General features: G+C 41.9%; 2 protein-coding genes across 10 annotated transcripts in view; one reads left to right on the forward strand and one right to left on the reverse strand.

The window, feature by feature from the left end:
* Positions 1-18,191, forward strand: part of sh3glb2b (SH3-domain GRB2-like endophilin B2b) — a 32,822-nt gene extending 14,631 nt beyond the window's left edge. For 2 of the 9 annotated variants that reach the window (XM_048259017.1, XM_048259014.1), the window contains 8 exons: positions 492-554; positions 2,644-2,688; positions 3,972-3,995; positions 8,361-8,450; positions 9,258-9,358; positions 10,234-10,248; positions 10,520-10,772; positions 16,690-18,191. In XM_048259017.1, the coding sequence (XP_048114974.1) occupies positions 492-554; positions 2,644-2,688; positions 3,972-3,995; positions 8,361-8,450; positions 9,258-9,358; positions 10,234-10,248; positions 10,520-10,772; positions 16,690-16,797 (699 nt within the window). In that variant the 3' untranslated portion in view covers positions 16,798-18,191. The remainder of the gene's footprint in view (positions 1-491; positions 555-2,643; positions 2,689-3,971; positions 3,996-8,360; positions 8,451-9,257; positions 9,359-10,233; positions 10,249-10,519; positions 10,773-16,689) is intronic. The other 7 variants (XM_048259020.1, XM_048259019.1, XM_048259021.1 and 4 more) reach the window with 5 other exon arrangements.
* A 34,224-nt stretch (positions 18,192-52,415) lies between these two features.
* On the reverse strand, positions 52,416-55,213 carry LOC125304793 (lymphotoxin-alpha). Its single transcript, XM_048259291.1, has 4 exons — positions 55,007-55,213; positions 54,701-54,722; positions 54,534-54,596; positions 52,416-53,514 (listed from the first exon to the last, which is right to left on the reverse strand). The coding sequence occupies exons 1-4, from the start codon at positions 55,211-55,213 to the stop codon at positions 53,096-53,098; spliced, it is 711 nt and encodes a 236-aa protein (XP_048115248.1). The 3' UTR covers positions 52,416-53,095.
* Between the last annotated feature and the right edge of the window lie 16,876 nt (positions 55,214-72,089).

Consider the following 72,089-nt stretch of genomic DNA (forward strand, 5'->3'; position numbering starts at 1 on the left):
TTGAAGCTAAGTTTTGACATTAAAGTCTTTTCCCTTCAATTCCTGATTTGGTGTCTGCTATTGGGTTCTATCCTGTGTGCCGGTCCTCAGACCGTGACAGTTTGTGAACCGCTGCTATAACACAATATATCTAAGACATGCGCAACTGCGGTCTGCGGTTTCACTGTGCTCTATTATTTTCTTTTGAGAAAGAGAGGAAAAAGTCTGCAACACCAGTATATGCTCCCAATAGTTATGATTTTATTACTGCGACGTTTCGGGCCAGCTCAAGCTCTTCATCAGACGGTCTGAGGGCTTCAGCTGGCCCGAAACGTCATGAAACATTTTTTGTCCAGCACCCAGGATCAGACTTGGATGTGCGTGCGTTTTATCCTCTTTACCACATTATTTTCTTTTCACTTGTCTTGTTGTCGATGAGTTTTGGTTTGTTGTTTGGTTCCTGAGGCTGATGAATGATTGCCTATGAAATCTGCTTCCCCCTTTTCCCTTAGGCTGCACCCGATTTTCAGGAGACAAGGCCTCGCAATTATGTGCTCTCTGCCAGTGCATCTGCGGTAAGAGACCCATAGGCTGTGAGCACACACACACACACACACACACACACACACATTCATGTATTGCCCCTGAGGTTTGAAATGCATGTGTTGACAAACACTGCTATAATCCCACTCAGACACCCCACCTGAGATGGACATGTACGCTTATTTTACAGTTTTTTTCAATTGCTTAAGCACAATTTTGAAAACGGGGCCCATTTCTCAACACTACACACAATTAACACAACACTACACCCAATTAGCAAAATCCCTTTTGCCGACAAACAGTTTGGTCAAAACTATGCAACTATTTATCATAACTCTATTTTGTTGTCATATCACAAACACATCCATCATATGATCTGATTATGTTTGAATCAGTTGTACAAAACAATTTTGACAAAACAGGGTTTCCTGGGATTTAGTTTATGCTTGATTCCCCCTTTTCAGAAATATTGTTCAAGTAGGATTAGAGGATAATTTAGAGTACAAGAATATACTGACCAAACACAACACTTAAGACCAGACCTTTTTTTTTATCCACATTGTGAAGTACGCTACAGTTTTTCTTCTACTGATTACACACTCAATCTTCATGTATCATGCAATTTTTTTACAGTACACATGTTACTATAACCCCATCACCCTATATAATACCATAACCCCATACCAAATCTGCAAAACCAACCACCCCATACCAAATCTGCAAAACCAACCACCCCATACCAAATCTGCAAAACCATACACTAGTTCTCAGCATTTGGGCCCTATTTTAGCAATCTAAAACACATGGTCACTAGCAAATAGCTAAATTAAATTTAGGGGGTTGTCCAGTCCACATTGGGAGTGGTTTTGTTATCAAACAGATGGCGCAACAAGGCATTCATGGGTGTGTTTTGGGCGTAACATAATTTAAACCAATGAGAATGCCATCTGTCATTCCCTTTAACAGCAAGCAAATATATAAACAACTGGCCAAGGATTTCTGACCAGGTTTCTCTTGGTCAGTGGCATAATGATTTTAGAGGGTGTAAGATAGCAATTTTGGATTGTGTGCCAGAACACACCTTCTGCCACACCCCTGGGTGCAAAGCTTAATAAAACGGCGCATGGTGAAAATCTGAGAGGTTTTGCCTCGTGAAAATAGGGCCCCTAGACTCTGTTTTCAATTTCATAAAAAGCTTTTTGCAAAAGTGTCTCTTCCACTCTGGGCTGCATTGCCATCAATTTTTGTTGTGGACAGAAGGGCTCACCTGTTGCCTACTGTTCAGGACTGATTGTTGAGTTTACAGTTAAGCACCTAAGTGTCTTCACACCCAGTAGTTGTGTTTAAACAATTGGTACATGGATGTGTATTATGGAAGGTAGTGCCTTGAAATTTCATAGAGGAGACATTATCTGAGTTTTCTGTGTCCAGAGTAGAGAAATGTGTTTGGAGTTTTGTAAATCAATGTGTGTACTGTTTTGCAAAAAGTGTGATGCTGATGTGATGTGCTTATAGTTGTGCACATCTGGGCTGATGTTTTGCTCCTTGAGTGTAAGGTTTTGCTACAGTAACTGTGGGATACTTTTAGTTTTAGTGTTTAAGCAATTGTAAAAAAACTGTAAATACACACAACAATGGCACACTTCTTCTCTCTTTCTTTCTCCCTCTCTTTCTTTCTTTCTTTCTTTCCTTCCTTTTTGCCTTTTTTCTCTCACTCACTCACTCACTCACTCACTCACACTCTCTCTCTCACTCAGACATTGACACAGATGTATATGAACACTTCAAACATATGCACGAGTCAAACATAGCACAAAGAATGTCACATCTCTCATGTGTATATTTGAAATTTGTATTGCCTTTCACACCCTGATAGTATCAGGTCAAAATGGGAATGCTCCTGCAGCTCCTGAGTCACCCGACTGTTTGCCATCGACTATTTCCCGGGAAACCTCTGGAATCCCCCCACCCACCCAAAATGCCTCCCGATTAGTTCAAGTTTCTTGGTCAAAAGTGAGGACGCAATACTTGCAGTGACTTCACGTTTAGAAACCGTTACTCATTGGCAGTCATCCCTCTTTCTTTTTGCTCTCTTTCCTTCTCCCATTTTTTGTATACCAGTGGTCAAGGGATTTTGCAGACTCTGACTCAGAATCAGAGAGAAAGGTTGTCTCATACTCTGATATGTTCTCTCTCCCTGTGGTGCAGTAGATGAGTCCTCATAGTATTACTCAAGACTCAAGATCCCCCGATTGCAGTTGTTTGTTGTTTGTTGTTGTTGTTGTTGTTGTTGTTGTTGTAGAGTACAGTAGAAGGTCGTAGGATCATAAGTACAAGGTCATAAGACTTACTTTCCAAAGGAAATGTGACTGTCAACAGCACCGCCCTGTGCATGTAAAGACACACACAGAGAAAAAGTAGAAAGAAACAAATTACTAAAAAAAAAGACATTCATCAGCCACATCATTGTATTCAATGGGAATGACCATGTCAAAGAGGAACTGCCCTGCTTCAGCTTGACAAGCCTCATGGCCCACCATTTCAATATTGACAGTAAGGCGGGGATCACATTAGCCAGCAGCAAGCGGCAGGTTTCCTATTGTTCTCTCTGGTTCGGCAGCAGAACGGTGGCAACGCTGGCGTAACGCTAGCGTTGAACAAGCTGAGCATTGAACTTAGTTCAACTTTCAAAGCACAACACGTACGCGAGCGTATTCAATTGACAAACCGTTTGTGTTGCTTAGGAACAAGATAAAACTTATTATGGTCTGAGCGTTGCATTACGCTTGCCGCTGCCTAATGTGACCAGGCCTCAGAGTAAAGCCCTATTCACACCAAGAACGATAACAATAACGATAACCATAACGATAAAAGCGTTCACACTAAACAACGATAAACAAAGTCTCTCCTTGTGTTAATGAATGTGACGGTTAAAATTCGATGGGTTCTGATTGGCTATTAACTTTTTATCATTCTGAAAATCGCTCTGAAAGTGATCCCCAACGATATCGTTCTTCATGTCGTTATCGTTATAGTTTATGTGTGAACGTCGTCATTCATATTAACGAGAACGATATTTATTTATAGTTATCGTTATCGTTCTTGGTGTGAATGGGCCTTAAAAGAGAGCAGTGAGCGCGGAGTCATTTGAGTCATTGTTGATGACTAATAAGGCTAATCTTTAGCTTCAGAGTTGTTTTAGTCGTCCATGCTCCCATGCCTATTTCTGAGTATTTATTTTTTCCCTCATAGAGTCTACCATTGTAGCAAGACTGTTTGATTCTAGAAGTGTTTGTGTGTGTGTGTGTGTGTGTGTGCATGAGGTATCTTTACTAGCAATGGCATTCCAGAGCGTTGTTCCATGTTCATGCTGCAGTTGTATAACTGGTGCTGCTGCCTGAATGTTTTTTTTTGTGCTTTTGTCTGTTTGTCTCATGCTGCATCACTAGCTGTGGAGTGAGGAGGTGGACAAAGTGAGTATTAACCCTCGCTTGGGAACTGAACATGGGTGTGATTGATGTATCCCTGTCCTGAGCCTGAATGTGTTTCTTACCCAAACTAGTGAAAAAAGAGTGAAAAGGATGCACACCTTGAAAAAAACAGGATTTTGCCATAGGGTTCTGGATTTTGGAGATTAAGTGATTAAGATTAAGATTTCCCCTGAATTCGAGACATGTTTAATCTTGGGAAAGGAAGGCAATGTTGCTGGGAATTCCAGGTAAATAACTTCAACTAATTATAATGTAAATAAGGTTTCTTGGCCAAGTATACGTATGCATGTTGTTGCTGTCTGTGTTTACGTTACACCTCGAGCTCTCCCGGATACAGCATGTGACGTCATCCACTCCACAATCGCAAGGCTTCAAACCCAACACAGTGATGCCTTTTTTGTGATCTCTGGCGACTTCAATCACATAACACTGGATTCCACGCTCACAAATTTCTACCAGTTTGTCGACTGCCCTACAAGGAAAAACAGGACAATAGACCTCATGTATGCAAACATGAGGGATGCATACAGTGCAAACCCCCTTCCCCCCACTGGGAAAGTCAGACCACAACCTCATTCATCTCCAGCCAATGTACAAGCCCAAAGTTCAGAGGCTACCAGTTGTCACACGCACCTTCAGGAAGTGGACACCTGAAGCGGATGAGGCTCTGAGAGACTGCTTTGAGTGCACTGACTGGAGTGTGTTACAGAATGGAGAGGACTTAGAGGAGGTCACACAGTGCACAACTGACTACCTGAACTTCTGTATGGACATTGTTGTTCCCACCAGAACTGTACGCTGCTTTCCCAATAACAAGCCTTGGATAACCAGCAATGTCAAGACCCCTTCTTAATAGGAAAAAGATTGCGTACAGAGAGGGGGACATGGCAGAGCTGAGGCGCGTGCAAGGGTAACTCAAAGTCAAGCTGAAGGAGGCTAAGGAGGACTACAGAAGGAAGGTGGAACAGAAGTTGCAGGAAAACAACATGAAGGAGGCATGGGACGGCATGAAGATTATCACTGGCCTGAAGAAGAGTAGCAGCTCTGTGGAGGGGGACCTGGACAGGGTGAACCAGTTGAACCACTTCTATAATAGGTTTGACTGCCCTGCACCAGCTCCAATAGGAGTGGTCTGTTCACCACCCCCGCCTGACTCAGGCACTGCTCTTGTTTGCGTGCCTGCCCTACCCCCACCTCCCAGCCTCCCAATCTCTCCAGCTCTGCATCCCGGTGACACCCAACGACCTAAGCCACCATCACCTCACGCACTGCCCCTGCCTGACGCCTCCTTGCCTGTGCCTGTTGAGTCGTCCACGACTCTGGCAGCCTTGACAGGGACATCAAGGTGGTCATCTCCCAGCCCCAGCCCCCACCACCACACCCCCTGTTCACCCTGTACACATCTGACTTCTGCTACAACTCTGAGTCATGCCACATGCAGAAGTTTTCGGACGATACTGCAATTGTGGGGTGTATCAGGAACGGGCAGGAGAAGTACAGGAGCCTGGTGGAGGACTTTGTGCAATGGTGCAAACTCAATCATCTCCAACTCAACACTTCAAAGACCAAGGAGATGTGGTGGATTTCCGCAGGTCTAAGCCCACTCTGACCCCATCAATGGAGACTGGTAGCAATGTCGAGATGGTAAGCACCTACAAGTACCTGGGTCTCCACCTAGACAATAAACTGGACTGGTCAGCCAACACTGACGCACTCCACAAGAAAGGGCAGAGCAGGCTGTACTTCCTGAGGAGGCTGCGCTCCTCAGGATGTTCTACCAGTCTGTTGTTGCCAGCGTCCTCTTCTATGCAGTGGTATGTTGGGGCGGAAGCACAAAGAAGAAGGATGCGGGGCGACTTGACAGGCTGGTAAGGAAAGCTGGCTCTGTAGTGGAACTGGAGTGCATCACTTCAATATCTGACAAAAGGACCCTGAACAAACTGATCAACATCTTGGACAATGAGTGTCATCCACTCCACAGCACTATTGTTAACTCATTGAGTGCCAAAAACATAATATTATGTTTTTACCTTTTTTTTTATGAAACTAGACACTCTAACACACCTTATATGTGATTTTGGGAACTCTGTGATGAATGGAAATGAAATATATGATGATCGAAAACTCATGAAAACGCACAATCTGGACATTTTATCTGGACATTAATCATAACTCGGTTGCCGCTTTGGGTCGAATCAGTGACGCATGCACGTCAGCTCAAAACCAGGCCATTTTCGTGGGTCTATCACTAGGTGGCAGTCTCGTTAGGTCACTTCCCGGAAACTTTACAGGCAACACTTCATATTTCATGAAAGACGTTATATCTCCATTTCTAGAAAAAAAACAGTGATTTTGATGAAAACTAGCCACTGTTTAGCTTGCGATTTCTCAGGAACAGAAGCGTGTAGAAATACACGGTTTGCACCCACTGAGAGCTTAAAGTCTCACCTTTCAAACGAGCCATTGTATGTGTTCATAGCTATAACACAGAATATGCTGTGGCTGTACAAAAATCGTCAACAATGGTCTAGATTGCTGGCACTCTAGGACAAAGCTTCCGAAAACAGCTTGGCATTCAATGAGTTAAGCAGAAGAGCCTGATCAGCTGGAGTCTTCGCTCACTGCCTTGCATAACAGACAGACTGAGGAAGTCATTCTTCCCCAGGGCCATTGAACTGTTCAATGCTTCACTTAAGGGAAGAGGAGAAATGGACTTCTCTGCATAGTCTGTCGGCCTCTTTACCACCTCCATGTCTTGAACTGTCTGTCCACTAGCCACTTTTTACCACTGTCTTCTGACTCACTGTTTGCGTGCTACAGTATATTAGCACATATATATAGACTTTATTCTTGCACTGTTGCAATGTTTGACTTACTCATTTGCACCATCACCATGACACTCAGAGCACCTTACCTTACCTTATGCACAGAGAATCACAGGCTCAGTCCCTGCCTCAGTCATTGCAAGCGCATCTTGATTGATTAATCACCCACTATGTGGATACTGTTTTTTAGAATTGATTTAGATTAAGGGTTATTTAGTATAATTTGTATTTTAGTATATTCTTTATCTTCTACTGCCCTTATTGCTTAGTTGTGTTTTAATTACTTTTCTGCTGTTGTTGTTGTTGTTCTGTGTGTGTGTGTTGTCTGTATGCTACTGTGACCTTGAATTTCCACTGGGAATCAGTAAAGTATCTATCTATCGATCGACACACACACACCAGACTGCTTTATCAAAAGGTTCTCATGTTTGTATGTCTGCTCTAGCATAAATTAGAGGGAGGAAGTAATAATAATAATAATAATAAAGCTTTATTTGTATAGCACCTTTCATACACAGAATGCAGCTCAAAGTGCTTTACATTTGAAGCATGTAACACAATAATAGACAGTCAGTCATTATCAATCACTTTTCTTTGCTGTTTATGTTATACTCAGCAACATATCAAAAATATAGAAAATGACGTCATAAGACTGGCAGCCTTAACCCTCTTACCCCCCACAAGCACGCCATATGGCAACTGTGGCAAGGAAAAACTCCCATATTCCAGGAAGAATCCTTGAGCAGAACCTGACTTAATAGGGGGAGCCCATCTGCTTCTGGCTGGCTGCACAATTTGAGTTACACTGTTGCAAGCGGCTGTTTTCCCCTCAAACTCACAAATGTTTTCCCCTCAAACTCACGAATGCTGTCTTCTCCCAGGCTGGTGACCTTTAAGGAAACGCGTCATAGGAAAAGGGTGGGGGGCGGATGGTAGACAGATTTTATCTTTCCCCCTCAACCATGAAAATGAGAAAATGACTAATTCAGTATTGTGACCGTCATGGGGTATTGTACATCTGGACCACCAGCATTACAAGCCTGAAAGGAATCTGAGAAACAACCCTTTGTGATCAGCAGGAATATTAATGACTAAGCTATAAAATCGAATGATTCATGTCTTCAAATTCCCAGTCAGTCACCTCTTAGATTCCTGCCACGCAATGTGTTTGTGTGTGTAGGGGTTTGAAGTGTGAAACTAGAACAGTGAACAAATAACAAACAAATAAATAAATAAATAACCTATGCCGCCTGGGGAAATCCAGACAAGGGTGATTGGACTGCTTACGTGGAATGTGACACAGTTAGTGGCATTAGTGGGATTCTATGACTATGTTTACTACTTCTATGTTTTTCTATTCTATTTCTGTCTGAAATGAGAAACATCAGTCTAAGAGCACATGATTTCCATTCCATTATTTTTTATCGAGGTGACCGACATTAAGTTATGTCTTCAAGTTCCTGTGATGCTTTCTGCAAGAATGCTTTTTTTTATTCTTGTGTGTCTGTGTGTGCTCACGCAGGCCGAGCATGAGTTGCGTGTAGCCCAGACAGAGTTTGACCGGCAGGCCGAGGTGACCCGGCTCCTCCTGGAGGGCATCAGCAGCACCCATGTGAGTCAGCTCCTCTGCCCTCTCTGTCCCCCTCCCTGTCTACCCTGTTCCCACTCACTTCCTCAAACCCTTTGTTGTTTCGCGGTGGCATGATTAATTTCAAATGGGGTGGAGATCCCATGTAATCCCATTTTTTCACCAAATGAGTAAAAATGCAAAATGGGTGTTTACTTGGATAAAACCAGTGGTTGATAGGGCTGTGTTGTAATTTTTCACTATAATTTGAACCATGTGTAGACTGGGTTTTTGGGACTTTTCTAAGAAGGCTGGACAATTCTATCAACAGTAGCACATGCCTGTGAATGTGGTTAATGATGGGTCAGAGAAAGGGCCTGCAGTAAGTAAGAGATATCGGCCACTGAGATGTCCAAATATATGGAATTGATAGACGAGGCGGAGGCAAAGAACTTCATTAATTCTGTATATTGGGACACCTCGAAGGAAACAAGCCGACTTGTTCAGTTTGTTGTACAAGTTTCTTTGGGCCTGATAACAGTGGACAGGAAAGATTCTAAAGCGCTCCGCTCTAGAATCTTTGGTGGACACTTAGCTTGTTTACAGTTGATTTCATTATTGCAAAGCCTGCTCATTTACTATGGTTGTTATAGTTACCATTCAGTGAGCATTGTTATGGAATGTGATGAAACTTTTTTTACCAGCTCTACCTCATACCGTTATTCAGAAATAATAGGCACCCTACCAGCCAATCAGAAAAGATTATTTCTTCTCTCTGGGTGATAATGTTCATATCATATGCACAGTTATATGTATCCTGATACAGTTGTGTACTCTTTGTGGGGTTGTCAGGTGAACCACCTGCGCTGCCTGCATGAGTTTGTGGAGGCCCAGGCCACATATTATGCCCAGTGTCACAAGCATATGCAGGAACTCCAGAAGGAACTAAGAAGGTAAGGGAACCACTAAGGGTTCAAATACGTAGCTGGGGGAAATAGAATCTACGCTCAAGCCGCAATATATGAGATTATTTCAGTAATATGGCTTCAGTAATTCAGTGATGTAATGTGTGTTGCTGTCACCATATTGTTTTTTTTATATATAGCTAGTCAGTTAAGCAAGCTCCGAGAGGCCATAGGTTAAACTGATTTTAGAACAGTTAAGGGGTGTTGTTAGGCACAACACACAGCGTTGTGCCTAGAACCTCCCTTAGCTGTTCTAAAATCAGTGTAACCTATGGACTAGAAGTGGCTGATTGATTTTCTAAAACGGTTACAAAATCTGGCAAGATTTCATAAAATAAAGGCAGAGCAAAGAGAAATGTAACAATTTATTCATAGATAATCATTCTTCCGGCAAAAAATATATCTCCTCTATCAGAATGGTTGCCAAGTAACATCGAGATGCAGCAACTGTTGTATGAATTTGAGGTGCCGCAGTAATATAGAGCGAAATGCGGTCAGCGTGAACGTGTGCTGAGTTTTACAACGGCATTGAACGCTTTTCAACTAATCATAATCAAGGACTGGAACTATCAGTTTTACCCTGTTCTGGAGAAATGTTTTCCATCAAACTGAGTGCACTGGAACATTTAAATGTTTGCCAGGCCATAAGGCCTCTGAATTAAACAAAGCTTAAAAAAGCATTAACTTTCAAACATGCCTTACAACTATTTACAGTGTAGTGATCAGTGACTATTTTTGACCAGCTTCTGATGAAACCTTTGATTTAAGCAAAGCTTGAAAAAGCATTGACTTTCAAACTTGCCTTACAAGTATTTACAGTGTAGTGATCAGTGACTGTTTGTCTCTTTCTTCAATGCTGACAGTGCGAATGGGGACTCGTAAGTATCAGGTCCAACATGTCCAGAGAAAAGTGTTTTAGCAGGAAATCTGACTTTATGAATTTGTAGCTTTAAGCATTTGTCTTGTCTTATGTGTTTGTTTAGTGTGGTTCCTGTGTTTGTTTACTGTGGCTCCAGTGGCTCCACTAAAGTTAAATTAGGCCTACTATAGATTCTTTTGGTTAGCTTGATGAATTGAGATTAGAGATTCTTTTGGTTAGGTTGATGAATTGAACATGAGCCAGCACTCACAGACATCCTCATGATTCAGGATTCCGAATGCTTTCACCGGAAGCCCTTCCACTTCGGCTGTGTTGGCTGGCCCCTCTGGCCTGTCCAGCAGTTCCCTGCCTGGGGCCTCTCCCCCAGCCCGTCCCCCTGTGAGCAGTGGTCACAGTGGTCTGGAGGCCAGCACGCTGAAGATTGAGGAGGTGCAGCCACCTGCTACAGGCACACGCAAGGCCAAGGTCCTGTACGACTACGACGCGGCCGACACCAGCGAGCTCTCCCTATTGGCTGATGAGGTATGGTGCAGTTTAAACCCACCATTTTTCTTTGCTACAGAGGCTCAAAAGATGAGTTGCTTGTTTTTGATGTTTCCATCTGGAGAGGGGCGTATTGTTATCATCTCAGATGACCTCATCAGATCAATGTTCTTGGCTTACAAACGCTTTAAAATAGTCTTCATAGCCTACACACGACACAGTGAGTAGGCTAATAATTGGATTTAGGTCATTGCTACACATCTGCTAAAATGCATTGGCTAGGCCGATGCCCGAGACACCCCCCTTTGAAAACCTGTTGGTAGCATCGGCTAACTAGTGCCAGATTTCGGAGTGCAGGGGACAAGCCGAGATGAGCTATGAGACATACGTTCACACTCGGTATCATGTTTCAACACACTTTAGGTCAATATCACACCGGAATTCTCCTTTAACATTAAAAAAGTACAAGCAAAAACAAATATGAAATTGTACACACTAGACCAGGGGTTCTCACTGATTGTGACCCAAGGACCACCATTCTGAAGAAGGAAGCAACCAGAGGGCCACGGCTGAAGAGACATTATACAACAATTGGGTTCTATGGAACTATTTATTTGTTTCTGATTGGCCGAGAGACGTTCCATGAGTTGGAATATTCCTGGACATTTCAACTCAGGCTTTGCACAGCTAATCATAAATCACTCCGCGATACAATGCGAAGATTTGACACAATGTTCTCATCCCAGCTCTCCACTATTTCAAGCAATGGGTTACTCCTTAGCAAACCATAACGAAACAGTGCTTCACCACATCTGTGGATTAAGACACACAGTCAACTCATTGTAAGTAAGATAAACGAGGATGTTAATTGTTCTTAGCATTGCCAGCATTGTGTATAATATGATTGTCACTTGGAGGAGACTAACGTTAGCATAATTAGCTAACCGCTGCTAACGTGCTAGCATCGTCACGTCAGGCTGTGCACAGTAATATAACATTTATTCACCATAAATTAATAAAGTTGAGTGGTTCTGCAATGTAGACAATGTTTCCGTTTTTTTGCAGTACCACGTCCCTTACATGACATGGCCCATTGTACTTGTAACATGCATTCAGCAAACCTAGATATGAATGTGATTTCAGCCCGACTTTCAACATTTCTTTCAAGAAGACATGTAACGAGGAATATCGTTTCGGAATATGGAATATTTACGAGGTAAATATGTTGGTTACCTAGCAACCAAGATGCTGTCTATTGAAAAGGGAACTATTTTTTGATGCGTAAGAACGATGTTGAAATTAACATTTTTAAACAATAATGGGGTGTTTTCAGATTATTTAGTTTGTTGTAGAATTGTTGTATAAAAGCAATATAGCACTCGTGATCGTGGGATTGGCCATGGTCATGGACATGGAACCCCACTCTCACTCGTGCTATATTGCTTAAATAGTGATCTCCATAGCGATTGACAAAGTGATCTCCATAGCGAGACTGTTATTTCATGCAGTATTTCCCACAGAATTGAATTCTATTGTGGTGGTAGGTTTGCAGAATTAACTTGTTATGCAACAGTTTTTAGCAAATTAGTGCAGCGTGGTTATGATGCTAACCAGATTTAAGCACAATTTAGTACAACCTGGAAAATCATTGTGTGGTGGTCAATGTTGATATTGTGGTGGGCCGCCACAAATAAGTCAATGTATGGGAAACACTGTCATGCATGGAAATCCCTGCATTAGAGAACACTTATGTGATGAGCATTTCATTCAAGACCTATTGAATATTAAATGGGATAGGCTTAACTTAATTCCCGCTGTTGAGGATGCTTGGAATTATTTTCACACTGAGGTTCTCCAAGTTATTGATAAGCATGCTCCATGGAGGTCAGTAAGGGTAAAAGGAAGACATCTACCCTGGATTGGTGGTGAACTACTTACACTATTTAAACAAAGGGATAAGGCATGGGGCAAATATCGTTCAACTAAGGACCTTGTAGATTGGGAAACATATAAACATTTAAGGAACATATGTACTACAAAAACAAGGAATGCTAAATCTGAGTATTTTAAAAGTTCTCTATCAAATAACTATAATAATCCCAAGAAATTTTGGAGAAATCTTAATGAGTTATTTAACAAATCTAATCCAAGTGCTCCAGCTAAAATTAGATTAAAAAATGATACTCTTTCTGATCCACTTGCAATAGCTAATGCTTTTAATCAGCATTTTGCTTCCATCTGCAAAACCCAGTCTCCTAATTCCAACAACATCTTAAATATGGCTCAATACTCTTGTGATAGGCCTACCTCTTTTTCTTTTTCAATTATTAGTCCCGTCGATGTACAGAGAGCTATATCTGAACTAAAGACAGGCAGTGGTAGAGACTTAGATGGTCTGGAAACCAAGTTCATCAAGGTCGCCTCTGATATATTGTCATATCCACTATCTGATTTATTTAACCAATCTTTAACCACTGGTGAGGTCCCATTAAGATGGAAATGTGCCAGGGTAACCCCAATCCATAAAGGAGGTGATCCATTTGACCTTAACAATTATAGACCCATTTCCATTATTAGTAGCGTGGCAAAAGTTTTCGAAAAGCTAATATTTAATCAATTATATAATTATATTAATGCGTCTTCTATTTTGTCTCAACATCAATCAGGTTTCAGACCTAAATTTTCCACCACAACTGCCTTATTGAAGTTCACCAGTGATGTATCATCATCCCTCGATGATAATATGTCTACTGGAGCGATTTTTATAGACTTAACCAAAGCTTTTGATCTTGTTAATCACTACATGCTTTTAGACAAACTTCATGCTATTGGGCTCTCTAAACAAGCTCTTCTTTGGTTTAGCTCTTATTTACATTTTCGGCAACAGTGTGTCCTTTTTCAGGGTAGTCTATCCTCCTTTGCCATTATGGAAAAGGGTGTCCCTCAAGGATCCTCGTTAGGGCCTCTCCTATTTTCAGTCTTTATCAATGACCTTCCACAAGCTTGCTCAGACTGTTCTATTCACTTATATGCTGATGACACAGTGATCTATAATTCCAACTCTAATATTTCTAAGATACAGAACACTCTTCAGACAGACTTTGATATTATTCAAAAATGGTTCCAATGTAATGACCTCCTGTTGAATAAAAATAAATCATACTGCATGCTTTTCCCAACAAGATCTACTGTTAAACAAACAAATTTGTCAATTAACTTTTTAGATGGCACCGCTCTTGGTAGAGTTGATGAATTTAAATACTTGGGCTTTTGGCTTGATTCTCAACTCTCCTATAAAACCCACATCAATCATACTATAAGAAAGCTGAATTGTAATATAAGGATGCTGTATCGTTTCAATAATTGTTTTACACAGCAGATCAGGTTGAGAATTGTGAAGCAATTATTATTTCCAATTATAGACTATGTTGATGTAGTATATCAGAACTCCACTGAGACTTGTCTTAAGCCTTTGACTGTTGTCTTTAATAGTATTTGCAGATTTGTATTGAAATGTTCATACAGGACGCATCACTGTATCCTGTATGATTCATTGAATATTCTGTCACCCAACGCCAGGAGACAGTTTCATTGGTTCCAGCTTATTTTTAAGTGCATACATCTTAGTTATCCACTCTACCTGCAACAACATTTAATACCTTACCAAACAAACTATAGTTTGAGGCACACCGAATATCTATCATTTACAGTACCACATATCTCCAAAGAAAGCGGCAGGCGTTCATTTAAATACAAGGCTCCCTTTGACTGGAATAGCCTGCCTGGGGCCTTAAGATCAATTACATCTTTGAGTCGCTTCAAGACATCTTTGTTCACATATCTGAAAGCAAATAACCGTTGTAATTGTTTTCATTAATGCTTTTTTGTGTGTCTTTGATCTGTCAATATGCTCTGTTATAGATATGTGAGCGTACGTGTCTATATTTTCGTATATGTGTATGTATGTACTGTGCGCATGCATATATGTGTCTCTGTATGTATATATGTGGATATGAAGATGTATGCTTGTTGTATATATGTGTAAATGTATGTATTTTTAGGGAATGGGAGCTGTTGGGGGTGGGGGAAGGGGGCTGTATGTGAGTGAATGTGTATGTTGTATTGTACTGTACTGTAGTATCTTGTCCTTGTACCTTTGTCTTTGTCCAGTCCTATCGAGGACCCTCTTGAAAATGAGATGCCACATCTCAAGAGGCATTCCTCTTTAAATAAATAATAATAATGTACACTTGTAGTGTTGATGTGCTGTTCTGTTTTTATCATGTTTTTATCAAACAGCGTTAAAGAGGCAGATGTTTTTTATATGAAAAAATAGAGGCTACACTGCAAGATACAAAACCCTATTTAACCACAAATGCATGTGGTTAAGCATGGTTAGATTACTGTTTGCAAAAGGAGTTCTTAAAATAGAATACAGTAGTAGAACATGACGTGAATGTGTATGCCCAGGATTCATAGCAACTCTGACGTCACAGCTTGGGTAACAATTAGTAAAAAACTCGTGGTCATAGTGTGTACAATTTGACATTTCATTTTTTGTCCCTTTTTTGTCTCAGTTGCTTTGAAACATTTCTTGAATCATTAACATTTGCAGAACAGTACCGGTAAATGCATTTCTTTAAACCAGTGTTTCTCAAACTTTTTCAGACCAAGGACCACTTAACCATTAAAAAAAAAGTCACCTAGCAAAAAAACATAGACCTAACAGTATTACACAATAGGCCTACTCACTGAACCACCTTGCTTATTGTGTATTCATAAAATTTAAACTGGCATAGCTTATATAGGCAGTGTTGCAGAACTATTTGGATTTAATTACGAGTTGGTTCAATATTGCAAACAACTCATCTATTATATTTTACCACATCTGCTCGTGGACCACTTGGGATAGCTTGTGGACCACACTTTGAGAAATACTGCTTTAAACAATTTGTACGAACTGCACTATGCAGTGGATTACCTGCGTGTAACTTGCTCAAAATATTTAGTTTATGTCTCAAAAGCAAATATTTATACCAATCAACATGTCACTGCCATCAGAATGACAAGTGCTTGTGCCATTGTTTATAAAATGCTAAGTCATTTTGTCAATATAACGGTTAACTCTGTAGGCATTTTCTTATATGAACTATGTAAGATTGTTATGTTACACATTGTATGTGGGAGATTTTAGGAGATTGGCCAGGATTCATATTTACAGTGCACTTTTATGATACTGTTTATATTGCAGTTTGTTGCCAGATGTCATTCATTGTCATATGAAGGCCACAGTATGGAGGTATACATGCTGTGCTCTTCCATATGTGTAAATGGATAAATGTATGTATGTACAGTATGTACTATATGTATGTACGTACAGTATGTATATGTACTTGACAATTGAAGCATCATGACATTATCTTCTGAGTTTCAAAAGCTAGTTGATCACTGGTTGATCTTACATTACCCTTTCTTGAAGTAAAAATGTATTTATCAATCCAGGTGGACCTTTGCCAAAACAAGAGTAATAGAAATGGCAAACTTTAGCATGTTATGAGCAATTAACTAATGCTAATATGTTTTTGTGAGTCGGACCACAACAGATCAGTTGCATGAATGTGATTGATTGTTACCAACAAGATAAGTGACTGATGTAAAAACAGCAGTTGTACACAATCAATTGCATTGATGTGCCAAAGCATTTGCTGATTGTTCAATATAATGAGAAATGCATTTTTTGAACTGCAGAAGTAACTAGATGATGTGGAGGTTGAACAAGTACTGAGATTTTGAGTGTTTGCCTTTATTTAAATAAGACAGGTTAGAGTGAGCGAGTGTGTGTGTGTGTGTGTGTGTGTGAGAGAGAGATAGATATATTTGATGGATATATTTGATTGAGAGAATATATTTGATGATGTGTGGACTGACTTGCCACATGTTTCTCTGCCCTCTCCAGCTCATCACAGTGTACACAGTGCCTGGCATGGATCCTGATTGGCTGATCGGAGAGCGAGGCAACCAGAAAGGCAAAGTACCGGTCACGTACCTGGAGCTGCTCAGTTAGACCTCAGGCTGGACCAATCCAAATACACACCAAGGACTCGCATGTGTGTGTGTGTGTGTGTGTGTGTGTGTGTGTGTGTGTGTGTGTGTATAAATAAATATGCAGCACACACAGACTCACAAGGACATATTTAAACACACTTATATTTATAAGGGCATACATTCCCACAGAGACACATTTGAACTTACATGTACTATCCATACACAATAGATACAAATGCACACACAAAGACATACACATTCTCAGAAACTCTCATAGGCGCTAGTATGTTCTAGCTAATAAAAACAGTTTTTGAGATGCAATTGAGGTAAAGCACAGGAAAATGGTAGCAGACACAAAAGTCCTTTGACCCGGAATGCATGTGAAGTTTACCAAACTGATCCGCTAGGGCATCACACATTTTCTTTCGTGACCCTTAAGTCTATACTGATTTACCCACGCAAACACACTCAAAAGTGTGATTAATGCATATTACAGTTATGACCCTGGGCGTATAACATTGTGCTTGGACCCATGAATAGAAAATTGGCCCTCTTACAGTCTGTAACTTTTTTTTTTTTTAAGATTTCAGATGTTTTATTTTTGTGCATTCTGCTCCCGCATAGACACATGAGTCCTTGCATTTGTGTATTTATGTTACTTGATTGATTTGCCGACGTGTCCTTGAGTGCGCTCCCTTGTTCCTGTGATCATACGTAGGCCTGCCCAACCAGGTCCACTCTCCAGCTGAGCAGCCAGTGGTTCCTGTGATCATACGTAGGCCTGCCCAACCAGGTCCACTCTCCAGCTGAGCAGCGAGTGGTTCCTGTGATCATACGTAGGCCTGCCCAACCAGGTCCACTCTCCAGCTGAGCAGCCAGTGGTTCCTGTGATAATACGTAGGCCTGCCCAACCAGGTCCACTCTCCAGCTGAGCAGCCAGTGGTTCCTGTGATAATACGTAGGCCTGCCCAACCAGGTCCACTCTCCAGCTGAGCAGCCAGTGGTTCCCAACAGGGTTGAGCTATTGGGATTTGTTGATGTGTGTTTGTGAGTGGTCTGCATTTCTTTGATTGAATGTGGTATTGTAATTAAAATGAGCATTTCTTCTTTACACATTTCTGTTGCTCTATTAAGCTGCTCTGTTTGTGTTGGGCTGTCTGTCTGTCACTCCTTGTTTGATGTGGGTATTTGTTTGGTGCAAAAAAAGATTTACAGTACTCGTTTTGACCATAAACTTTGTATAATTTTTTAAAGAGTCCAGCAATTTGTGATTAATTGTGACCATTACTTCTCCCTTTCACTGTGATGTTTGGTCTCTCCTGTCCTCAAAATGTTTTGTGTACTTAATTCCTGTTCTTAAACAGATGTGTATGGAATGAAATGACTTGAATATAATAAAGATAGCTTTATTGAGTCATGTTTTAATTGATTTTTTGTGGTTGTGTGACAGGACCCTCAGGTTATCCAACTAAATGGACGCAGACAGAGGCAGTAGTATATATAATTCTTGAATTTCCCCTGGGGATCAATAAAGTATCTATCTATCTATCTATCTATCTATCACTAATCAGCACCCATGGAATGCTCCTTATATATATATATATATATATATACACACACACACACACACACTGGATAGCAAGGGTTACAATCAACCTAATATGAACTACTTCACCCCTTGCAGACACGTGACTTAAGTCACGTGACGGCTCCATGCTGGACGGCAAAAAGATGGGAGACGGACGGCAAGTTATTAAAACTGGTGGTAACAGCAAGGGGAGATAACGTTACGTTAGGCTACTGTAATTAACATTATGGTAAATGAACACCCATAAGTATTTCTGGACTAAAAATATTGCAAAGCCGATTTGGTTACTTTATTTGTCTTGCTTTTATCAGTTGTAACATAGTCAAAACGTTAAGAATGTCATATCAGAACATGAAATAATAACTAGCTGCCACACTTAGAAGCTAGCTATTCTAGCTAACGTTTATCGTAGCTCATAGTGCTAGGGCTAATGTAACTCGTCAGTTTGTAATGTTGCTAAAGTGAATAAACTTACTTCTTACATGTCTTAAGTTAAAGAATTGAAAGAAATAGGAAATCTTGAACGGTATTATCTGTTTACATTCAGATCTTGCCAAAGGCTTTGCCTAAGTGCTATCTGCCGTCCTGTTCAGAGTCTATGGTTGCTATAGCAACCGCTGCTGTGCTTCATACACTGAGGAGATAAGCATGCAATTGTGGTTGAAATACTCCCGAAACACAAAGAAAACAAATCAAAATATATCTATGCAAGAACATGGGATGTTGTTGTATTCCAAACAATAAGCCAACAGTCGTGGAAGGGCATTACTACGGTTAAATCTCACTATAATCTCCTAGCTGTGCGATATGTCCCATTACAACCCATTGATTTGATTCGTGTTCTTGCCGTCCACTAGGCTATTTTGCTGTGGCGCGAACAAAACGTGACGTCACTTGCAAGGGGTGAATACTGTCTGGGACATAGACCCCTATGGCTCAGGAGTAACAGTGCATCCACACAAGGTAGACTAAGTCAGGGGTTACAGGGAACCCAATATGAACTAATACTGCCAGGGCCTAGACCCCTATGGCCCCAGAGTAACAGTCTACTGTGTGGATGCACTTGCCAACTTGCTACTATGATAACCACGACAAGCACCATGTAAATAAAACAGTGTTTCTGTTCAGTCAGCATAGATAAAACCAAACAAAATGAAAACTAGATGTACCGCAGAGCGGTACAAAATATGACCGCCGCCCAGTCCAGCACATTTTTTCCACAAAAATAAATCACGCTGAAAGGCCTATATGATTCTAACTGTCTCACTAAATTGCATTATCCACACTAAATTCTCACTGGTATCTGCTAGACAACAAGTACCAAAACATGATTAGTTAATAGATTTCACATGTAAAATTCATTTTATACAACCCCACCTCCATCTTGCCTGTTCATAATTCTGAGAAATTCTTGAATTGTGTGCATGTGTGCATGTACATGTTTATGTTATGTGTGTGTGTGTGTGTGTGTGTGTGTGTGTGCGTGCTTGTGTGTGTGCCTGCGTATGTGCCTGTGCATGCATGCATACATATGTCTACTGTGTGAGTATGTGTCATACGTATGATTACTGTGAATGTATGTGTGTGCGTGTGTATCTGTTTGTGCACATGTGTGCACATGAAATGGGTTAACATGACCCCTGGAGGCAAACATACGGAAAAAATTGGTCATCCTAGGCCCTACATTTCTCAAGATATTCACAGAGAACTGTGTCTGCCCTACCCTCCTTTCAGGGGGTCCAGTCCAGCGGGGGGGCTACAGATCAAAACGAAAAACGACGGTTCCATGCTATCCATGTGGGGGTACATGCCCACCAAGTTTTGTGTACCCCGGTCTTTCATTGTCCCGGGAATCCTTATTGGTGTACATCACTAAATGTACACATAAATTATTTTATTGTAAGGCCCCCCATGAACGAAAGTACACAAAACTTTGCATGCATTCGGAAGGTGTCATAATGATCCTACAATTTTAAGTTTTGACCATGTCAGCCAGATATATTGTGATGAAAACACCTAATTTTTTGCTTTTTCATTTTTAACTAGGTGGCGCTATACATGAAATAAGTGGTAATGGGATGGGTTGACATGCCCCCTTAAGACCAACATACATAAAAAAGGTGGACCTCCTAGGCCCTACGGTTCTCGAGATTTTCACAGAAAACTGTCTCCGGCCACCTACAGGCCAGTTGGTGTATAGTAACATAAATTAATTTATTGTGTGGCCCCCCATGAACGGAATTCCACGAAACTTGGCGTGCATACAGAGGGTGTCATGATGATCATACACTTCCAATTTCGTGCAGTTTTGACTATGTTAGGTCACAGATACCTGCGATTACAACACCTCATTTTTACTTTTTTGTGTTTAACTAGGTGGCGCTATACATGAAATGAGTAGTTATGGAATGGGTTGACATGGCCCCTTGAGAACATACAAAAAAAATGGTCCTCCTAAACCCTACGGTTCTCGAGATATTTACAGAAAACTGTGTCTGCCCTACCCTCCTTTCGGGGTCCCAGTCCAGCGGGGGCTACAGATCAAAACGAAAAACGATGGTTCCATGCTATCCATGTGGGGTTACATGCCCACTAAGTTTTTGTGTACCCGGTCTTTCAGTGTCCCGGAATCCAATTTTAAGTTTTGACCATGTCAGCCAGATATATTGTGATGAAAAACACCTAATTTTTTGCTTTTTCATTTTAACTAGGTGGCTTATACATGAAATAAGTGGTAATGGGATGGGTTGACATGCCCCTTAAGACCAACATACATAAAAGGTGGACCTCCCTAGGCCCTACGGTTCTCGAGATTTTCACAGAAAACTGTCTCCGCCACCTACAGGCCAGTTGGTGTATAGTAACATAAATTAATTTATTGTGTGGCCCCCATGAACGGAATTCCACGAAACTTGGCGTGCATACAGAGGGTGTCATGATGATCATACACTTCCAATTTGGGCAGTTTTGACTATGTTAGGTCACAGATACCTGCGATTACAACACCTCATTTTTACTTTTTTGTGTTTAACTAGGTGGCGCTATACATGAAATGAGTAGTTATGGAATGGGTTGACATGGCCCCTTGAGAACATACAAAAAAAAATGGTCCTCCTAAACCCTACGGTTCTCGAGATATTTACAGAAAACTGTGTCTGCCCTACCCTCCTTTCGGGGGTCCCAGTCCAGCGGGGCTACAGATCAAAACGAAAAACGATGGTTCCATGCTATCCATGTAGGGTTACATGCCCACTAAGTTTCGTGTACCCCGGTCTTTCAGTGTCCCGGGAATCGTTGACGGAAATTTGGGCATGCGGAAAAAAAAATAAAAATAAAATAAAATCTGCGCGGCGGTCATAATAAACCAATATCAAACGAGGTGTAGAATTCTGGGGTATTCTTACTGTATTCTGATGTGTTCATATGTTACTTCTGTGTGTAGTATACAACGGGGAGAGGTCCATACTACTGTACATAACATAACTGTGCCTTAGGCCTGTGTACCAGCAGGAAGGTCAGACAGGCCGATGTTTGGGAACATCCGAGGAACATCAGACATAACATGGGCCGAGGGATACAGCATGTCTGCCTATTCGGGCTGGTATCTCCATCTGGCCAGAGCCGGGTTTTGTACACTGGTTGGCTCCTGTCACGTTGGCATGATTGTCGTTTGTATGTTTTAGTAACAGGCTTTGTCTTAGGTTTTGACTCGGAGACGGATCGAGGAAGCGACCAAGGAGCATCTTCTGTCGGAAGGCTCAGCCGCTGCTTCTAATAACAACCACAACTGTTAGACTCTGCACAGTTTTACTGTTCGAGACTTAGCCTGTGTTCTGTTATTCATTATTGTACCATCTACAATAAATTATCATCTAATCGCCGATCCTGATCCCGCCGTCAAGCTTTATTGACCATCTTACAAACATTAGAACTAAAACACAACGCAACAACCAGAGAATCCTACAGAGGACACTCAGTTGCTACTGTAACACTGATTGGTGCAAAAACTCTAACAAGGGAAAACAGTGGTCAAGGTTGTGTGGTGGCACACACACGCGCAGGCACATACAAGCATACGAAAAAGTTTCAAGAGCGGGGGATGGAGTAGGAGACAGAGACAAATTGACAAGTGTGATTTATTTTCGCGAAACGGATGTACAGGACTGAGCGGCAGTCATATCTAGTTTATCGCTGAATACCTTAACTCTATTTAAAAGGAACACTTTTTGAATTATAACCTATCAGAGCAGCCTACTGTAGGCTATGTGAAACTCTCATTTCAGTCACTCAGACTTCTGGGGTCATTTAACATGAAAAATATTTCACCGTAATTAACACAATAATTTTCTCCTAAATCACTGGCTATATTGAATTAAGGTCACAAATATTTTCAGGTATGATTGTATTCATTATTATTATTATACATTAGGGTGGTCCTTATTTTGATAGAAAAAAATACCTAATTTTTTATGCTCTGAGCCCCTGGATATGTTATATTCGTTGGAAAAACATTATTTGCAAAGTTTTATTAGTTTTGGAGAATATTTAGAGGTAGTAATTGACTTAAAGTTAGTTAATAAAAGTCCATGTGAACACAGTGAGGCATTGGCGTAGATTTGCGTGGGGACCGAAGGACGTGTCCACACCAATGTCAAATTACGACTGAAATATCCCCACCAATATTCAGGTTGAAATGGGGGGAAAAGCGCTCACATACGCTACACAACGAGTTAAATCATTTCTCACTTTAGTGCTGCGGATCATCTCGTACAGATCTTGTAATGTGCAGTAGCCTATAAGGGTAAACCGCGCTGATTTTTGCAGTTACCTATAATAACTACCAGTGAGCCGCAGTCTCCTGCGCAGCATTGCGCAGCGCTTCAGCTTCACTTCGGCATATGAAGTGCGTCCAAATTCACCCATTCTTCTCTGTTTAACTCCTCGAGAAGTAGGCTACTCATCACACATGTGTCACATGAAAAGCCTTTTCTCAGCTTTTAAACGATGCTAGCTAGCCACTATTTGCTGTGATAAACTAAAATAACTTCAAGAGATTGAATAATTATTCTCTGCGCCCATCTCCACATCCATTCGTCTCGGTGGAATACACACTCTTCACGCAACACATGACAAACCATATATCAGAATAAACAGCAGACCTTACCAAACACAAAGGTGTAATGCATTCCCGTGTATAGTTAGCTGTTCCGGAGTAATCCGTTTTTGAAATAAATTGTAGCAAAATTCAACATGGTCTTTCGGCTTTAAAGTGCATATGTCAGGTTAAAAAACATTTTTGACAAATGAAGGCACATGAAGCAAGATAGTAGTGAGTAGTGATTTTTCTTGAAAAATCAACTTTAAATAGAACAATATTTACAGTTATTTTAATAACTGAATTTATGAACATTCCAGACACAATGATGACCTCATAAGAGGGAGTCCAGCAAAATTGGTCAATTAAAACACATGGGATAAGGGATCATACAGTAGGTTTTTTTACACTGATGAGGCCAAAAACATGACTTCATTCCAGTATGTCATGCTAGAGTCTACTACCTGCCTGACATAAAAATATCCTGATACCTTTTTATCTTTACTGGCAACCATTATTGATCTTAAAATGTGATGAAGAGGATATGGGTAAGTAGCAATTCTTGAAAATGCCAGTTGTGTCACTTGCCATCACATATAGGCCATTATATAGCCTAAACTAAGTAGAATCAGTAAGCAACTCATTAGTCTATGTTCCAACCATGGGCATATATGCTTTTCTTTATAGACCTGACTATAAAACCATCAGTGTATATGTGCTACCACACATTTGCTCTTTATACATCTGCTTATCAACTAATGTTAGCTATAGACAGACTATTCATTTGCTTACTGATTCTACTTAACTTGTTGTATATGAAAGCCTATGTGATGGCAAATGACACAACTGCCATTTTGAAGCCATGATACATACTAATATCCGATCCTACTCACACTCCTAATCAATTTCTCACTGATGATTTGATGGCCATGATTTACCAAAATTTTGTAGCCTATTTGTCTTTACTTTGTCCCTGCCAGTCAGGCTCATGCTTATGAACCACTGGTATGTCATAGAGAACATTTTTGGCCTACTCAGGAGAAGTTTTTATCCCCAGGCCATCCGAACTCTGAACTCACACTATACTGACTTTGCACACATTCACTCCTCAGCACTCTCAAACATTTCCCAACACTGAACTCACACTATACTGACTTTGACCCCCCCCCTCCACACACACACACACACACCTACATGACTTTTAGCACTTTTACATCCCTCTCCCTATGCTACAGACCTTTTATTTATTTTCTTATTACATCACACACACACAAACACACACACACACACACATATCTGACTTTCTCCAACTTTTGCACATCTCCATAGAACTTTGTATTTATAATTTTTGATTTCTCCTCCATCTATCTACCCATGTCCTTGATTGCCTAGCCTTTCTGGTTTTCCTTGCCTAGTTTCTTAAAACTGAGCTGTGCTTAAATTTCATAACAGACCAAATAGAAAATAGTTAGATCAAGTTGGACAGTAGCACATTTTAATCACGGATAGTTGGACAGTAGCACATTTTAATCACTTTATATAGGCTATCTATAGTGGCTGGTGAAAGAGTTGAGTGTCTTTTTTTTGGGGGGGGGGGTCAGTGGGTAGTGTCCCCATGAAAGCTCAGACCAAACCTACGCCCTTGCAGTGAGGTGAAGCACACACTAACCCGGAGCAGTGAGCTGCCTTGCTACAGTGGCGCTCGGGGAACAGTGAGGGGTTAGGCGTCTTGCTCAAGGGCACTTCAGCCGTAAATGTGGGCATAGGAGAGTGGTGCTCAACCACTTCCCCTGCCCAGATTTTTCCTACTGGTCCGGCAACCCTTCGGTTCCAAGCCCGAAGCCCTAACCAGTAGGCCACGGCTGCCCCTATTTGGTGTATGATATGAGACAAACGTTAAGACATTTTCAGTGAAAGTTTAAACATAAGTACTGTAGGAGCCAATTTGAATTTAAACCCTACTGAACTGAAAGACTCTTAGGTTGCTTGAGATTCATTAGCTTGTGTATGGAGCTTTTATTTTGACATGGTCTTAGGTCACCTGGTCACCTTTTCACTTCAAGATGGCATCTTCCATGTGGTTTAGGCAGTTAGATAATGGAAGATGCTGGAGACAAATAGTGTTTTACAGCTTGTAGCTTGATGATTTAAACGCTTGACCATTTCGAAGCTTTAGAGTTGAACATTTAGAGCATTTGATTTAAAACACCTTTTGGAATACCCTTTGGAATACCCCTTTCCCTTTGGATTATTGAACTGCTGGATCTACATCACTGCGTGCCATCTGCTTGCCTGCCTGCTCTACCTCCTCCCCTGCCTTTCTGCCCTTCCTGCCCTCCTGCCTGCCTGCCTAACATCTTGCTTGCCTGCTGGACTGCTTGCATCATCTCTCCCTGCCATTGAACACAGGTATGAGCAACTGCCGTACACAGTGTTAAGTAAGCGTGTAATACTCTAAACAGCATCTAAACTGGACTTTGAACATTTTTGACCAAACATTAGTAAAAAACTATATTTTGGTGTGCTTACAACTGAATTGGACTTAGAATTATTTGAACTGGAATTGTTTGCTTGGAGTTTGGATTTCAATTGTCACTTTATGGACTGTGCTTCACCTCTGATGCAACTCCCTTTATCTCTCTGCATTTGGATGTGTTGGAATTGCTATTGTTTGAACTCTGTGCTTTACCTGTTTGCAACTTGCTGCTCTGGATTGTTGAATTTTTACGCCATATTTGAACTCCCTGTGGCCGTGTATTGTGTGTTGCTGTGTGCTTGTGCTTGTGCTTGTGTCTTATGTCTCAATCAATGTCGGTTGTGATGGTGCCTGATTCTCAGACTGAGGCTACTGACATGGCCATCACCATGGAAAGGAAATTAAGCCAGTTCTTTGCAACCCGAAGGGGAAAATTGGGCGCAAACAAAATAAATTAAAATAACTTATGGCCAAAGGCAATGTTGTTGATGTGGAAAAAGGTGTTCAAGATTTTGTGCTTGCTTTGGATGAATTTGAGAAAGCTCATGTGTTTGTGCAGGAAGATTCCAAACAAGAAAATGGGCTTTTTATTTTTTGATACTATTGTTAAAGGTTTCATCTTTTAACTAGACTGCATTTCCGGCGGGAACTGCGAAAGTGTGCTTGCCCTGGTCCGGTCAGCAACGTGAGCAGACAGTGGCGTAGCCTACGCTATGCTGAACCTGGCTTGATCCAGGCATTGTAACAGTGCCTTTCAGTGTTTGAGCAGTGGCAATATCTCAAAAGCTCTAGGAGAGGGCTATTCAACTATTGGCTTGCGGGTTGAATGTGATACGTTGGATTTTACCTTTGGCCTGCCTTCGAATTTAGCTTCTATGACTGAGATCAAATCAATAAAATAAAATGACAGCAGTGATTGGCTGCAAAAATAAATAATGTCACGCGTCTTGCGCCTCTCAAACTGGGCTATCAGGTAACCTGATGTAGCCTATCTCAGAATAAAGGAATACTTCATATTACTCTAAACCACCATCTGTAAATCAACTGTATACTACTGTCTACATTGCACTATATTTTTTGACCTGTCTCTGTATGTTTCATCACCTTTCTATACTTTGCCTCACATTGCAACACAGCTCAGATCTTTGGTTGCTATGAAGGCCAGTCATTCTAAATGGATGGTTGCTATGGCCAAAGGCCAGTTCTATCTCTGCCGTTGTCAAGCGGGCATATCGTAGAATTCTGATTAACCTTATCTTATTTAAAACAGCTCTATTTTACTTAGCCCACTTCCATACAGTGGGTCCCATTAACAAGTGGCCACTTCATTCGTGCTTACCGTGATTCACACAGCAGCATTATTAAATTAATCTGTCACCATATGCCTATGCTTACGTTTGCAAAGAAAACATTTTAATTTGATTCACATGAAACGTTACATTTCATGTACATGTTAATGAGTAGGCTAGTTTTGGTTGTTGGTGGTGTTATTGCATCCCTTAGTTATGCCTACAATGCAAGTTCCCTCGCGATTGGAAGCTCCTGTAGATAGTAGACGCATTTCAAAACATCGCGTTAGGAGTCCTTGCCACTTCTTTTAAGCTGTCACAGACTTCGGTGCTACTTTTAGGGCTAAAGTGCTTCGTGAATTACTGTTAGGGACCGTTCGTTATTTATAAACGGGGTCACTGGAGGAAAATAGGGGAGGGTCATGTCTTTTTATTCTTTGCTGAGGGGAGGGTCACCTAACTTTTTTTTTGTCTAGGAGGGGGGGTCACTCATCTTTTGTATTAATGAAAACAGCAAAAAATCTAAGTGGCTTGTTTGATTGTTGATTTCTGTTGCCATAACGTTCTCTTTCGTTCCATAGCTCTGTCAACATTGAACAATGAAAATAAGGGAGATTTCGGGTTTCTCCATAAAAAATAATGGAAAATGTCAACATCCGTCCCCATTAACGTTGGAAGGGTTGGAGCAACAAAGTAGCCTACTTTATTCACGCCTAACAGCCTATATCCATTTGGTCAACTTTATCCAGCCCTAAAAAAGCTAAATTTAACTTTGGTTTACCATGTAGCCTAACTTTAAACAGTGTACATGCTTATAAAGCATACTTGTGCTTCATTCATCCACACATCCAGCTTTTGACAAACATTTCTACCAATTGACCTTGTTCCTGCCCATCTCTAGTTTTGCTGTCTCCATCCTTTCTGTTTTTGTTGTTTGCAAAAAAAAATATATAGTAGGCCCTATTTATTGGTAACCAGCAACAAGTGCAATTTGTTAATCGCTGTCATTCTCTCTCCTGCCAACAAAAATGTGTTACGTTCCAAGTAGCAGTGCGTAATTCTGCTTCATAAAGTTGAACAAATACATTTGGTCATATAAATAGCCAGTTTATGGTCTACAGTGTAGAGTTGGTAAGTTATGGTAGTTCAACTTGGAGTGAATATACAGGGGGATTTCTTTGGCTCTTAGCCTGGCAGGTGCGCACGTAGACATAGCCTACGACCGAACACTGCAAGCGCCAATGAATCGTGCGCTCACGACCACGTCGTTAACTTAAATAGGCCTACTGTAGGTTAACATCACTCTGAGTTCGCATTCAAGCAAGTGTAACAGGGTGATACATAGGAAGGGCCAAGGGGCCAATCACAGTAGCCTGACTACGCCACCCTGAGGCCTAGTGCATCATGCATCAGGGAATCTTTAAGAGATCGTACCTCTAAACAGACACAGCTCGTAGGTTCAAATATTACACAAGGGAGACATGAGTTCCAGCAAAGCAAAAGATTTATTAATACACAAAAGTTGGGAAGTGGAGATCTGAGGGTGGCAACTATGGACGTCCACACAAATGTTTTACATGCAAGCATTAAGAAAAGCTCACCTATTACACAGCAAAGGCACACTGCAAAGCGATAAGCAATACACAAAACCACACCACACACGTATGCTCAGAGTAGCCCCCTCAGAGCCACCTCCTACTAAATAAACATAAAAGTTACAAACAGAAGGACAAGACAGGCAACACAAAAACCAAACATAAAATAACCAAAGCAAAACCAAGACAAGACAAGACAGCAGCACGACCCATGTTCCCCATCAGCATGACTGTGCTGCCTAAAAGAACAGAACACAGAAGATTAAACAAAGAACACACCACAATATACATGACCTAAAACCACAAATGTCTACGGGGAGACAGCATACCTGACGGTAGCACAGACAGGGGCTACACCAGTGGAGTCTACATTGCTACTGGCTGCTGCCCCTCTTTAGTACTCCACTGGTGCCAGATTGATCAAACACCTATGCCCCGCCCCCTTCATTAGCACTTCCAGGTGCTATGGGGAAATAAATAGCAGGCAGAGAAGGTCTACCTGCTACACAAGCAAAACGATGATTTGAATACATCTTTTTCTCTGGAAGGGCAAGGGGTAACAACAGGACAACACAGAGACAGGCCAGAATGCAGGACTAATGTTATGAGAGTATTACAGTAATATGGGATATTCTACGGGAAAATATTAAAACGGCAAGACAGCGGGGAAAAGTCAAAATGATAGGCCTAAACCTGGAAAAAGTTGGCATGTTAGGTATTTTTCGGTCCCTGTGATTATTTGTGAAATTGTGCAAACGGCCTTTTCAAGTCATTTTGAGAAGGAAGGAGTGTAGCAAGCTCCCAAATTGACGCTCGTCTGAAAAATTGAGTTTTGGATAATGTTCAGCTTCGGCAGCTTTACAATGACTGAGGAAGCCTAGAGATGAGTCCATAGCAACAAGTTCATGTGTTGAATTTGTTATTACCCAGTGTGCTTTTGTTGAGTGGTCTCAATGTTTTATTGTTTTATTTCATGTGAATACTTACCAGAGGAGTAACTTATTTCAAGTAGGCTAATGCAGTTGCAAGAAGTGTGCATTTAGTTTCCATGCTTATTGTGTTTCTACAACAATGTTAGTGAGTAAATCTACTGAAATGGCCACCATCTTGGTGAAGTGTGATGTGTAAGATCAGAAAGCAGAGGGTGAGTTTAGAACGATTGCTTTAAGTCGATGTGTTTACATAGTGCTTTATAAGTGGCGGAAGGTATCGACAATTGACCGGGGAGGGTCATGTCTTATTTAAAAAGACTGCTGGAGGGTCGTTGAAAATTGTCTTGCAGGCAGGAGAGGGTCATGCAACTTTTGATTGAAGCACTCAAAATCCCTCCGGTGACCCCATTTATAAATAACGAACGGTCCCTTAGTAAAAAAAATAGCAGTCCTAAAGTTACAAGTGACGAAGTTACGAGTGCAAGCATCTCATCAAATGACCATGGCATTACGCTAAACAACATAAATCCCAAATTAGCAACATACATCTCCTCCCTATAGCTAGCCACACAAGAAATTAATTATACTAAATCTCTGTTTAGCATGCTTCTCCCATAGCTTCTCCGCTTAGCATTCTAATAACAGAAGGGGCACATTTATGTTGACCACTACAACATGACTCATTATGTCATACCTGTCAACACTCCCGTTTTTCCCGGGTTTCTCCCGTATTTCAAGGTCATCTCCCAGCACCCTCCCGTTTTGTTATTTCTCCCGGAAAACTCCCGTAATTTGCATGGCCATCAAACTTCATTTTAAAATCATTGATCCATTCAGGTTGCCAGATTGTATATGAAATACACCCTACACATACACGATCACTTAATTTCAATTTCAACCGTTTTGTCATAGGCAACCCAAAACCCAAATAAGGAAGCGGGTGCCAACTGCGCAGCCTGAGTCTCGTCGTAAGCAATCAGGCTAGTTGAATGGCCTACTCCAGAACTAGCTGTTGTGAAATTGTTGGGAATTTAATTGATTAACACATCACATAAACTGTTATTGAGTGTTGTTGATGGCCTACACTGAACTTGTTCCCTCGGAACCAAATCTGACAGCAAGCAGCTTTGGAGTTTTGGAAGTAGGCTGCAGGCAGGCAGCTGGTGGATACATAACTGGTATGCGTAAGGTAAAAGCAACGACCGAAATGCAGTGTTGAAACGTTGGCAGGTATGCATTATGTCTGTAACGTTAACTGTATAAAACACTTTCATAAAGGACGCACACCATACAGCACATACACATGGAAACCGATATTTTAGGTTCTTGGCCACAAACTCAAAACGTGTCTCTCTGAAGCCCTGTTCTAGAATCTTTGCTCTGAAGGCTGTGTTGCTAGGCAACATCAAATAAACGAAATCAGAGCCATCTAAAGGTAAACTTTATATGGCTCTGAACGAAATGGTTATGGTTATGGATTTAGCAGACACCTTTGTCCAAAGTGACACATAAATACAAAACAACATAATAATATTTAAAATTGAACAGGGAACAGATTAAAATGTAGGTCAAATATAGTAAGGAGAATAGTTGTAGTACACAATAATATCAATTCAAGCAATAGCCTAATAAAAGGCAATAATAAAACAATAATGTCAATTCAATCAATAATATAAAAACAATGACATGCTAAGACTATATTAAGGATAATATCAATAATAAACAATGTCAAATTAATTAACAGCCCAATTAAAATAAAACAACATTATATAAACCATAACACATAAGCGCTTAAACAACTAAGTATATGTTGAATAGGAATGTCTTTAGACCCCTCTTAAACGACCCAAAACTACCACAGGAACAGAGAGCACTGGGCAGTTCCTTCCACCAACATGGAACCACTGAAGAAAAGAGTCTGGAATTAGACCCAGTTTTCATGACTGGTCGACACAACATACGCTCACCAGAAGACCGCAGTGGGCGGTTGGGGATGTATGGCTTGATTATTGAATTAAAATAACTAGGAGCAGATCTAGTTAGTGTCCTATAGGCCAAAGTGAGAGATTTAAATTTAATTCTGGCTACTAGGGAGCCAATGGAGAGTAACTAGGAGAGGAGCTACATGTGTCCTCTTTGGCTGATTGAAGACCAGGCGTGCTCCAGCATTTTGAATCAGCTGTAATGATCTTGTTACACAAGCGGGTAAGCCAGCTAATAGTGAATTACAATAGTCCAGCTTAGAGATGACCATGGTCTGAACAAGAAGTTGTGTGGAATCTTGTGTCAGATAAGGTCTGATCTTCCTAATGTTGTAAAAGCATAAACCGACATGATTTTTGCAATAGAAGCTATATGCTCAGAGAAGTTAAGTCGGTCATCAATTACAACGCCCAAGTTTAGGTGCCGATCTAGTTGGGGTCAGTGAAGTTGAGTCAAGCTGGATGTTAATCTGTTGGGGAATAGCTGTTTTAGCTGGAAACGCCAAAAACTCTGTTTTGAGAGATTAAGCTGAAGGTGCCGATCTTTCATCCAGGCTGAAATATCCTTAAGGCATGCAGAAATCCGGTGGGAAACACTAGAGTCATCAGGTGGGAAAGACAGGTAAAGTTGAGTGTAGCCTGCATAACAGTGATAGTCAAATCCATGGGGCCAATGGTATCACCTAAGGAAGTGGTGTAAATAGAGAAAAGCAAGGGTCCTAATACTGATCCCTGAGGCACACCTGTGGTGAGGTCATGAGACTTAGATACCTGTCCCTGCCAAGACACGTTGAAAGAACGCCCTTTAAGGTAAGATTCAAACCAGTCGAGCTTTTCCAGAAATTCCCAGTTCAGATAGTATAGATAGGGGAGAATGTCATGGTTAACAGTATCAAAGGCTGCAGATAAATCTAGTAGAATTAATACTGATGACTGAGCAGAGGACTTAGCTACTTCAGCTTCAGTCACAGACAGAAAGAGCAGTTTCAGTCAATGACCACTCTTGCCAGACTGAGAGGGTCTAGTAGATTATTCTTGACTGCTGGTAGAACAGCAGGGTAGTTCTTCACCTCAGTTGGAGACTGTAGAAGAAAGTGGAACTATTCAGGACTGAGGATCTAATGGGCTGCTGTTTGTTGGACGACAGGATCTAATGGGCATGAACATCGCTGAATTGAGAGACTGCTTCCTCATCAAGAGGAGAGAAAGAGTCAAATGATGCGGTCATACTAACACAAGGCAAAGCCCTCCTTATAGGAGCATCAAACTGAGCACTTATTTTAGCAACTTTTTCAGTGAAAAATGTTGCAAAGTCATTTGCTGACAGTGAAGTAGTTGATGGTGGTGGTGGAGGATTGAGAAGAGATTTGAAAGTAGAAAAAGTTTTCTACTGTCAGTGGCGCCTCTCAATCTTGCTTTGATAGAATGCCTTTTGCAAGTGTAACAGTGGATGAAAAGGATGACCGCAAAGACTGGTAGTTACTAAGATCATTTCCATCTCTGGATTCGCCATTTCCTCTCAGCAGCTCTAAGTTCCTTTTCGGTACTGAGACTATACTGTTAAGTCAGCCATGGATGGCGAGGTTTAGAAAGGAGTAGATCTTGAGGAAAGAGGACATGCTGCATTCAGACAAGATGCCAGTGTAGAGCAGAGAGTCTCTGTAGCGTCATTAACCTCAAGTGCCAAGAATGAGCTAGGAGTAGGTAAAGCAGATGTTACTAATGTTGCAAAATGGTGCAAGCTTGAGGGCTTCTGAGATGCAGCGGAACGAAATTATCGGAGGAGGAGCTGCTGGGTTATCAGGAGGCACAGAGAATCTGATAAAGTGATGATCCGATACATGTAATGGATTAACCAAAACGTTGTCTGTATTACAGTTACGTACCAGAATTAAATCAAGATCTTTACCAGCCTTGTGGAGTAGGAGCACTGTGGACCGTGTGATATTAAATGAGGGAGTAAGGACAGGAAGTCAATTGAAGACGAAGTTATCCAAATGAATATTAAAATCGCCAAGGATTAATAATGGGCATGCATCCATTGGAATAGCAGACAGTAGAATGTCCAACTTCGTTCACAAAGTTCCCAAGTTGTCCTGGAGGGCGATAAATAACCACCAAGTATAATTTGTATGGTTCAGTTATCATGATGGCATGATATTCAAACGAGTTGTGGACCTGAGCAGGCAGCAACTGTGTAAACCTCAATCATCAGAGGCGAAAGCCTGTCCCGCCTCCTCTACCAGGCGAGCGACTGGTATGCGAAAAAGCATAACTGGTGGAAAGCAGCGCTGCAGGCGTGGCAGTATTCTCGGCCTAATCCCCACGCGTCTCTGTAAGCGCAAGCAATTAGGCGATAACTGTGAGGCCAGAGCAGGAATGAAGTCCGCTTTATTCACTGCAGATTGGCAATTCCACAACCCTACAGAAAAAGTAGGACAAGCCTGCTGAACTGATTGTTGCCTTTCAACACTAGAATGCGGCTTATTAACCTGGCGGATACAGGGATATGTTGAAGGCACATTATTAGAAGGATTGTCAGCTAACAAGACCATGTGAGACAAGAGTGAAACTTATCTGAGAGGTGCCTTGCTTGTGTCCTTGTCGCAGGTAGACTCGATTCGTCTTGACACGAGGATGACTGCACTGCAATGGCGGCTCAGCACAATAACCACTTTAAATGCTAGTCCTAATTGATCCCAGCGGGGAAAACCACCCCTCTAAAACTCCGACACCAAGGCCAGTCTAAGCGCAATTAAACAGACAGCCGTAATGAAAACAATATCAACTACCACTACCCAGTACAGCTAATAACTAGTTTACCAACTTGTAACTATGACAACTACATAAACAAATCCCTTAACAACACGAGACTCCCATACAATTGACCGATCCCAAGCCCCTCCTCCCACTGTCAGTCCCATAGTTACTGTTGCTAAATTCGGACAAGTTTGCAGGAAAGTGTGCGAGCAGCGTGTTCAACATGGAGTGCATGCACCATTTAGTAGAGTGTAACAGTGTATGCTAGATTTCTGGGCATCAAGTAATATTGATATATTCAAAAACAGAGGCCAGAAAGGCCTTCAGTATTCCGGAAGGACACATTCACAATGTCTGCTGTTATCAGCGAGGTGGAACACCACAAATTGAGGACAAACCAATCTGGTGTTCACGGATCTTAATGGGATGCATGTTAACTGGGGATAAACAATTAGCACGTTATCACAAGCAGGTAGTTTACCTTATTTGCTGCAGATGTGACTGATTCAATAAACAGGTCTGTGCAAACATGGTGTTGGCGTGTCCATAACAAAATCTAACCATATTTAGAGGATTAATTAAAGGCGGGTCCAAGTGCTGCAGATAAGTTCCCACGCAATGGCAGCTCATGTTGAGGGAGGTGGAGAGAGCTTAAGCCCGGTAGGCGAGAGCCTACTTATTATTTTGAATGGCTGCTTTAGAAGGAAGAGTTCAAATAAACATGATACAAATGTAGGCTATTGAAAAGAAACCACTAGATCTACCCGAGTTTACCCATACAACGCATACGACATATCTGCAGTTTGCAGGCGTGATTTGTCTTGCACAAGACTTCATCAGTGCCGCTTATGCTATACTTAATTTAAATGTGGGCAATGTAGTAGGCCTAATATTGGCGATTTCGGACTGCATAGCCTATACAGCAAGGTTTTCAATCGGCACATGATTTGATCTTTAGAAGACATTGGCTATCTCGTTCAGCCATCAATGATGCATCGCCCAGTAGTCTATTCCGTTTGTTGAAAAAATGGTCATTAGCTTATTTCTGTGAACAGTCTTCTATCCCAAGTTAAACATGGCAAGGTAGCCTATGCCTAAAAGCTGAAAGTATTCTTATTGTGTGTAAAGGCGATAGGTGATTGAAGGTGTAGCCTATTTCGCGGCGTACTTCCAATTGTATGAGTGAGTTCAGTTCCTGCAAGGTAGGTATAATTTTTTGCGTAGGCTTATGTTGTCGTTTCAACAGTGGAAACCAGGTTTAGTTATATTTTTGTATGTAGTTATGAACACAAAAAAAGGGAACATTTTCGTTACACACTCAGATTTCTTTACTGAAAAGTAGCAGCCTATCAAAGTTATGCAAAGTTAGGCCTATGTCTGTCAAGCGTTCACCACGGTCAGGATATCGGATGTCACTTCTACAAGTATCCGGGCATATATTTGAACCTTTTTGAGCTCTTTAGTTATTTAGTTACTTAGGCTACTGCATAAAGAAGCATTAGCATTCACATAACCCCGGTATTGTAGGCTACAGAATGGACACTATAAAATTCAAAATTGACCGAGGTCCTCCGACGTCCTCATTGTGACATGATAAAAGGGGGCGGGGCTTGGGATCGGTCAATTAAAACTTACAGCAAGTGCGGACGCAGCTCCAGAAAAAAAAAACAGTTGAGTTCATAAAGCTAACGTTAAGAATCTACTTAGTCCAGCTACACTTAAAAACACCACCCCCTCTAAAAACTCACGACACCAAGGCCAGTCTAAGCGCAATTAAACAGACAGCCGTAATGAAAACAATATCAACTACCACTCATATCATCCAAATGATAGTCTTTCAGTATTAAATGTGTACGTGTGCTTCCGAATGGATGTGTGTGGTTTGCAATTAGAATAAACAAGAAATAACATTTCCAATAATTTCCCATGATAAATTACATAATATTTGCACCTTCCTTACTTGTGAATCTCACATCGTATTTAGGCAACGTTGTATTACAGTGAAATGTAATACAACGTTGCCACCTATCGTCCAGATGTAGGCTATTTAACATTAACGTGACTGCTTGTTTATTCTTTCGTCAACTCCATGCTTTTAGGAAAACAATCTTTTTATCATTGTTCCCTCTTCAATGAGTGATTACCAGCTTGTTTTTGTAACAGAGATAGCTGTTTATTGTCCCTAGGTTTACAGAAACACCTATTCATATTAATACGTAGCCTATGGAGTGCTGCCGACCACTGTTCATTACATGGCACAGAATGCCTTGCATGTCTTTACAACAAAACAACACAGTAAAACCTAAATGCCCGTAAACATATGCATTTGCATACTTGTAACATTTTTAATAATACTCTCCCATCATGATATTTAACAATAATGAAAAATTTAATTTGAATACCGTCAATGTGAAAACAACTCTATTATGTAAGCTATATATAGCTACTGTTCTCCTTGCTATTTCAGTTCGTAAGTCCATACTATCCCATGGCAGAGCAAGGATTTCATGATTGGGCAGAGTTGCCCAGAGACATCGTGGCTGCCCAGAAACATTGTGCATATTTGGAAGGCATTTTGATAGAAGGTGAATAGTGAGAGTTACTAAATACCTCTGGGTGGTTAGATAAATGATGGAAACTTTTGGAATGTTTTCTTTTTTTTTTTTTTTTAGCTCATGCACCCTCACATTGGAGTCCCCAGTTCAAATACAAAATTTGGTATCGATATGTGGCGGTGTTCCTGAGATATGGGCGACTTCCTGTTTGAACTTCGCCCGCCCGATTTCGTTTGGCTGTGACGGGAAAAGCGCTTTCGAAAATCAAAAATCCTTCTGGTAACTTTTGTGAGGCTTGGTCCAAGGATAATGTCGTCAAGTTTAGGGGCGTTCGGACCAAATTGTGACCTGTGAAAATTTAGTTTCGCTTTCTGTTCAATCAATATGGCGGACAAGCGACATGCCCACCTGACATCATCTTCGTGACCAACTTACACGGTACTGACCGGACGTTTTAAAGTTGGAACGGTGTCTCTGTCTCAAAAAATTAGGGAGCCTTAAGAAGAACAATAACTGTGTGCTGCTTTGCACAAAAATTAAAGGTCAAAGGCTTTATTGTCAATTTCTTCACATGTTCCAACTAAAAAATCGAAAACTTTCTCAATCCACGGTGAACAGAACAATTTTAACTGTGTGCTGCTTTTTAAGCACAAAAGAAGCAATAAAATTTTTGTTATTTATTTTACTAGTGCAAAGTAACTTGGGTAGTTCTTGGGTAGTTAATAAGTTGTTATTTATTTTCCAGTAACCTCGTAATTGCGGACAATTCTGTTGGCCTCCTAGTTTAATAGTTACCAGTTTGTGGTCAGATAGTGGTGCAGAAGAATGTGAGATGTCTTTAACAAAATGTATGGTTGACTGGGAAACTAAAATAAGATCAATTCTCGATTTAAGTGTTGAATTTTTGTTTGACCAGGTGAAATCCAATGAATCAGGATTAAAGAACCGCCACGTGTCTACTAATGAAAGGTCAGAACATAAATTTAAGATTAAATTATTATTAAGTGGACCTTGACTCGATTTGGGAGGGAATCTATCAAGACTAGGGTCTACACATTCATTAAAGTCACCTCCAAAGATAATATAAGAGTCAACATATTTTCCAAGTAACAACTTGGCACTATTCGAAATTTGATTAAATAACGTTTTGTTAGAAGAGTGCAAATTGTAGCCATATATGTTACATAAAATAGGGGTTAATCCGTGACAGTCTCAGTATTTAATTGTTTGTGGAAAAGTTATTTCCACTATTTTCATGCTTTATCATCACTAAATTCTCCCTGATCTACATTCCAGCCTTCTGGAAACAATGTCCAAAATGGTGCATTATGAAGAATAAAATTCATATTATGGAACTTCATAGTCAAAAATTTTATTTCATTAAAAGAAAGAACAAATATGTATCTTTATATGTATAAATGTCATCAAATATTTGGGGGTCCAAATGGGGGTTCAAAAGTCACCTCTGCGGAGAGGGTTTTGGACCCCCATGAAACCCCACCAGTGGTACCATACCCTTCAAATTCATTTTGGCAAAACGGAGGTTCCCACATATAACAAATAATCCTGTTTAGAATAAATATGATCATTAATTGTGGTGCTAGGGCCACCCAAAAAGTGGAAATTCGCACGTCGTCAACATTTTTAGGACTTTGGTGACCCACCTCTCACCCAAACAGTAAGGAATGTTGATTCTGCCTCCAGAATTGTGTAGTACATGCAACAATGAACTACCACACCAGTTTCCAGCCCTCTACCTCTATTCAACAGGCGTTATGGGCTTCCAAAATGGCAAAAGATGAAATGTAGAAATTCTAAAAGCGTCAATTAGGGCCGTGGCACCCGAAATTCAAATGGACGCCACAGGCAAACCGTTTGAGATATTGACCTGAAACTTCAGATTCCTTTGTTTGGTAACATAAGGCATATATTCACCACTTTTCAGCAAAATCTGAGGGGTCATGTACATGATACCCCGATATTGGCTGTTTTCACATGGAATGACCCCTATGCAATGGGAAGAATATAGACAAGAAAAGCTCCATCCTCAGGCTGGATCCGATAGTTGACAACGGCATCTTAAGAGTTGGTGGACGCCTTAACAGGATGGCAATGCCAGAAGAGCAAAAACATCCTGCCATCCTGCCCAAGCAACATCATGTGTCAAAGCTTGTGCTTCGACATATCCACCATCAAATTGGGCACAGTGGAAGGAATCACATGTTGTCGACCCTACGGAAGAAGTACTGAATCCCCTGTGCCAACTCCCTGGCAAGAAAAATTATAAATGAATGTGTGCCCTGCAGGCGGCAATATGCATGTGCAGGTGAACAAAAGATGGCTGACCTGCCAATTGACCATTTGACACCCTGACCTTCCTCCTTTTCTCACATGTGAGATTGGATTACTTTGGACCGATTGAGGTGAGAAGAGGACACAGCATGGCAAAGCGATATGGTGTGATATTCACTTGTCTCACCTGTAGGGCAGTTCATCTGGAAGTGGCACACTCTCTGGATACAGACTCCTGCGTAAATGCCTTCAGACGCTTCATTTCCAGACGAGGTCAAGTAAAGGAACTAAGATCCGATAATGGAACCAACTTGATCGCAGCTGAAAAGGAATTAAGGGAAGCACTGAAGTCTTGGAATGTGGAACAAATCGAGTGCAGTCTCTTACAAAGAGGTGTGAAGTGGACGTTCAATCCTCCTCATGGTGCCCACCATTGAGGCGTTTGGGAACGACTAATCCGAATGGTCAAAAGGATTTTGTTGTCTGTCACCAACCAACAACATTTGGATGACGAGGGTCTTGTTACAGTGATGTGCGAAGCAGTCTATTCTGAACAGCAGTCCTTTGACAACTCTTTCAGACAACCCTAATGACTTGGAACCATTGACACCCAATCCAACCCGTACTACCACCAGGGTTATTTAGAAAGGAAGATCTATACGTCAGGAGGCGCTGGCGACAAATGCAATACATTGCAGATCTTTTTTGGACACGCTGAATACGGAGGTATCTTCCACTCATGCAAGAAAGACAGAAGTGGTCTCGTGTCAAGCAGAATTTCAGTGTGAGAGACCTTGTTGTGTTGGCTGATGCTACACCACCACAAGGCTCATGGATAATGGCAAGTCATTGAAGCTATGAAGGATTCCAAGGGTCTGGTTCGTAGTGTACGACTCCAGACTAAAACAAACCAGCTCCAAAGACCCATCAACAAGATATGCCTCTTAGTCGAAGCTGCCAATCAAGACTGAGATGACTCTTGGAATGTGCACGTGCACAGAGACGATTCTAGAGTCTGTAGGGGCCCCAAGCAAAAATTCCAAGGGGGCCCTACCGACAAGTGTTATCACCAATATGTTCTATCACTATTAGGTTATTATGTTAAATAATAAAAATACAAAAAGCGTATTATAAAAATTCTTATATTTTGACATGTATCTCACCACTGCAAGCTGGCAGCTCGACTTCGCCTTACGTGTGTGTGTGTAGAGCAGACTGTCCTGAATCTGGCAATATCATTGCCATGGTGGGAGGATTCTCTGGGGCTGAGCAATTTAGACATAATGTGGGGTGTGCCTTACAGAAATAAATGGGCATTTTTTTTTTATTTAGTGATGAAAAATTACCTTTCTGCGCTCCATATTTGTGACACGAACTGATCTGACCTGACTTGATCCGAGTTTGCGTGTTAGTGGTGTATGCACTCATAATGATTCTCTACAACAACACAAACAACTTTTTACTGCATTGCCATGAACAAAGTAGAGGCAAAAAAGGGGTTTCTTTGTTGAACAAATTAGGATGCAATGTGAGCCTTGAATTGGATGCCATGCAGGAATTTGCTAGGATCTCAAAACCGGATTATGAACATGCTTTTTGCCATAGAGAAACACGTGCTTTGCCACGAAAACAGACAAAACGTGGGGTAAGTCCAGCTATATGAAGTTATTATTTTGCTGCCACTTCGTCTGTTTTATAACCCAGAAGGATGTACTTGGTATCAAATGATAGCTCTGTGTCTCCTTTTTCATCTGACATGCGTGGCATAATCTATCCGATCAGAAGTATAGACTGTAATGCAATTTGATTTAATTTCATGATTTTTTAAAAATTTTATTTTCATACTTGATCGTACAGACAAGTGCGTAGTCTCGTTGGAAAGCCCCACTTCTGCTCTGTCACGCAGTAAAGGTTTCATCTCGCTGCAATGAACAGTTCTTGAACAATGTAACAAAGAAAGAAAGGGTGTGTTTTGGCGGCGCTACCGTCCTTACTGCATCGCGATTAACATGTTATGGCTGACAGCCCTAATACAAACATAGCGTTAACCATCTCCTTGCTTAACTAGTTGTAACTGTCGCTAGCTATTCGAAGTTTACTGTCGTATAGGTGTAAAGCCATGTTCAATCTGTCTGCCAATTAACATTAGCCTACTATATGGCAAATTCTGATCTGTCATCACTGCACCCTCGTTTGGCGTTTACAGTAGCCTAAATATGTCGCGGATTCTTTGAACTCTTTTGAACACAGATTAGCTGTTGTACATATTGAACTGAGCGCTGAGCCTAGTTGGTTCATGACTGAACTCTATAATGCTGTGCTTTTAATGCTGTGCTGTGCTGTGTTGTGTGTGTGTAATGTTAATGTTGATGTTGGTTTTATTATGAGTCGGCGTTTACCTTGTCATGTATGTGTTAGCTGGTGTAGTCTTTCTTTATGTTTTGTACCTCATGTGTTTTACCCGTGTATTGTAACTACCCTGTTTGTGTATGGTGCTTTTAAAATTGACTTCCTTTATTATTTGCCTGTGTAATGGCGTTAGGTGTGTTTTGGTGCATAACCAATAAAACCATTCTGAGACAACCTTGCAGTTTGTTATATTGGTGTCAGAAGTGGGATGGCTGACCCCTACTGGGCCGGAGGAAGGCTGCTGATCCTGGCGATGATGAGTTTCCTGCCAAGGCAGCTCTTCGACAGCTGGCAGCTCACCCATAGCCACCTGCTGGGCCAGCAAAGGCCAACCATCCTGCAGCGTGACCGTGGCGAAGACCGCCCCGGCCACAGGGGAGGAAACAATCGGGCTGATGGCAGCATCCGCCATGAACCAGCTCCACCGGAAGCGATGGAAACGGCGGCGTAAAGTTGCCCCACAATGGCGAAGGCGCTGGCGACATACCTGGTACAGGTCGGCTGGCAGCGAGCTGAATGGCTGGTCGGCCGAAGAGCGAGGCGTACAGGTGGCGTTGGCTCTGGAGGGAATGGCGCTACAAAGTATTAAGACCTGCCACCGGCGGAGCAAGTAAGCTGGACCGCAATCGAAGCAGCTCTGCAAGCGGCGATTCGGCCAGAGAATCTTCATCAGCGTGCCAGAGAACAACTTCGCTTCCAGGCGGCGGGACAAGGGCGTGAGACTGGAGCAAGTTGGCGACCTGACCTGCAGCTGTATGCCAGGCGGGGGCTACCCAGCGATACAGCCAGGGTCTACATGAAGAGATGGCACTGGAAGCGTTAGTGTGAGGCATCCACCCAGAGCAGCTAAAGAACACCTTCACAAATTTCAACAAAATTTTGCTGCTCTTATTTTTTCATTATTATATGTGCCCTCTTATTTACTTATTTACTTACTTTTTGTTTGCTTGATGTTATGTTTGTCTGTGGACTTAAAATTAGTAAATATGTCTTGTCTTCACGATGGGATAGTGAAAGCGTAATTCGATTCTTTGTATGTCTGGAACATGTGAAGAAATTGACAATAAAGCTGACTTTGACTTTGACTTTGACTTCACCTGGCCCCAGCTGGCTGTCCCATGACCCTCGCGGGAAGCTTGAGCAGTGGAAAACATCTTCCGCACAACAAGAGTGAGGCATTCGTATGCCAGACATCGATGGAAAAGGCGGGGAACTGGAACTGGAGCTGGCGAACCGCGACACAGCCACCACAAGCGCCATGCAGCGAGTGAAAGAGGCCCGACCAGCGGAGGCGGATGCCACCCGGTGTGGCGAGCGGGACACATCGCATGGTACTGCCCAGCCCGGCACCCCTGCCTTTCGCGCCCCAGTTACTAGAAGAAGGTGGCACGGCCGGGAGGGCTATGGATTGCATCACGGCTGGGCGACTTCGGCCAAACCAGAGGACTGTATGTGGACTGCACACTGCGTGACTTCGGTGTGTCGCCTGTCGATACTGGCTCCACCATCTCACTTAATGCGCCTGGTCTCTTCCCGGCACACTGGTAGCCAGACCCAGAGGCTGGGAAAAGACAAAAAAAGCATCACAACAGTTACCAGAGGCGAGCAGAACTGTATGGACAAAAAAAGGTGTCGCGTGTGCATAGCGGTGAGCTGGCGAGCCGCCTGCTGGTTGGCTAGCATTCAGGATGATTGCATTCTCGGCCTGGGCGTGCTAAGAAATGGGGGCTGTGGTGGACATTTCCCGGTTCACACTACACTTGGGGGCCGAGCGAGCGTAGTGTTACTGCCAGGGGAAAACAGAGCATGAAGTGCGAGAGCTGGCCACGAAGAACTCTCCAACTTCGCTCCACAGTCACAAAGTCCGCCCAAGCCCGAACTTCGCAAAATTACTTTCGTCATCCCAGACTCCGCCCCTCCCCACAAGCCCCATGAAACTCAAGCCCGCGAAAACAACAGGTCTCATCAGGTCCGCTTGCTGAGTCTCCGGCCCTCCCCACAAGCCCCATAAAACTCAAGCCAGCGAAAACAGCAGGTCTCATCCAGGTCAGCTCGCTGAGGCCGCCACTGCTCAACTCACACTCCACGTGTTGAGCAAAGGCCCTCTGTGAGAGAAAGGCAAGCCCGTAAAATGAACTCTGCACTCGTAGCTGTGAGGGGCTGGAGTGAAGCACAGGGTAACCAGGTCGCGGAGACTACTAGCGGCGTTACACCCGACACCTTAAGCGCAGAGATGATAACTGCACCCAGGCGAGCCTGGTCCAACCACGATGTCGACACGGAAATGCCCGGCCCATTCGACTTCAGCCTCGCCGGCTTACCCGTTAAGCCAAGCGACAAGCAGCTGAAGAAAGATCAAAGAAATGGCAGCGGCAGGAGTGATAGAGCCAAGCAGTAGTCCCTGGGCTGCGCTAGCTGTACTCGTCCAGAAGAAGGACTGCTCGTAGCGGTTCTGTGTTGACTACAGGCGCCACAACCAGGTAACCTGGAAAGACTCCTACCCGCTCCCCCGCATTGATGATGCGCTGGACAGCATTGCTGGCTCCTGCTGGTTTAGCTCGCTGGACTTACGCAGTGGCTACTGGCAGATTGAGCTAGCCCTGGAAGCTCGGCCGAAGACAGCGTTTACCATCGGGCAAGGGCTGTGGCAGTTCCTGGTACTTCCGTTCGGCCTATGCAACGGGCCAGCGAACTTTGAGCGGCTGATGGAGCGTGTCCTGGCGGGCATTCCACGAACATGCTGCGTGGTTTACCTGGACGACATCCTGTGTCATGCAACAGACTTCACCGGTGCCATAGGACATCTGGAAAAGGTGTTCGACGCCATACGGGGTGCTGGGCTCAAACTGCACCGAAAAGTGCCACCTGTTCCGCAGGCAAGCGGATTCTGGGCCATGTTGTAGGGGCGCGCGGGTGGCCACCGGCCCAGCTAAGGTGGAGACGGTGAGGCGTTGGCCTGTTCCGCGCGATGGTGCTGAGCTGCGGAGCTTCCTGGGCCTGGCGTCATATTACCGGCGTTTCATCCGGGACTTTGCTACAGCCAGCCCGCTGCATCGTTTGACGCACAAAGGCCAGCTCTTCGAGTGGACGCGAGAGTGCGACGCGGCATTCGGCGACTGCGGAGGCGCTATGTGAGGGCCCAGTGCTTCGCTTTCCCTGACCCTCAACTGCCGTTCATCCTGGACACCGGCGCCAACGGCGTGGGCATGGCGCCGTCCTCTCTCAAGCAGGCGAGCAGGGGCGAGCGGGTAATTAACATGTTCAGCCGCTCAACAAGCCGTGCTTGTTTACTTGACTTCCTTTGTCAATTACTGCGTGACCTGCAGAGAACTGTTGGCTGTGGTGGTGGCAGTGCGTCATTTCTGAACCTACCTCTACGACAAACGGTTCCTGCTGAGAACGGACCATGCATCGCTCACCTGGCTGCTGAACTTCAAGAACCAGAGGGCCAGCTGGCTCGCTGGCTGGAGAGCTCAGGACTACGACATGGAGATTCGACAGCGGGTGGGTTAAGCCTTCACCGACGCGGACGCCCTGTCCAGGCGTCCGTGTGCAGCAGACCAGTGCCAGCACTGCCACCGGAGGGAGGAGAGGAGCCCGCTCGGCTACAGGCTGCATCACTGCTGGTAGAGAGAGAGAGACGCTGTTTTCAACGCTCGCCAGCGTCGTGCCAATGAGAGGGTCAACGCTCGCCAACAGCACGCCAGTGAGGGGGCCAACGCTCGCCAGCAGCACGCCAGCGAGAGACTCAACGCTCGCCAGCACCGCGCCATCAAAGAAACCACCGCCCGCCAGCTTCATGCCAGCGAGAATCATCAACTAGCCAGCAGCACCGAGTCGTCTACGCCACCTTCCGCTACCAGCTACAGTGATCGAGAGAGACCGGAGACAGCGCACCGCAGCCCAACGCCACAACACAGCACTGCAGAGCGGCAGCTGGGGCCATGGACACGCAGTCGCCGGTGGTCATGGATCGAAGCCGGTCAGCGACCGCCATGGACTGACGTATCAGCACTCGATCCAGAGACCAAAGCGATTTATTCACAGTTAATAGTAGCACGTCAAGGACTGTTGTATAGACACTGGCGAGCTCCCGATAGACAATCTGACATTTTCCAGTTGCTGGTTCCTGCTGGATTACGAGCCCGTGTACTGGAACAGGTACATGGGGCAGTGGGGCGGCTCATTTCGGCATTGCAAAACTTCGTCGTCGGCTGAGAAGCCACTTCTATTGGCGGGATGCAGGCTGGACCGTTGAACTGCATGTTCACTGCTGTGACTTGCACAGCGAAGAAGGGGCCCCCCCAGCGGCCTTCGCATGCTCCGCTGCAGCAATGCACGCAGTCCGGGGCTCCCATGGAAGCGGGTAGCCGTCGATATCATGGGCCCACTGCCAGTCACAGAAGCGGGGGAAATCGCTCGTGCTTGTAGCTATGGACTATTTCACTAAGTGGCGGGGGCGTATGCAGTGCCAGATCAAACGCCCAGGCGACAGCGGACAGACTGGTCACTGAGATGTTCTGCGGTTCGGGCACACCGGAAGAGCTCCACAGCGACCAAGGGCGGAATTTTGGCGGAGGTGTTTGCTGAGGTTTGCCAGGGCATGGGCATCCGGAAAATGAAGCGACACCTCTGCATCCACAAAGCGATGGGCTAGTGGAGCGGTTTTAATCGGACGCAGTGCAGTGCAGCTGGCCATATTGGCCGACCGCCGACAAAAGGACTGGGACTTACACTTGCCCCTGGTGCTGTGGGCATATCGCTGTGGTGCAAGAGTCAACGAAATGCACACCGGCAGCTCTGATGTTGGTGAGAGCTACATGCGCCCGGTGGACTTGGTGTTCAGTTCGCCTCGAGGCGGAGGTGGAGGTAAGCCAGGGCTGGAATACTACAAGCAGCTATGCGAGGGACTGAAAGAATTACCGAGTTGGCCAGGCGGGCTATGAGTGAAGCTGGAATACGTCAAAAGCGAGCTTACGATACGCACTGTCGCGGCCAGGAGTTCCAAACCGGCGATAAAGTTTGGGTGTACTGCCCGGAGAGAAAGAAAGGCATTTCCCCGAAACTCACTAGCCAGTGGGTCGGGCCGTGCGATGTCTTAGAGAAGCTGTCTGACGTGGTCTATCGTGTGAGACTGGTTAAGCGTCGGAGAGTTGTGGCTCTCCACCGTGATCGACTGGCCCCGTATCAACCCCTGGCCTCAGCTGAGGGTCGTGGAGACTTGGACACTGATTCTGTGGACCTTGGTGACAATGGAGCTGTGGCTCTTACACCGGTCACCGTGCAGCCCGTTCCCAAGAACCCACCGCCGCTACAGCGAAGGCGCCCCTACGCCAGCGCCGCGTCCCAATAGCAGAGCTCATGGACTGGCGTAGGAGTAAGACTTGAGTCAAAGGGACATAGACTAAGTCTCGGGGGGCTGTGTAGTGAACTGAGCCTAGCTGGTTCATGACTGAACTCCCATAATGCTGTGCAGTGTGTGTGTGTGTGTGTGTGTTGTGTTGATGTTGGTTTTAGTATGAGTAATTGTGTTTACCTTGTCATGTATGTGTTAGCTGGTGTAGTCTTTCTTTATGTTGTACCTCATGTGTTTACCCCGTGTATTGTATGTGACTACCCTGTTTGTGTATCGTGCTTGTTTAATTGACTTCCTTTGTGTTGCCTGTATAATGACGTTCGTGTGTTTTGGTGCGTAACCAATAAAACCATTCTGTGACAACCTTGCAGTTTGTTACAATATGTACAGATGTACTTTTTGTATAACAGGACAGGAGCACGCAAAATACATCATTCAATCTCTATGGACGAAATCCTCGCTTGACCTACCGGCAAATGCGCTGAGACCAGGTCGGAGGCCCCCTAGCGGCTCGGGGCTCCAAGCAGTTGCTTGCCTTGCCTGTTGACAAGGTGCGCCTCTGCACGTGCATCCTTCTGCATCACATACATATCTACTGATATTTGCATTCACCTTCATTAGAATTAGAATTAGAATTGGGTCATTCCACATCAATTCAACCAGGGCCCATGCACTTAGGTCTCAAAAAATTCTGAAAAAATTACCAGGTGTACCTATGTTACCCAGGAGACACACTGTAAAATTACTCTTATGTAAGATCAATACTTTCCAAGATACAGCCAATTTTACAGGGGAAGGGGGGTGTCGATTTTGTTCGGCCTCTTTTTTTTGTCAAAGTTCACAAGCCCACAGCGCAAGAACTAAACCATGTAGGAGGCTCAAATTGTGCATGCTGGTACATAAATAGGAATAGTATGTAGCAAAATCGTCACGTTTGGTCTGTATAATCCTTTATGGTTATAGCTGTCCCTCAAAGTTGATACAAAAGCCTTCAGAAGACATATATTTTTACTCAACATAGGCTCTTGATTTATTTTTCTTACTGAGATAAGTAGAAACACTCTCACAAAAAACAATGAACAGAAAATAAATCCCTTCAGGGTCTGAACAGCAGACCTCACAAGTCTGAAAAATCATTTTGGTTATCATTTTCAGAGCACCCAAACACCTTGTGGGAATATACAAAGATTTTTTAAATAGGTTTTTCTTTATTCTCCATGATCCCTTCTTTTTCTTTTTGAAAACACCAATTTGACTTGTCTTATGCAAATCTTTTTTATTTTCCACCCTGAACATGGGCAAAATGCCCCATTGACATCAATATGTTTTATATAGAGTCACCACACTGCCACCTGTGGTTGTATAGAGTAACCTGTGGTAGCTCTATACAAAACATATTGATGTCAATGGTGCATTTTGCCCCACATGTTCAATGAATGAAAAAAGAAAGATTTGCATAAGACAAAATCAAAGACAATTGTTTAAAAAAAAGATCATGGATTATAAAAAAAAAAAATATTTAAAAATTCTTTTATATTTAAAGTGTTTAAAATGAACAAATAATTTCAATGAATCTGCTATTCAGAAACCCTAATTTATTTTCTGTTCATTGTTTTTGTGTTTCTACTTATCTCAGTTAGGAAAATAAATCAAGAGCCTATGTTGAGTACAAATATGTCTTCTGAAGGCTTAAACAGAGCCCAGCCAAAAACTCCAGTAAAATAAAATAATACTGTTACTGTAGTAACTGTACCACATTATCCCAAGCTTCAAAAGAGCTCCCCATGTCTGTGACAGCCAGACGTGACACCGCTAAATTCTCAGCTTTTTTATACCCCACACTGAACGCGTAAGAAAGGCCCATCACTCTGGGGTGTGGTCGCCTACTCTCTGGGATTTGTGCACCAAGGTAACTGAAGTTTCCAATTTGTGTCTTGAAATTATGTTTTGAAATAAATGTCTTAGAACAAAAACTTTGGGTAGGCCTATATACTTGTATTTTATAGTTAGGCTAGTGAAAACAGAGTTGATCAGTAGGCTAGTTGAGTTTTGTTATCAATAAACATAACAGCTAATGTCATGTTGAGCAGGAGATGGGCTACCATAAATCCTCAAATTATGCCCGGGATTGATTCTATTTATAGCCGGACACAGGGCTCGAATTATCTTTTTGTCTTCAAGGGGGTCTCTCTATCTCATAAAAAGTTGACACACCCCGCGCATAGCCTAACAAGGCGATACAATGAAATAGCCTAGGAACAAGTGGCGCTTTTGCGCAGTACAGTATATGCGCACGGTAGGCCTAGGCTTTACCTTGACACAAGCATACAACAGACATAGATTTTTCATAGAAAATGATTACTTTTAATTAATTTCAACATATTATTGCTTATAATAGTCCATATCTCAATTCAATTTCACAATACAAAGAAATAGACTAAACGATTTAGTCTGTGCCATTCTCAATTTCACAACGTAACTCATTTACACCAGACCACCGTCTCAGATAGGCTATCCTCAGTGTCAAACACAATAATGCATGTAGTGTAACTTATACAGCTCTGAATGGCAGAGGATAGCTAGATCATCAGACAACACAATCATTGTAGGCTGCATTATGGGCCATAATGTATGGCTTTGTCAATCAACATAGAATAGGTAAAGCGCAAGTTCAACAGCAAACAGGACTTTTCAGCACGTATCAAACCACGTAGGCTAGCCCAATGAACGCCTATGCAAATAGACAAAACACTCACATCAAAGCAGGGTGACTTCTTCAGATTTGCGAGTGCTGTCAAATCGATACGATTTAAGTCAATGAAATAACACCTCTTCTTAATATTTTATTATATTGTTGGTTGGATTAATAAAGTCGTTTTCCTACCATGGGTCTCCAACACACGTTCTCAAGCTCATTGTCTTGCCGCCCCTTTCGAGCTAATTGCCAGAGGCTGAAGCCTACTACATTTAATTGTTGCGTGACTCAAGGCATTCCAGCCTACGAATTTAATAAAAAGTAGCCTACTAAATCATGCATAATTAAACAATAACTCAATTTAGGCTACTTGTCTACGCAAAAAGGTTTCTATTACAGCACAACCCCTATTCAATGAATGGCTACCTTGTCTCGCAATAAATAGCGGTGGAAATCCCTACACTTTTTCAACTGCATGAAACATAACAGTGAACCATCAAATATCTCCCAGAGTTCAGTGCCCATCAGTCCCAACATTTAGCAATATAATCAAACAGTCCAAAAGTAAATTAGATCCCAAACCAAACCGAAAATGTTATGCTTTTGATGGCCTACCAGTATGCCGCTCCAAACGAAAAGCATCTCTAATGATGGTTGTTAGTTGACAAACTGGCTTCAGATATACAACAGAGTGAAATATGAGATTGTGCAGTCTTACAGTACTGTAGATGGCTGTGGTTAGTGATGTGATGCTGTTAATGGGGAGTTTTACATAGTTAGCGCAAACCCTATTTATTATTTATTTAGCGTATATAAGGCTTTTTTTCCTTATCAAAAGTGAGGGGGACGACGGCTGTCTCTTCAGCACTGCGTGGGACACATCCCCCACGCCCCCACGTCCCCCGTGCCTCCTGCGCCCCTGCACTCAAGTGCACTAATGAGCATGAATTGATATATAAGTATTTCTTGACAATTTTGAGCATTTTGGGTATTATTTCTTGCTAAATAGATCAATAGTCACCCTAACAATTGTTTTATAATGTTATATTGTGTATGTGGACCACTTTGGCACATGACACACTACCTTGTAGAATATATCTGCTTTTTGGCACCAAATATATGCTACAATACCAGAAATGTGAAGTTTATAGACAAAATGGCAAATTTGACCTTTTCTGAATTTGACCTTTGATTAGGGTCACTAAAACCTTCAAGAAAAAATGGAGACATGTTTTGTTTTACTCTTAAGAACCCCTAGAACCAAGGGTGGGTGTGCATACCATAGCATTCATTCTGGCAGGCGCCCCTGGTTGTAATCTTGATGATTACGACTTACAGCTCATGAAAACCAAAAATGAGTATTTCAAAATATTAGAATAAGGAGATTATAATACAGAAATGTCGACCTTTTGAAAAGAATTTTGACTAATCCAAAGTAGTTCATTCATATACTCAATACTTGTTCTGGCTGCTTTGCACAAATGACTGCATCAATGTGGCGTGGTATGGAGGCAATCAGACTGTGACACTGCTGAGGTGTTATGGAAGCCCAGGTTGCTTTGATAGCGACCTTAAGGTCATCTGTATTGTTGGATTTGGTGTCTCTCTAATTTATTTTTCTCTGGACAATAAACCATAGATTCTCTATGGGGTTCAGGTCAGATGAGTTGTCTGGCCAATTAAGCACAGTAATTTTGGTAACTAGCAGTTTTGGCACTGTGGGCAGGTGCCGAGTCCTGCTGGAAAAGGAAATCTGAATATAACTTTCTTTTTATGTCAACAAAACTCCAACCTGTATCCACACATGTAACTGTGCTGAACTGCGGCACAGCCCTGCACACGATTCAACCTGCCCACAGCAGCACCTCAGATCGGGTTAACCAACCAACAGCTATATGGACTAGTTGACTACCCTTATACACGCACAAACAATTCCCTATTTTACATGCTTTGCTAATATGTAATAAGCCAATGCATTCATATAGCCTACCATCGTTGTATGTTAACTTTTACACTTACTGTAGCACTGGTGTTACAGAAGTGAGTAGTTTTGTGGCACAATCCACAAAATATCTAGCATCGGAGGTAGGATTAGTTGACCAGCTTGTTTGACCACCCTATGATGGTTGAGGTGTTTTCGCAAGAGTTTTGCTGGTGTTGCTGGTTTAACTGGCCATACTATGTTGGTCATTCTAGCAAACCAGCATGACCATCTTACACCAACAATGTCAAGCTTGGCAGGCTGGTCACTAGCATGACCATTTCACCAGCTGTATCCCACATGACCAGCATTTCCACCTGGCGGCAACCAGCTACACCAGCAAAGACCAGAAAGAGCTGGAAGAAAACTAGCAAAGACCAGCTACAAGCATAAACTGGTTTCTAGCTGTTTTTTTTATCAGCAGGGAAGGCGTGAAATATTTATTTATATCCACTGGGATTTTTTTTCTTTCTATTGTGAGATAATTAGATAATACTACTTTAGATAATAATATTTTGTTCTTTTTGACATTCAACTTTAAAAACCACATCAACTTTTAGGAATTGTATTCATTTTTTTATTAAGCACTCAGCAAAGTCAGCCCAGGGACCACATATTAGTAAAAAGCAACATTTTTAAATATGTTCATAACTTTAATGACCTATTAAACCATAATATCTCAAACAAATCCATACTGCTCAATCTGTTTTTAGAAAATGATTAGATTGGTTATGCATTTAACATAATTGTTTTAACATAAAACAGGTTAGTTTCGAAGAGCTCTCCAATGGGGGAACATTTCTTGTAAAAAACACATATAATTTCTGGTACTGCAAGTGATGCTAAGCTATTTCTAACCTGTAACATTTCTTGTCACATTCAGCAAATATCTCCTCATGATCCACTGGCTCACCATTCTGTGAATACACTGTTAAAAAGCAATCTTTATAAACAGCTCTCAGAATCAGAAACCAAGTGGAGCAAGCCTGTCCCCCAAACCATAACAAAACGGATCAAGCCAACCACTGAAAGGGGAAAGGGAGTTTAGGGGAAGGAAGGGGAGTTTGCCCTGTTTTGTTTGGGGATTGGGTTAAAATATGAACAAATGTGACATCATCCAGAATCGCTTACAGCATTTTTAATTTCATTTTAAAAAAAGTACTGGTATGACCATTACTATCTACATACTAAATATTAGTTTTTTTTAAAAATCACATCAAAACAGATACATCTGAAAAATCTGTTGATACCAAATTGAAACATCACCACCACAATGATATCACAACACCATAACCAAAAGTTTCTTTCAGTTTCAGTCCTTTAGTCTATTTATTAGATAACCACCAAAAACCACCCCTTTCTTAATAAACCAGTCAATCAGCTCAGAAGATGTGTCGACCATGACCTCCAACTTATCGTTAGCCATCAAGTTGATTAAGTGGCCAGCGTAAACACTTCTGAAGTTTGGGTAGGTACAGGGGATGCTGTCCTTTGAGATGAACAAGGTGTCAGGCTCTGGGTAGGCCTCTCTGGTCCTAACGACACTAGCAGTCAGGTATGTCCCTTTTTTTGCCATTTTTGCACAGAAGTCAGTATCTGGGATCCGATGAGACATTTGCAGGAACACAAAATATATGCCATTTGTCGGAATCCAAATAGATTGGACAGCCTGGGTGGTGGTGTGGTTCAGCCACTGCATGGGTTTCATGTTCTTGGTTTGGTTCTTATCAGCTGTAGGGAACACAAAAAGTGGCATGAAGGTGTCAAAGGGTCACGCTCTTCTGGGTGTTCAAGTACTGTACATCTGTCCAACTTGTGGCTATTCACATACTGTACCTAAACTTCAGAGCACCCAGGTAGCACTAAACCCCATCCCGAGGTGAAGTTACTGCAGCCGGTTTCACCCCGTGTTTGCAGACAATGCAAACTATTATCCTATATTATCCTATATCCTATAATTATCCTATATGGGACTCATCAGAAACACCTTTTTTTTATAGCGACTGTAAGCACGCTGTATTTTATATGATTTTTTTTAAAGAAAATACATTATTTCATAGAAAGAAACAGACTCCTTTTTTCAATACATCCCAAGCCATATGTCCTAGTGACTCCAAACCAATGCAGAATAGTTATCCTTTATGAGACTCCTCAGACACACCTCTTTTTATAGTCACTGTATGCACACTGTATTTTATATGAATATTTTAAAGAAAATGCATTATTTCATAGAAATAGTAGTAGACACATAGACAGTGTGCATACAGTCACTATAAAAATAGGTGTGTCTGACGAGTCTCATAAAGGAGAACTATCCTGCTTTGGTTTGGAGTCCCTAGGTCACATGACTTGGGAGATGAATGTAGATGGGAAAGATGGGATGGGAAATAATGCATTTTCTTTAAAATATTCATATAAAATACAGTGTGCATACAGTGACCATAAAAAGAGGTTTGTCTGATGAGTCCCATATAGGATAACTATTCTGCATTGGTTTGGAGTCACTAGGTCACATGATGTCAAAGCTATTGACAAAAAAAACTATGAAGGTATAATTTAGAAGGTAATTTATAGACGGTACCTAAGTAGGTCGGCTGGGAGGAAGTAGACAGGTCATCTGTTTGTACATTGTCTGCAACCGGCTACATTAAAAAAAATTTTGAATATCTGTCGAATATCCAAATATCAAATATCAAACTAACTTCACCTCGGTAAACCCCATGTGGTTTTGTGTTGAAAATGACACTTACGAGTCAGGTAAAAGGAAGGCTTTTTCTTCTGCCGGGCATCATGTTGTGCTTGAGCAGAAGGTTCTAAAAGCAAATGGATACCAAAATATTAATTTCAGCTGTGCATGCCATTGTCCATGTCCAAGTAGGTCTATCATAGGCACTAGCCCAGCAAAGACAACTCTTACCATTCTGGGCAGCAATGCCAGCCTGAAAAACAAACACATGTTGGAGCTGAACACACCGACAAGCAGGTCAACATCCGAAATGTCTCATCCTACATTCCATGTTTTTATTATGTGCAAAATCTGTGTATCTATAAAGCTAGTAAGGAGGGTTCCTGAACCGTTTTGATAGAGGTCCCAGTAAACATGCAGAGCAAAGCAAACACCATTCCAATAAAAAAATGGTAAAAATCATTTTAACAATTTATAGCCTACAGCTTAAACAAATTCGTATGTTTGAGAGTAGCATGATTCGCAGAATCACCTTACCTCACTCGCACTGTTACGTTTCTGATAATGGAAGAAAAAAACAGCTGCTAAGCCCATGAGTATCATGAACCCCGTGGCAAGACGTAACCGCGTCTCCTGTCGCCTCATGGTCTGATAGTGTCTTAACAGGGTTATGACCATCTCCTCTTGTCTCAGGTCGGTCACCGAGTCTGTAGAAATGACTTCGGTGGAAACGTCGGACAGCATCTCGTGTACCAGACTGACACCTAGGCTACCTCTGACCAAATCCCTTAATCATTTTAACTACAGTTTCCAAGACTTTATAGTTGAACCCCGCCCATACAAATCCCTGCTTTCTCATGCAGAACAAACAATAGTTTAGGATAGTTCCGAAGTGACGCACAGATGGGCAGATTCGCAAGATTCGCGGTTTGCAGTTCAATAAATCATAGGCTAAACGTTTTCATTACACAACAGGCAGCTCTATCTAACCATAGTGAGGTTGCTACGAGCTAGGTTATAACCCGGTTTTCGTCCGAACGAACCGTCTATATGTGGATAAATAAAATGCATTCCGCTTTCAGCCGAGCGTAGGGGCCGTCTAAAGTGCCAACCGAAAGGAAAGATACATTTCAATAGCTTCACTGTTATTGAGTCGAACGCTTCCAAAATCACTCCACACATCTAGGGTATCCATATGGTCATACTACACCTATTTATTTGTGAAAATCTGACTCATATCAGCCTATTTTTCATATTTTTTTTTATTGTGGAAAAATCAATAGCTTCACTCTGGCACTTCCAAAATCACTCCATTCATCTGTCTCCCTAACACTACACCTGTTTATTTCGGAAAATCTGGCTCAGCCTATTTTTCATTATTTTTTTATTATGGAAATATCAATAGCTTCATTCTAGCACTTCCAAAATCACTCCATTCATCTAGCGTCTCCCTATCAACACTACACCTGTTTATTTTGGAAAATCTGGCTCAACATATGTTTAATAAATTTTTATTGTTGAAAAAATCCCATACAAAAATGTGATATATGGCAATATATGAACATATATGTCAAATAACAGGGACTTATTATTTTACTTATATGGACATATATGTGATTCAAATATTTATGTCAAACATATATTCAAAGCTATATGTCCATACATGCATACAAAATATTTTAATTTCCCATATAAGATGCTATATATCTTCATATACTATATCCAATTATTTGTTTTCCAAATATATGGAGAAGTTTATGTGTGAATATGTGACAGACTTATATGTAGTCTCTATATATGGTGGCATACATATCCATACACTAGATTCCACTACTTATTTTCTAAATATATGGAGAACTTTATGTGTGAATATGTGGCAGACATATTTGTAGTCTTCATGGTGGCATACATATCCATACACTTGATTCCATTACTTATTAAATGGAGAACAGTGTGAATTTGTTTATGTCTTGGCGTCACAGGTATGATGTCGACTATGTTGCTCAGCATCTTTTGCCTTATGTGTCAATGTTTTGTGTGGAGCGCTTTGGGTTGCACTATATGCATACAAAAAATGTGTGAGGCCACAGCTACTTTAAATATAATGGATGCTTATCTCATCTTGATATGCGCATGCGCACACAGCAATACCCATCCCCCATCCTTGATTGACTTTTGAAATCCAACCCAAGGTGACTTCAACTGTCACTTTTCTGTCCTGTCAAGCATCTGACTGTAAGCTGTACAAACTCTGCTGTCATCATATCCAAGGTAAGAAGGCCTTTAGTAAACAGGAATTAGTTAGAAAAATATTGTTTTTATAATGTAATGTTAACCAAATCCGTTTGTTAACAGTCTAACCATCATGTTAGAATTAGCTAACGTTAATGTTATCAATTAGCTATCAATAACGTTAGCGAGCTAATATTGCTAACGTTAGCGATGTTAGCTGTTAATGTTAACTTTTCCATTAACTAACTTTACCATTATGTGAAATATCTAGAATGGTAGCTAGTTAACATCATATCCAACAAAAAGCCTGTCTGAGATGTCGTTATGAATATAAGTTTTAGTTTGAATGAAATATCAGGTGTGAGTAAGTTAGCTAGCAGCTAACCAAGCTATAACTTACATTTAAAGTGGCTGCTAATAACCATGCAGGCTAACGTGAACATTAGTAGGCCTAAATGGATATTTAGTTTGTGAAGGGTAGTGTTAAGCCATCCTTACAACAGAAGATTTTGACAAGATCTGGGAAAGATTCTTGAAAGATAGTCTTTTGAGTAATGCTTGAATGGGGGCATTAGTTAAAAGACTCCAATCTTTCAAGAATCTTTCCCAAATCTTGTCAAAGTATTCTGATGTATGGATCATTAGGCTACATGTTCTTCATCTCATAGCCCTTATTTAAACTTACTTGTGCCAAGGCGTGTGTTTATTAAAGATGCATGTGAAGGTAGTAGTGCTTCAGTGATGGTCTTTTCATGTTCTGTGTGTTTTACAGCATATTAATCTTCTCTGTTCCCTGTTTGCAGGTGGTGATTTGTGAGGACTGCTGCCCTGAGAACACTGAGTGCATTCTGCATGCCAAATCAATGTGTGCCACTTCCATACAGGGAAAAAGTTTCTACCTGGAGAGTGTAGCCTACTCACTGTTTGTGTGGAAAAACTAAACTTTAATAAAAGGTTAAACAAAAATGTTGTGTGTTTTCTTTGGAACATCAACAATGTTATATTTCTGAAATATACATATATTGTGACATATTTCTATAACTGTGACATAGCAGAACATTACATATATTTTGCAATATATTTTTGAGTGCAAATATATGTCCATGGACATATATTTGCAATATATTGGTATCCCTAGGATGCGTACAAATACATAACTTATCATATATTAACATATATGCAACTGACATATATTTGTAATATATTTGTATATCTGGGAAAATATATGTGACATATATAAAAACGGCCAATTTTGCTATATTTTGAAATATATTTGACATGTATGTGTATATATGTGACTTATATGTGTGAGACATACATTGACATATACATAATATATGTACTTTACAAATATTGCCATATATCACATTTTTGTATGGAATAAAATAGGAGTGTTGTTGACTAATCTGTGGTGAGGCGCCACGAAATCAAAACCGGGCGTGACACATTAATGTTATATTCTAGGCCTACTATTTAAATTAAAGATAAGATAAAATCCTTTCATTGAGCTGCGCTTTTTACGCACGCAGCCTTTCCTTGGCCCGGCCCGCTCTCTCTTAGCCTGGCTAGCGCCACCACTTCTCAATGAGACGTGGTCTGGGAACCAAACGTTCATTTTCTCGTATTTGAAAAAAATGCCCAGATCCGTTTATTGGGTGCCACGGATGTCTATCAAATGCGTCTGTGCATAGCTCATCATCGTCTTGCTTTCCCACCTGTTCTGTGATTGGTTCCCTATCTCAGGCGAAAATTTGCTCCATGGTCTCCAGGCTGCCTTAGCAGCGTGAATCAAATCGCGCGCAAGGCAGCATGGGAACACCCAGGCTAGCTCTCTCTTCTAAGGAGCCCGCTGCCTCGCATGTGCATTCACGATTGTTGTTGCCACATAGAAGCATTGCATAGAAGATGGTGGGCTAAATTGCTATTAAATCCGCTTAGCATCGTGACAATGCTGCGCAAATTTGTTCAAAACTGCTGCATTAAAGTTAACTCTGCTAAGGTCTTATCACAACATAGTAGGCTACATTGAGGAGACTAAACAAAGTTAAGTTATGCAATCAAGCAGTATCAAAGCTAATGTTAGAATACTGTTTGGCAGTTGCTTGTCAATTTCGTTACTCATGCTGGGCTCATTTTATTGACGCTGACACTGAATGTTTGCAAAATCCCGATGTAAATGGAAAGTGTTTTCCAAGACTCAAAAGTGGTTGTCCCAAGAAGTACGAACCTTTATTTTAACTAACTACGTAAAAAACCTTATGAATGGCATCCACACACATCACACATCAACAGCCTTTTAACTAGGATTGCAAGGGTTCCCTCACGAACGTCTTAAAGAGGGGCATCCCTCTTGCTGGGTAGCCTGGGTTTTCCCATGCTGCCTTACGCGCGCGATTTTATTCACGCTGCTAGGCAGCCTGGATTCTATGGACTTCCCTTGCGTTCATTGGCTTTGGAAAAACCTTTCTCCGAGTGAAAATATCATCATTCCGCGTCATTCACGTCACGTAATGTGTGAGTCAGAGGTCGGAAACTGGTATGGGGCTAGATTTTGCTAACAGAGTTGCCCAGTTAGGGGCTCGTCATCACTTTTGTCGTCACGTTGTAGTTCGTTTGTAGTCCATGTGGCCTTTCATGTCCAACAGTTTTAATGTGAACTTGGGAATTTGCTGTTTTTGTGGAATTTTCAAAATTTTCTCTCATTTGCGATGCTACTTCAGAAGCCGTCCCAGTCACATTCATTCCCCCCGCATTTCCCCGGCTTCAGGTATGCTTTGAGTATTATTGAGTATTTTTAACGCTGAAGTGTCAACCTGGTAGGTCAAATACCTGGCAGATGAGGTTCAACTAAACTAAACCTATACATATGTTATATATGGTTCGCGAGAAAATTAACATTGAACCGACGTGCAATTTAGGCTAATCATATTTGCATTTTGCACACAGTGCACACCCATTACTCTCGGTTTAATATTTCACTAACCCTTCACACAACACGTGGCAAACCCAATATCACAATAAACAGCAAACCGTACCGAATACGAGGATATAAAGCATGCCTCTGTGCAATAAGTGGTTCCTGAGTAATCCGGTTTTAAAATTGCAACACATTTCTACATAGCCTCATTGGGGCGAAATTATAATGTATTCTAATGTAAACTATTTGTCAGTAGGCCTACATACATTTTTGTAAATGGCTCAGCCATAGATTATCCCACTATCATGGTTCTTATATTGTCAGGTTCCAGCCAATTCCATTACAGATAAATGAATATATTTATATTGGCATGCTTCCTAGTGACATTAATGCAAAAATATGAAGAAAATCAAATAACAAGACACAAATATTGATATAAAGCCTGACATAAGCCATATGCAAACATTCACATCATGCAGATATGGGTACATCCTGAAAAAGGAATAGCATGTAGGCTATAGGCTATGGCCATTACAATGACCAATATATTATCTTAAATAAACTAGCTGAATAACACAGGTGACCCCTTCTGCATAATTTCATGGAGTGCTGAAATGTACACACATTTCTGAACATTTCTGAACTGTGAAATGTAGCATATGTTTTTGTGGTTGTGAACTTATTGCAATATCACTATAACTATTCCACCTGTGTGTGCATGGTTATAATTCTGAAGTGCAAAATAGCTTGGGCTACAGCACAAATATTTCCATAAAAATAAGCAAGTCTGACCTCTGAATTTATTTTGAAAGTGCACCTGATTGATACATTTAAAAGTTAAAATATACAAACATTTCTTAAATTCTAACAAAACACACACCCACTTTTTTGGACCCCCCCACTTTTGCCGTGCGAAATACCAGTGCTGTTTTCAGCATCTGTTTAGTGCTTCATTGTCATTTTCATTGGATTCTCCCATTTGCGCGTAAATCGCTCAAACTTTTTTTTTTGTTACACGCATTCTCCCATTCCTCTTCTGTCACACACACAGTGACAAGCGCCAAATCCCCTGCAGTGTTGAAGAGATCAGTCATCCCCCTCACTTTTGATAAGGTAAAAAGCCTTATAGGTACGCCAAATAAATAATAACCTATAGGTTTACGCTAGGCTATGTAAAACTCCCCATTACCAGCATCACGTCACTAACCAAGACTGCACAATCTCTATTCACTCTGATAGCCAGTTTGTCTACTTAGATACTGTAAATCCTCAAATTATGGCCGGGGTCTTAAGACAAAGTACAGGCCTTTAGGGGCAGGATTGTATTCGAGACAGCCCTTTATTTCTTATGCGAGTTTTATTTTGAGACATGCGTTTCTTGGAGCGGCATACTGGTAGGCCTTCAAAAGCATGACATTTTCGGTTTAGTTTGATATTTAATTTACTTTTGGACCGTTTGATTATATTGTTAAATGTTGGGACTGATGGGCACTGAAATCTGGGGAGGTATTTGATGATCACTATTACGTTCCATGTAGTTGAAAGAGTGTCGGGATTTCAAACAAACCATCCGGATGGATACGGAAGTTACTGAGGCGGGACTTATTCTGGAGAGGTCTATGAGATGAGGTCTGACGTTAGCCAGGCTACTTGCTGGGATGCACAGAGAAGAGGGTCACAGACATGGTGCAGCAGATGGGGACTTGTGATTGTCCAGACTGAGTGGCTCTGAACTGGTTGGAGAGATGCTCATGGTGGAGACACTGCAGAAGGAGCACATGGGAAGAACATTGGCCTGGTCCCGATGGCAATATAACTAGTTTCTGTTTTAAGGAAGGGGAGGTGGGGTTGGTAGAACAAAGCAGAAAGAGAGAGAGATATTAAAGTAAATATCCTGACCGACCCTGATGGATGACACAGTACAATTACTTCTATTTATACTCCAGACAATGTTTACAATACAGGATAATCATATTAAATCAGTTTATTTATTTGTTTATTTTGATATGGACAATGTTCATTAATTGACAGACAAAAAGCTAGCCAAAGTTAGCTGTGAGTGATACAGTAATTTTCATCCATTGTAAAGGCAGCCTAAAATAAAAGAGCAAACAAACAATAATATAATTATAAAAATAAAAAGAATACATATGACTAGGCAAGCTGTGTACGCTGGTACCCAGACCATGGAGGTGCATATCCCTCTGACAAGACAGAAGACAAACATCTATGATCATCTATGATGACATGAGAAGGTTGCGTCTCCACCAGTCTGTGATGACTGTGATGGATGTGAAACGGAAATCAAGGATTTACACCATCAAAAAAAGATTTCACTGTGACGTATGATTATCATTCTAAGGTGTGGTCCACACATACTGTACGTGGGTATTTGTTTTTAAATACAAACAAAATTCAGTATCGCAAGCAAGAAATTTGATTGCACAATGAAAACGTAACAAAAATCCCCAAAAAAACACCAAAGAACGTTTCCTCTGTCGCACGCAGTATTTGTTTATTCAGCACCGGCTTTGCAAATAACAGTGTCCTGACAACAACTATACTGACTTAGCACACATTCACTCCTCAGCACTCTCAAACATTTCCCAACTCTGAACTCGCACTATACTGACTTTGCACTCATTCACTCCTCAGCACTCATGACCCCCACACACACACACACACCTACATGACTTAGCACTTTTACATCCCTCTCCCTATGCTACAGACCTTTTATTTATTTTCTTATATCATCACACGTCAAAACACACACACACACACACACACACACACATCTGACTTTCTCCAACTTTTGCACATCTCCATAGAACTTTTTATTTATTATTTTTTAAATTATAATACATTTTTATTTATTATTTTTATTTCTCCTCCATCTATCTACACATGTCCTTGATTGCCTAGCCATTCTATCGAACTACAGATCCGCTACCTGATCTGGCAAACTTACATAGTGCGGTTATAGCCGATAGAGGGCCGCAAAACAAATGCAGAAGTGCCGTTCACCCTGTTACGAGTTGATGAACCACTGAAACGATTTTGGAAACATTATTTTAAGGTACAAAAAACTCTTTGGTGTTGCTTTAAAGTGACAGGCATTCAATTAGACCTATACCATTCATACCTTTATCATTGCCGTAATTTTCAGTACAAAACCCTTAATGTACCCCCCCCCACACACACACACACACACACACACACACACACACAGATGTCCCACTACTTTGTTTGGTACAAAACTTTATTTAGAATTGCGCAAACAAGGGAACAGTGCAACCATTTTAACATGCACACCACACTCGTCCAGGCCAGGTATTTCAGGAACTGGAACAGTGTCCCTAAACTGCACTTGAGACAGGAAGGTTGGGACCCTGTTATTAGGGCCCGAGCACCGACGGTGCGCAAGGCCGAAGCCCTATTGTTTTTGTAAAGATTATTATTATTAGGGCCGGGATGGCCTTACACACCGAGAGGTGCGAAGCCCTATTGTTTTTGGAAAGATTATTATTATTATTATTATTATTATTAGGGCCCGAGCACCGAAGGGTGCAAGGCCCTTTTGTTTTTGTAAGGATTATTATTATAACGATTTTAACTTCTCAGAGCGTTCTCCTTTTTTGAGGTGGTTAAGATGGGTGAAAAGTCTTGAAATTTGGCACACACATCATGTGTCACGCGAAGCAGTTAGGTACGAGAGCTAGGCCCCGGGCGTGACCCAGGGACTCGCTAGCGCCCCCTTATGTGACTGATCCCGTGGTTGGCATATACTTTCAGCTAGACACACCAAATTTGGTGGGTGTATGTAACTCCCAAAAACAAAAAAACTATTGTATTAACATGCCATAAGCCACGCCCACAGGAAGTGAGGTAATTGGGATTTTGTGTGGACTAATATATGATGAATTGTGATGCCAAAAGAGGTGCTTCCCATGTGTGAAAATGCATGAAATTTGACACACACATCAAGAGGTACCGTGAATACACACAGAAAAAGGCTCGACACTGGGCGTGGCCCAGGAACTCCATAGCACCCCCTTATGTAACTGTTAGTTTAGATACACACACGACATTTGGTGGGTGTATGTAACTCCCAAAAACAAGCAACTTTTGTATTAACATGCCATTAGCCACACCCACAGGAAGTGAGGTAATTAGGATTTTGTGCGTTGTGGACATGATCAATTTTTACGTACTCCTGACTCCTTGACGGTTGATCCGATTTATGTCAAAGTTGGTATACATTATGCCAAGGTGCTCCTGATTCTAAATTGTGAAGCTTTTTTTTAAATGTTGTAATTTGAAGAAATGGCGAAACTATGAATTTTAATACCCTTCCACATAAACAATATATGTGTTATAACTCACCATGCATCGTTTGAACTGTTTTAAATTTCACAGGTTATTGAATACCATGGTAATGACGATATTCACAAGCCTATTATCCATACTTGGCATAGCGACACCCACTGGCAACAGAAAGAATGACAAGAACACTTATGTCACATGATCAATTTTAACATACTCATCCTAGACGGTTTGTCAGATTCATGTGAAATTTGGCAAACAAGATGCTAAGATGTCGCTGATGTTAAATTGCGAAGGGATTTTTGATATGTTGTAATATTAAATATCTCGCAGGAACAGGAAATGTGTCATTCACGGTGCATTGAATGAACAGTCTGAAACTTCTCAGGTGAATAGATAGTTTGATTATGAGAATATCCAGGAACCCAATTGGCCTGACTGGCATAGCGCCACCACCTGGCCAAGCAGGAAATGTGCCAGAAATGGACAATGCCTTGACTCCACGGTTGTCAAACTGGGGTACGCGTACCCCCAGGGGTACGTGGACTGATTTCAGGGGGTACTCGAAAAAAGATCTAAGTCATATGCCTTTTCAAATGTTTTCTCTATCCCACGTTGGTAACTTAACTTCCGCATTTGCACTGCACATTAAAAACTTATTTTCTCCGCATTAACAAAATATTCGAGAGTGGAGACGAGAGAGTAAAACAGCGTTTCTCAAACTGTGGGTCGCGGAGACATGCCAGGTGGGGCGCGAACTGACGTGAAAATCAGGAGTTTTTTTTTTTTTAAATTTTATCTGTAGCATAGGCCAAGGTAGCACCCGATGCGCAATGGACGCACTGTGCACTTTGAGAGGAGATGGGAGCTGACCAAAAGGCTGTACTGTTTCACAGCGAGGTAAGGTGGCTTTCCCAAGGTAACATGCTGTCACGTGTTTGAGCTCCTAGTCGCCTTTTCTTGGAGGAAGAGCGCATGTTTGAATCTGCAAGCACGTTCACTAATGAACATTTCTTGACGAAGCTGGCCTATCTTGGCGATATATTTGGAAAGCGTAATGAGTTAAATCTCCAGTTACAAGGCAAAGACAAGCACCTAGCAGATAAGATCACTGCATTCAACAAGACAATTGTGTGTGAGATTAGGTGCAGATCTATTTAAAATCATTATATTCAGCACATTTGTAGGCCTATCATATGTTGACTATTGATGAGATTTGTATCATATGTTTATGACCACTATTCTCGACAAAATTGATCAAAATAAATATTAATAAAACAATTAAAAAAAAACTTGTTAACAATTGGTGGTGTTGGGGGTACTCCGGAAGACCATAATGTCTCAGGGGGTACATGCCTGTTAAAAATTTGGGAACCACTGCCTTAACTGATTAATCTGACACAAAATGTTGGATATTATTGTGATGATATTCACATGTGTAATTCACATGTCTAGCGCCACCATCTGGCCAAGCAGGAAATGTGCAAGAAATGTTCTCTGCTTTGAAAGAATGGTCTGAAACTTCTCAGGTTAATAGATATTATGATTATGATGATATCCAGACACCCAATGGGCCTGCCTGGCATAGCGCCACCACCTGGCCAAGCACGAAAATGTGCCAGAAAATAACATGCAACAACAAATGGCACACGCATCAAATATGTACATTTCACAAACGCACCGCGTCGGTGCTTTGTTGGATTCCGAAATGTCACGGGTAGCGGACCGGAGGTGCTCGGGCCCGCCATTGCCGCTTGCGGCTATATTTCATACTGGTTCCGGTTGGTGTTACATTTCTTTTCTTGCGTCCGATCACTCGGTTTTCATTCTAAATAAAGAAATGGAAATTAATGTTTATTAATTTCAGAGGACAATTTAATACTCACACTGAAGACGGCTTGACGCTGAAACGCGTCTGTAGTTAAGGGCATGGTGCAATAAATCCTTTTAAAAGTAACATACAAGAGAGTGCAGTTTCCTCCACTTCTAGATTGACATTTTTAACTCGCACCCAAAACACTTCATAAAGTACTTGAGTGAGCGCGCTTTGAGTGAGCGCGCCAGTGGCGCATGATCATCTTCATGTGAAATATGTGTAGGCCTAATACAAGATCAACTTAACAAAAGCATGCTAGTGTCAGCCCTTCTAATGTTTATTTATATATGATATGTATTTAATATCCCAGAAAATAGGAGAATCGACAATAACATATTTTATTTGAGTAACCATTTTCTCTAGTTCAGACCTTTGGCTATATATATATATTGTGTCAAATGTGGCCCCAATATACAATATCATACAATTGACCTAGATTAAAATGTTGAGAGTACCACTACCACTAATTACTTGACACAGTGGATGTAGTGGAGGCTAAACGCACGTAAACACTGTTTATGCACCTCTGTGTTTATCCACCTCTAAATTGCGTTTATCCACCTAAATAGTATACCATTCTTAAGTACAGGCCATCTCTCGGCTTTCCCCCCAAAATCGCACTGTTCCTACTCTAGAGGCCACTGTTCTCATCCAGTTTGGCCTACCATCAAATGCTTGACCTCTTTGGAAAGCTCAGACACAGTTGTTTCAGTAGAGACCATCAGAATAACTGTGTGTACTGACACAGGGCTACAGAGGCTAGAATATAGTTTTTCTTCCTGCCCGATTGCAAGCATCTCTAAACTGACCACAATTCAGCCCTCTAGGTCACTTGAGTGGACTTAGAAACACAACTGAGCCCTGGGCAGCCGTGGTCTACTGGGCAGCCGTGGCCTACTGGTTAGCGCTTCGGTCTTGGAACCGGAGGGTTGCCGGTATTTACCAAGGTATGCTCATGCGTTTTATAAAATGCCCTATGGAAACTCACCATAGGACTTTTGGTTACCCAAAATGCATACTGGCAATAAAAGCCTTACTGTGTAGCAACCTCTTGGTGTACAATCATAATCTTGGTCTCTTAGTTGGAAAGGTAACACTCTGAGGTTTCTTGTAGAATATTTGGATTGTATGTCAGGTGTTCTGATATAGAATGACTACACAAAATATGGAATAATTACACAAAAGTCTCTATTTTTGCATTTACTTTGTTGGTTCAATGGTTGTGTATAAGATATACAATAGAATAAAACAACATGATGATTCAATTTCTATGGATTCTTTTGAATATTTCAGTACCCAATATGTTGCATCTACTTATTGTGCTGCAGCTACACTGCAGCCAGAAGTCAGGGTAGCACCAAAAGCGGAGGAGGGGGAGGAGGGCTTTTTGATTAAATTTAATTAAGACATACCGTAGTATGATTAATCTGACAATGTAAAGCACTATACAGATTGTACACTGGTCATTTTTGGATTTCCAAGAGTCCAAGCTTTCAAATGGTGTATAATATTACTATGCTACATAGCAATATGATAGCATAGTAATATGATGCATACAATTGATTTTGAATGTTGGGGGGAGGTGGGGAGGGGGTTGTGTGCCGATGTAGGAACACTGTTCATTAACAGGTTCTAAATTAAGTTTATGTCATATACAATACAATTGAGATTAGTGCGCGATAGATTCATGCTGAAGCACAGTGTTGACATTAGGTTACTTGAGACACAAATTTGCAAGTCACCTACCTTTTCCTTTTGTAAAGTCAGATATATAACTGGTTGTTATCTCATGCATTCTCTAGCATCTAAGCTACTGAAAGCTAGTGACAAGCTCCCTTTGTTAGTCAGCTAGTTAAAGGAACCGTACTGCATGTAAGATTGTGGCCAAAACTGGTACTGCAATCACTTTCAAATTACTGTAGAGTGGTGTATCCCCTCCCCCTCCCCCCTGACTGGCAGAGCTGGCAACCCGGATGCCGAAACACTACTTCGTGATTAGTAGATAGGTGGAGGGTGGCGCATCAGGCCAAAACACAACATGACAACATCAACATCAATATCCTGGCCGGACTACTGTTGTCAGTGATATAAGTATTTGAAATTAACATGATTTCTTAATTTCTAGTGACATCAGGTCCATTTTATGATTAATTGAAATACATTTCTTACATATGGTTCCTTTAATGTTAGGCTATAATAATATTAACCACGGGAAACCACGTTTGCTTTGTAATCTGAAATAAAGTTTTCATTAATCATAATTAGCCCACCAATAAAATACAATCTTGGGTACAAAGTCATCACAACTAATTGTGGATGATGCTGCATGGCTTCACATCCCAAACATAATAAAGTCCTTAGAGAAACTGGGCAAGTGGACTCTGACAGAGGGGGAGGCCCTCTTCCACTTTGCCCTTTTCGAAAGGCTACTGGCACAGAAATGTGTACAGTATTAGGTGAATGTACTTACATGTGTAGGTAGGTAGCATTCAGACTGGACTCCTACACACATAATACATGCTAAATAAATTGTTATATATATATATTATTTCATTATAAGTAGTCTGTCTAAGATTTCATATTTCTCACTTTTTATGGTGATTAGGCCATTCTGACATACTGACTACAGCCTGATATTTTTGTTCTCTCTTTCCTGTGTATTTATTCCTTAACAATGAACTTAGATTAATGTAGGAATTGAATAGTGATTGTGTGGCCTGTGAGAGAGCACCCAGTGATACCCTTGGTACCATCAAATGGTACCTTATAGAGATGTGGTCAGGATACACACCGGTATACCATGGTCTGCCTTACCGGTGACCGCGTCATAGTCTGCCTGATCACAGAATTTATAGGTTTCCCACCTTTTTTTTTTTACCACAACACCCCTGATCTACTAACTACTTCTTGCAGAGTTGAGGTTTATATGTCTAAGGTTATTGCCATTATTCTGTATTCTGATTTTATTTAATTTAGTCTATTATACCGTAATTGTATTTGTGATAAGGCTTTATGTTATAGTGTAATGTTTATTGACGTCCTTGTAAGTCGCTTTGGACAAAAGCGCCTGCTAAGAACCATAAGCATAAGTATGTACACTCTTATAACGAATGTGTTAAGCTTGGCGCAAAACAGGAATCTTAAATACGATACGATACGATGATACCGCAAACCACGTAACATCAATGACCGACAGGGGACTGAGGGGAGACAGAGGGTTTAAATACACAGGGGTTAACAGGGCACAGGTGAACAAGGAACAAGAGACAGGTGGAAAACATAATTAAATTAACAGACTAACGAGGATCAGGTGAGGGGCAGAGACATAGGCACAGGGAACAGAGACACATGGAAAAACAAACAAAGGAACACATGGAACAGGACACAGGAAGTGAAGTAGATGAGCAGACATGTTGGAAAAACACTAAACAGGGAAAACAGAACAGGAACGGACCCTTACATTACCAGACGGCCCAAAAGAGAAAAAAAAAAAAAAAAAAGTCCCAACAGGGTGGGTGGAAGGGGCTAACGGCAAGAGAGTCAGGCGGATGGCTGCTGGAGCCTGAGTCAGAGCTGGAGCAGAACTCGGGCCTGGAGCGGGATCTGGAGCAGAACTCGGGCCTCAAGCGGGAGCCAGAGTTAGATTCAGCACTGGAGCTGGAGTCCGAAACGAGACTGGAGCTGGAGGTGGACTTGGGACTGGAGTCATGGGAACACATTACTACTTCCTGCCAAATCAATTACAGTACCTAGTTAAATTGATCAACATACACAAGCACAGATAAAGATTAAACTACTTACCAACAACACATTACAACCCTCTCAGTTTATAAAAGAACTTATGATGAAGTTGAAACTTATGATGAAATGAATAACTTCAAAAAATAACCTCCCAGCTATATGATTTCCAACCTAAACACAACAATAACATTCCCATCAACCACATGGGAAACTGACCTGGCCTTCTCTCCCAACCCTGATTACTGGGAACAAATCTGTAAGTGTACTGCCCTCCTAATGGTGTGCATAACCAAAATTAGACAGCCAGCCAAACTCCCTGAATGATAACGCGAGAGTCAGGATGTAGCGTCTCAAGCTCCAAGTTTACTGAAGACTCTTTGTTGTCAGACAAGGTGTAAAACTGAAATAATACAGAGATAAAGCCGAATGAATTTCTTATACAATTACTAAAGCATGAATATTGAGCCAAACTTACATGAATTATAATAAAAATAAAGTGCAGGTATCTTCAATATCCTGGATACATGATACAATGAGCATATGCTATGCTGAGCAATGGTGACTAAACGATATCTAGATATTAATCTAGCAACATAAAAATTTCCATCAATATACATCAAAACTGAAAGATATCCTTGTAGATAACACATTTTCACTTACAGACGATGCTTTCTATGGCTCAAAACAAACAGATGGTGACGGATGAGAAGACAGCTCCATGATCTGCTGACCTCTTTATTAACTGGCAGGAACATGTGTTAAAATTACCTCCTGTTTGCTTTTTCCCTAAATTTTAACTTCCTGCTGCAATACCACATTTGACCACAATACCAAACAGGGGGGGCGCTAGAACGCCTAAACTTCAAAACTGCCTGGGAGGCAGAACACTCTCCGCCTGGTGTCTGTGATGCCACTAACATTTATACTATCTACATGCTTAGTCCTCTTTGGGAAGAAGAAGAATAATTGCAGAGACTGGTCTCAGGAATGTCTTTGGTATCCCTTGCGCTGTAGTCTTCACTTCGACCTTCCGCACCTTTCCATCCTGGCTTGGGTAGGTCGCTGTCACTAGTGCCAGGGGCCACTCGTTTCTCTTGGCTGTCTTTTAACAGCACTATGTCACCTTGTTGCAGGTTACGGTGTTCCCCAACCCACTTGCGACGGCTCTGTAGCGTAGGGAGGTACTCCCGTCTCCATCGGGTCCAGAACGTGCTCGCGAGCGCTTGCACCTGTCTCCATTGGCTCTGGTGGAGATCCTTATCTGAGAAGTCACCAGGTGGAGGAGGCACAGCACCCTTTTGTGTGAGCAGCATTGCGGGAGTCAACAGGAAAGGAGCGTCTGGATCGGTAGACACCGGAGTAAGGGGTCTGGCGTTGATGATCGCAGACACTTCACACATGAAAGTGCATTGGACCTCATGGGAGAGATTGACATGCTCCCGTAGCAGTATGGAGTCGAAGATCCGTCGGGCTACTCCAATCATCCGCTCCCAAGAGCCTCCCATGTGCGACGAGTAGGGGGGATTGAACTCCCAGGAGCAACCTTGGTCACTCAGGTATCTCTGGAGTCCGAGTTCCTTGCTAGCGGCGATGAAATTTGTCCCGCAATCAGAGCTTTGCAGGTCCACGGATTGCGGAGCTTTACAGGTCCAAAGAATCGCCTCAGGGCATTGATGCAACTAGAGGTGTCCATGGACTCGACTACCTCGATATGCACTGCTCTAGTGCTCATGCAGGTAAACGGTATCGCCCATCGTTTACTTTCAGCATGCCCGCCTCTGGTGCGCCTCGCAATAACCTTCCATCAGAGCAGAGAACTCTGCTAGAAAAGCTTCTCTTTGGACTGCTTGCATGATGATATTCAAGGCTTGTGAACGCTCATCGGGTGTGCGGGGTTGTTCGCACCAATGCCAGCCTTTACATCCTTTGGCATAATCCCTAGACTTGTGACATCGGACTATGTGGATGAGCAAGGCGACAGCTCTCACTAGTGAGTCCCAAGTTGAAAAGCGCTTGAACCGATCTGTCGTGAGGGATTGCGCTTGGACCTGTGTGTGAAAGCTTGATACCTTGGGTCGCACCTCGACGTCAAGTTCAAGACTGATGAGTTCGAAGGACTCGGACTCCTCTTGCAGGTCATCGTACGGTCTTCGGAGGAAGGCTGGTCCGCTGAACCAGTTTTCGCAAGGTTTGATGCAAAGACAGCCCTGGATGCGTGATCAGCCGGATTGTGCTCTGTTGGTACATAGAGCCACTGCTCTGGCTTGGTCGACTGACGTATCCGCTGCACTCTGTTGTGTACATACACATAGAAGCGCTTCACCTCGTTATGTATGTACCCTAGGACCACTTTGCTATCGCAGTAAAACTTGACAGCATCCATCTTGAGGTCAATCTCGTCAAGGATGAGCTCTGCCATTTCTACTGCTAGCACAACGCCGCAAAGTTCGAGCCGAGGGATGGTAGGCTTACACTGAGGGGCTAACTTGGCTTTCCCTAGGACGAAGCCGACATTGCTGTTCCCGTCTTCA

The sequence above is a fragment of the Alosa alosa genome, chromosome 12, assembly GCF_017589495.1.
Source record: "Alosa alosa isolate M-15738 ecotype Scorff River chromosome 12, AALO_Geno_1.1, whole genome shotgun sequence".
Classification (NCBI taxonomy): domain Eukaryota; kingdom Metazoa; phylum Chordata; class Actinopteri; order Clupeiformes; family Clupeidae; genus Alosa; species Alosa alosa.

Bases quoted from the DNA above. Each gene is read 5' to 3' on its own strand.
- LOC125304793 (XM_048259291.1), bottom strand. From the start codon at position 55,213: ATGCTGTCCGACGTTTCCACCGAAGTCATTTCTACAGACTCGGTGACC. The intron at 54,723-55,006 runs GTAAGGTGATTC...TTTGTTTTTCAG, and splicing joins AACGTAACAGTGCGAGTGAG to GCTGGCATTGCTGCCCAGAA. The intron at 54,597-54,700 runs GTAAGAGTTGTC...ATTTGCTTTTAG, and splicing joins TGGCATTGCTGCCCAGAATG to AACCTTCTGCTCAAGCACAA.